This window comes from Panicum virgatum, chromosome 5N (genome assembly GCF_016808335.1).
Source record: "Panicum virgatum strain AP13 chromosome 5N, P.virgatum_v5, whole genome shotgun sequence".
Classification (NCBI taxonomy): Eukaryota; Viridiplantae; Streptophyta; class Magnoliopsida; order Poales; family Poaceae; genus Panicum; species Panicum virgatum.
Window position 1 is genome coordinate 8,632,327 of NC_053149.1, and position 62,674 is coordinate 8,695,000.

A 62,674-nucleotide genomic window follows, 5' to 3' on the forward strand; every position below is an offset into this window, starting at 1 on the left:
TCTTCTGTTTCATCAGAGAGATTCTCAACTTCTCTTGTACTATGTGTAGGACGGGGTGTCACATCCCTACCCCCTTACAGAAACCGACGTCCTCGTCGGTGGAGCTCTGGATATCACCTCCTCTTCACACTACACTTCTTTCTCAACAAGCAAGACAGGAGCCCAAGGCAGGATAAGGCAGAGGGGATAGAGTGGATGGTTTTACCCCCAACGGTCTAACTCGTTTTATTATTTAATTATCTTTACTTAATACTGATTTTCATTAAACAAATTTAACTACTAAACTATGCAATCAGTCAAAATTCCAAATCAAACATGTAGCATAATAACAAGCAGACAATTTTCACGACTTAGCCGAGTTTAGCAATAGACTCGACTAACACAACGCGTCGCAGAACGTGCTATCGTATTATTATAAAAAAGGTCACCTAGCTATGCTCATGGTGGTCAGATGACTGATTCAGGCCAAATCTACGAAAACTATTCTTCAGAGAGAAAAATCAAGGCAGAAGGGTAAAAGGTCATAGAAGTCAAGGGGTATAATAGTAAAATAGTCTCAGCAGGCAAGGATTGGTGAGAAGAAGTCCTAAAACTCGACCAGTTCTATCTAGGCTTCGTCCTACAGTCGATACGGCTCTGATACCACTCTGTAACACCCGGTTTATAAAAGAACATAAACCGAGCAATCATATACGTGCCAGGATCAAGTCACACGTATATACAACAGAATGAACAGTATATCATAGCACATATCACGTAAAAAGATATAATAAAGCGAATACGAATGTTATTTATTACAATAATGACAAAAATGTCTGATACAGCGGAAGCGAAGTACAAAATACGATAAAGCTCTCCGAAGCTGAAGCAGGGCGCCACAGGGACGTCGACTGGGAGACGAACACCTAGAAGTCCTCGTAGTCCTGGTAGCGCTGGACGAACTCCCTCGTGTCGGCAGGAACTGAGCAGCAGTAGCGTAACCAAGAGGAAAAAGTAGAGAAGAGGCAAGAGTGAGTACACAACTTGTACTCAACAAGTATAACACAAACTATGAGGCTCTAGGCTGGCTGACTCAACTGCATTAGCTTTTAAGTGTTGGCAAAATTTTATTAAAGCTATTTACTACGAATTGATGAATTACCATTAACCCAGTTACATAGTAATTAATCAGAATTAATTAAGAAACTACTGAGAACCAAACTGAAACCAAGCCACCAAGGTAAACCCCGAGAAGCACCTCCCTCGTCGGAAGGAGATAACTTCACTAATCAAAAGGAGGATCTGGGCCGCTCATAACCGTGAGCACGGCTAGTATACCAGTTTTACGCTCTGCAGAGGTTGCACATCTTTACCCACAAGTCGTGAGCTACGCCAGTTGTTCATCACACTTCCTTAGGTGAGATGGCCAGCGACTCACTACGAGGCCTTTAAAAAGAATCTCGTTGGTAAGGCGTAACCGCGAGAGTTAGGTCGGCGACGATGGGGCCCACCTCCAGGGGTACAAGCACGTAGCACAGACCAAGCCGGAGGAGCAGGGACCATTGAAGCTTACTACTCTTGCCCCGCAGGTAAGTTACTCCAAACCAAAAAGATCTAGTTATTACGCCAAGTCTATCCCATTCTAGCCTTGTGGTAGCGCTGTTGTCCCAGGTTGTCGCTCTATGAACCGGTCCTTATGGAGAGTGGCCAACCAGGCAGTAAGCACCGTGCTGGCCCCCTAAACCATGTTTCTAAAAAAACATCTTTTAACGAGAAGTGAGCCACTCAAGCCACACAGAGTGCCACTCTCAGAATTAAGTTCAAGTAAAACATTAATCAATTTAATTAAAAAGGACCAGAGTGTGTTATAGCGCAGCAACCTAGCACAACTAACCAAAATGCAACCCAAAGGTATAAATAAAGGATATAAAGTGGCTAGGAATGTCCTTATAGGCATACAGTATTAAAATGCAGTATGACATTGTATTTAAAGGTGATAGGTTGTTCATGTTATACTTGCCTTCCTCGTACTGCTCCTGCTGCTGCTCAAAGTGCTCCGAAGACGGCTGCTCCGGGTACTGGTACTGGGGCTCCTCAGATGGATCAACGTCTACTCACGAACACATGGCCAAAACAATGCACAAAATAAGTATACAGGCAAACACTAACAAAAAGCTAAGAAACAGTACATCAATACATAAAAACAGCACATTAAACTAGTCTAAAACTATTCTACGCGTTACAACGATCGCGTGGATATAAAGAACGCTAAAAACGGAGCTAAAACGCATAAACTAGGCCTAAAACAAGGTTCAGGGGCTTATTTGCAAGAAAAACTAAGTTCCAGGGGGTTTTCTGCAAAAACCGAGGGCTAAAACGTAATTAAACTAAAGCTTCAGGGTCTAACTCACAAAAGAACCAGGGCTGGACGGCGGGTACTAATTTAAAGGAACTCAGGGTGCTATGTGTTAAAAACAGGCCTAAGCTGTAATTAATTTTGAAAAGGGCTGGATCGCGGGTTGATTGTCAGAAAGCTGGGGGGCTCTTATGCAAAACTTGCAGGCGAACCGGTATCTACGCTTACGGGCCGTTAGATCGGGATCTCATGGCTCTGGTTCGATGGGATTTGGATCTAATCTTGAGCGTCCATTCTTGATCGGACGGCTCAGGGCTGGGTGGTGACGGAGCGGCGGCGCAAGTCGCCGGCGAAGCTTCTCGCGGTGGCGCTCCTCGTTTTCTCGCCGGACTTCATCGAACTCGACGCTCCGATGGTCAAAATGGCTGGTATTTGGGCTAGGGAGGATCTACGCGGAGCGCGTGATCCACCTGTGCACTCAAAATGGGGAACCGGAGTTCGGGATGGCGTGCGCAGCAAAGGGGGCGGGGCTGTGCGGCGGCGCCCGCCGGCGTGCGAGGTTCTAAAGGTCCCAGGGTGCTACGGCCCGTCCAATCCAGTGCAACAGCGACAGGAAGGGTGAGCGATGCTTACCAAGGGCTCAGGCTAGCCGGGGTTGCTGCGGAGGGACGTCGGCGGCGAACTCAAGCGGCGGCGTGCGCGTCGGATGCGCGGGAACGGGTGCTGCAGCGGTCGGAGCAAAAGGGAAGCGGCTCGGGGAAGATCTGGGCGTCGAGGCGGAGCTGGCGCGCTGCTCGTCCGGGGCTCCGGCGTGGCGGTGTGGCGTGGCCGCGGCGGTGCGGGCTCTGCTCCGGGCGGAGCAATTCGTGGAGGCGGCGCGAGGGTTTGAGGGGGCGTAGCGCGGCGGCTTAGGGTTCAGGGGAGCCACGGCGGTAATTATAGGGCGGCTGCGGTCAACTTGGGTGAGCGTGCCAGGCGGATCGGGCCGCGAAGATCACGGCGGAGCCGTTCAGCGCGGGCGTCGCGGCGGGGAAGGCGGACCTGATTGGTGGGTCCAGGCTGTCAGCGGCAGAGGAAACGGTTCACAGGGGGGGGGGGAAACGGGTGACGCATGGGCCCGCCTGGTCAGGGAAAGAAAGAGCGCGCGCGGGGACTGAACGGCGCCGACACGTGGGCCGGGATGTCACTGGCGTGTGGGGCCGCTGGGTCGGTTGGAGGGCGCTGGCGCGAGCGCGTCCGCTCGGGCGTTGACGTGCTGGCAAGCGGGGCCCGGTGTCAGCGGGAGGGAAAGCGCGCGCGGGCGTGCACGGCGGGGAGCGAGCGCGCGCGGTCTGTGTGGGACGCTGGGCTGCAGTGGGAGCAGGCCCGTGCGGCTTGGGCCAGAGCGGGAGGGAGGGAAGTGGAGGCGGGCTGGGCTGAGGCGGGCTGGGCTGAGGGGGGAAACTGGGCCCGCGTGGGGTTTGGGTTGGGTTTCCAGGGCAGTTTGGGCTGAGCCTTGCTGGGTTGGGTTTGGGTTTCTCCTTTCTCTATTTCTTGTTTTCCCTCTTCTTTTTCAAACAAACTCAAACCACACTCAAACTATTTGAATTCAAACTTGAATTCGAATTCAACCCTAGCACTCAAACAAGTAAGACAATGCTCCAGCATGAATGCAACAACACAATTTAAACTTAGACAAATTTTAATTTCTTGAGGAACAAAAATTAGATTAAATGCAAGACTAAACAAATTAAATCCTTAGAAAATTAAATAAACCATTTAAATTTATTATTAAATACTGAAATTTAGATTAGGGTGTTACAAATCCTACCCCCTTACAGGAATCTCGTCCCGAGATTCTGGGCTGGCTAGCAAAGAGATCCGGGTATGCCTTCATCACTTTCTCTTCCTTCTTCTGACAAGTTTTCCGGAAAGACATCCGGGCATTCAGCTACGCGAATATCATCCGTGGGTCTAGCCTCCATCTGATGAAGAAAACCATAAGGCTCTGTAGCACTGACTGTCACCTCTTGGCCATCAGATGCTGACAAGTGAACTGTCCGCTGAGCACAATCAATACGGACTCCCCATCTGGTAAGGGTCTCCATGCCCAAAATCACATCTATCTCTGAGGAATCAATGACGATCAAACCAGTGCAGAATTCTGCCCTCCTTATAACAATTCTAACTCTAGAGCATATAGAGCATGTGTGTATCTGGCCCCCAGGTGAAGTAACTATCATAGCTGTCCTCATACAAGAAATTGGTATACGATGCTGCTCGGCAAATGACTTGGAAATGAAAGAATGGGTAGCACCGGTATCGAAAAGCACCATAGCTGGATAAGAGTTGACCATGAATGTACCAATAACCACATTAGGAGCCGCAGCAGCTGACTTGGCCGTCACATGGTTCACCTTCCCCTGTCGTGGTGCCCTGGGTTGGGCTGGGCGCCCCTGCTGTCCTGCCTGCCGTGGAGCCTGAGGTGCTGGACAACTTTTAGCATAATGACCTTTCTGCCCGCATTTGTAGCACATGCGGTGGCGGTGAATGGCGCTTCTTCGTCGACCTCCCTGTGAACTTATCTTCACATCTTGCATTATTTCTGCTGCTTGCTCTTTGGACTCCTTGCGACCGCGTGGCTGGATCACTTTCATAGTGATAGTCAACCCATCAACATAATCATGGAGAGCTTGATTCTTGACCTGTGTATCTCTAGAGCACTTAGGATCCTTTCTCTTTGGCATGATCTGTAGCTCTCCGACCGATGGACCGTCAAGGAAAAGGGAATCCTCTGTCAGCTGCTCTTGATGAGACCTCTTTCTCTTCGTACCGGAGAACAACCTCTGGTTCCTCCTAATTGTAGCTTCATCTTCAGTCGCACGAGCTTGACGACAAGGAACGCCATAGAATTGACAACACGGGCAAGCTTTCTCACCATCACCCATTGCACTGACTCCAAGGTCTTTTTGTTCTGCCGACATCTGAGCTGGGTAAAGAGGAAAACACAGATTTGTAAGGTCAAGGAAAAGAGAAAAACTCCACTATTTAAGGTTCTATCTCATTTAGACAACATTGCGCAGACATCACTGCGGCTAACTCCAGATAAATGTCACATAAATCCGAGAAAAAGGAACTAAAGCATAATTCTTCTGTTTCATCAGAGAGATTCTCAACTTCTCTTGTACTATGTGTAGGACGGGGTGTCACATCGAGGTTCTAAAGGTCCCAGGGTGCTACGGCCCGTCCAATCCAGTGCAACAGCGACAGGAAGGGTGAGCGATGCTTACCAAGGGCTCAGGCTAGCCGGGGTTGCTGCGGAGGGACGTCGGCGGCGAACTCAAGCGGCGGCGTGCGCGTCGGATGCGCGGGAACGGGTGCTGCAGCGGTCGGAGCAAAAGGGAAGCGGCTCGGGGAAGATCTGGGCATCGAGGCGGAGCTGGCGCGCTGCTCGTCCGGGGCTCCGGCGTGGCGGTGTGGCGTGGCCGCGGCGGTGCGGGCTCTGCTCCGGGCGGAGCAATTAGTGGAGGCGGCGCGAGGGTTTGAGGGGGCGTAGCGCGGCGGCTTAGGGTTCAGGGGAGCCACGGCGGTAATTATAGGGCGGCTGCGGTCAACTTGGGTGAGCGTGCCAGGCGGATCGGGCCGCGAAGATCACGGCGGAGCCGTTCAGCGCGGGCGTCGCGGCGGGGAAGACGGACCTGATTGGTGGGTCCAGGCTGTCAGCGGCAGAGGAAACGGTTCACGGGGGGGGGGGGGGGGAAACGGGTGACGCATGGGCCCGCCTGGTCAGGGAAAGAAAGAGCGCGCGCGGGGACTGAACGGCGCCGACACGTGGGCCGGGATGTCACTGGCGTGTGGGGCCGCTGGGTCGGTTGGAGGGCGCTGGCGCGAGCGCGTCCGCTCGGGCGTTGACGTGCTGGCAAGCGGGGCCCGGTGTCAGCGGGAGGGAAAGCGCGCGTGGGCGTGCACGGCGGGGAGCGAGCGCGCGCGGTCTGTGCGGGACGCTGGGCTGCAGTGGGAGCAGGCCCGTGCGGCTTGGGCCAGAGCGGGAGGGAGGGAAGTGGAGGCGGGCTGGGCTGAGGCGGGCTGGGCTGAGGGGGGAAACTGGGCCCGCGTGGGGTTTGGGTTGGGTTTCCAGGGCAGTTTGGGCTGAGCCTTGCTGGGTTGGGTTTGGGTTTCTCCTTTCTCTATTTCTTGTTTTCCCTCTTCTTTTTCAAACAAACTCAAACCACACTCAAACTATTTGAATTCAAACTTGAATTCGAATTCAACCCTAGCACTCAAACAAGTAAGACAATGCTCCAGCATGAATGCAACAACACAATTTAAACTTAGACAAATTTTAATTTCTTGAGGAACAAAAATTAGATTAAATGCAAGACTAAACAAATTAAATCCTTAGAAAATTAAATAAACCATTTAAATTTATTATTAAATACTGAAATTTAGATTAGGGTGTTACAGGGCAGCAACGGGCGGTGAAGACTTGACAGTTGCGATGGTGTTCCGGTGATGGCTGGTGGAGCTTCCCGTCGCTCTCTGCCCTCCCTATCGATCGGTCTAGGGTTTGAGGTGGGAAACCGTGGCTACAGCAGTGAACCTCGTGTCCATAGCTACCAGTCCCCACCTTTTCTTTATAGGGCTGCGTGACGGGGGCCCACCAGCCTCATCTTGGGCTGGGCCCCCAATCAGGGCACTTGGTCAAGGGATTAATTGGCCGTTGGGCCAACTGGTGGAGATCAATTCTAATATTCTCCCCCTTGATCTCACCTTATACTTTTAGCTTTATACCTTTTACTTCTTTTCATATTTCATCACAGATTAATGCATAGAACAGTTTCATCGTCACGGTCAGTCGCCGATAGATTCAACAACTACAATACATGTCTCTGCTTTGAAATAGATTATTTAGCCTTGGGCCCTTTATTGTCCGGAAAACATAGACTATACCATAAACCCATGTCGACTGTGTGTTCTCTGTACACACTGGACGGTAAGCCTTTAATGAGCGGATCCGCAAACACTTGGCTGTCATTTAATCTCACAATGCATTTCAATCATGATTCCGGACTTTCTCCTTTACAACGTATAACTTTGTGTCAACGTATTTGGCACCACAGTTGACTCGTTGTTATAGGAGGAAACTACTTTAATGGTTATCGCTACTGTCAACCATTATCAACTCCGGGTACAGGTTCCCTTAACCATTTTGCCTGTTCCTCGGCCTCGTATCATGCTATACTATATTTTTGCATCACATTTATCATAATTGCTTTGTTTTGGAGCTTTTCCACACAAAACCTCCAAATGTGAAAGTTAGCGACAATTGTGGATTTCGCTACACATGTCACAAGTTCGACTTTTGTACTCACAATCCTTTGAGAGTACTTGTTCTTTCCAACTTAGCATGAGGCCAAAATCTCTATTTTTGGATTGTACTTTTGCCAAAATAATCCGGATACACAAAATATGTCAGGGTAAGCTCTTTTCTTGCGCGCTTATAATGCTTTCAGCAGCTGAAGCATTTAGAACTATTTCCATTTCACATTGGTTCCTGGAATACTAAGGTTCCCAAAACTATTACCCTTGACGATAGGAACAGGCATAGGTTTATTCATATGCATACTTCATTTCTTTATAATCTTTTCCAAGTATGCCTTTGTTGTAACCAAAATACCCCTTCCTTTTATCTTGATGAGTTTCAATTCGTAGAATGAAAACCCATCACTGAGATCCAAATTTGAGGACAATAGTTCTTTATCTATAACAATATATTAACACCACCACTAGAAAGTAGGATGTTATCTTTATTTGAGATGTGGAAATCAGATTCCCCCCATTCTTTAACTTTTCTTAAAAGCTATTGTCCTCCTCAATCTCTTGGAAACCTAAAATTTCATACTGTTTCATTTAAACTTTAGATACCACCGTCTCATGGCTTTCTTCAATCCATAAATGAAATTACTATTGTGGTATCCCGTATGTTCTTTGTTCTCTTTGACTAAAACTTTTGTCACAAATATTACTTTATATCTTTCAACATTCCTTCTGGAGTCACATTGCATTTTGTAGGTCCATTATAACCTATTGTGATGGCTCTTTCAGGAATCACATCTTTTTCCATGGACTTAACCCATGGTATTCTCGTGACTTCTTCAAATGGTTGGAATCAACATCCATTTGATTATCTTTACTTTGTATAGGGCTGTTGTTGCTCCCTTTTGCCAAATGGCAATGGACTAACAAGATCCAGACTAACAAGATCCTTCTTTACTTTATTCATTTTCTTTGAGAGCTAACATGTGTTATACAACATCAGCACGTATGAGAAACTTTTGGTTCTTGAGTCATTGAAGTGGACACGTATTCCCACTTCTCTTCAAGTCTTAGGTCTCTACATACCATGCTCCCCCAGATTTTGCCATCTTTTGTAAATATGGCATAAATCTCTTTATTTGGGTTCTATCTGTTAAAAAAACTTTATATGTGCTCTGTAAGCACCATCTTACAATCTTTGAGGGTCATCCAGCATGAATACTGGAATTTAGCTATTTCTTTACATAGGGGTATCTGTATATTGACCGTTGTACTTCCCCTGATGGTCACATTCATTCTTTAATAGATCATCTCTTGCTTTTAATGCACATTACAGGGGAGTATCTTTCTTAACTGTCTCATATTTCTCCCCCTCGAAATGTGGCTTGAACTTTTCTGCCACAATTTCGAAACTATTCTCAACTTTTGTGAATGAGGAAACTTTTATTACTTCATCCACATGATTACTTCATGCATAACAAAGTAATTTCTTAATTTATATGGGAGTACCTTTTACTCATTTCACTTTAAGAACTCAACATAGTCATTTATCTCATATGACAGTTCTTTTTCCTCGTTTCACTTTAAGACCTTTTGCAAGTCACGCTCGCATATCACTCTTATCTTGAGGTTCGTATGTAACTTTTCATTCTTTTTAAACTCATTGAGTGCTTAATCACTGTGACACAATGCTAGTGCCCGATCAATTCTATAATAGCAAAGCTACTCCAAACCTTTCTCCCAGTGTGGGATAAACTAGCTCATGAGTCATCACAACTTTCTCCCGCCATGCAGGATTAGAACTATGCCAACTTTACCCCGTCATGCGGGTGTTTCATACTTTTTCCAGACAAAAAATGTCAGGATTGGTTCATATTCAGTCCTCAAATTCAGAATTAATCCGAATATTCTATGATACACATGCTTAATCCGATGTTGGTCAAATTAGCCATGCATGACATATCACAACTTTGATTGAACTCAAAATGAATTCTTTTTGATAGAGAGTGCATAAGAGACATTTCTCAAAACAATCTCTTATTGATCTAAATTCTTTTCTTTGGATCAATATCCATAAGTACTTTTCTTTTCAAGACATTCTTTAAAGAGAATACACTTTCTCCTGCGATGGCCTTCTTTCTTTATGAGTCACAAGTACTCAGATCATTTTCTTTTGTCCCTTCAAGAAGGACTACGTGCAAAACTTTGTTGGAAAGGACAACAATTAATACTTTAAGTTCTATTCTATATCACCGTTGGGCAGAAATAGAATATCTTTTACATTAATTTCATATCACCGTTGGGCAGAAACGAAACTAACGTATGGAAATCTCAATAAACTTTAAAACCATATATTTGCTCCTCAGAAATAAATTCTCCCGTTGGTTCGAATTTAATTAGAGGATAAACAACTTTATTGCAGCCCAAACTATGAAAATACATTTTCCTAGTTAGAGAGCAATTCTTTATCTATTCTCTGAAAGTGGTCACTCTGATGCAACATTTACAAGAGACTTTAAACTTTAAGCTATAACTCATATAAAAATAATTATAATATTATTATCATTAACATTGGTCAGAAAATAACAATATCATAATTAACTTTAAATTTCTCTCCCTTGAGAAATATCTTTACGATTCCTGTGATGCTCAACTTTGAGACTTCAAATGGCACAATAATGCCAAAAGTCAACTTTAGCTTTAAACAGCAGAAGCTTTTCTATCTTTTAAACTTTAAATGTGTCTTTACCCACCGAAAAAAAACTTATTTAAGACTTTTAGGCTATTCTTCCAATTAAATCTTCTCGTTGGTTCCGACTTAATTGAAAGATTAACCTTTTTCTTTATAGCAGAAAACTTTTCTTTCTTTAAACTAGTGGAAAACTTTTTCTTTCTTTACAGAAAGAGTGCTTTGTACTCATTTTCTCTATAAACAATTTATCTCATTGGTCCAAAATTGAATAGAAATAAAACCATACAAACTTACTCAAAGTAAGTTATTTAATCATGCTTTTAAAATTAATTCTACCATTGGTTTCAATTTAAATCAAGATCATCAACTTTAAAACTATGCAGCTGACACATATAAAATTCTATATTCAGAAGCATTCTTTTAACTTTACTTTTCTCTGATCAATTTTCCGTTGGTTCAAATTGATTAAAGGGTGAAACTATTGAAAATTTCATCAAAATCTGCCTCAGAAATTGAGAATTTTACCTTTTTCTTTTACCGTGCACGTGGCCCGGCTCGGGGATTCGGTCCGCTAGCTCGGCGCGGCCCAGCAGCGAGCAGCAGCCTCTCCCCCGGCCTCGGCTCGGCCTCATGCGCGGCCCTGTCGGCCCAGCAGCTAGAGCCAGCGGCTCGGCTCGCTGGCGGGTCAGCTCACTGGCGGCTCGGCCACTTCCTTTTGGGCCTGGAGCCCAACAGCCAACGGCCGGGCCGCCGAAACGGCCCGCCGCAGCGTCCCCTTATCGCCCACCTAGGCTGAAAGTCGGCCCATATGGCCGCCCGTTCGCCCTTGGCCGTCGGATCTTATCCGACGGCTGCCCGCGAGTTTCGCCAAGGCAAAACCGGCGACGGTGCTCCCCAAACCCTAGGACACTTTTCTTTCTCCTCCCATGTTTCTCGGTCGAGCGAGCGGCGCCGCCGCCGCCGGCCGCTCGTTGCAACGTCACGGCAAGCCAGCCGCCACGCCGCGCGCAAGACCGGACTTCTCTTTCTTCTTTCTTCTACCCTATCTCCCCCTTTCTCTCGCGCTCGAATGGAGCGGCGGCGGCCTTGGGTAGCCGAAGGAGGTGTCGGCGGCGCTGCAGCGGCTCCCTCGCCGACGCGTCGGAGCTCCGGTTGCCGGAGCAAGGACCAGCGACCCTCAAGTCTCTTTCTTTTCTTTTCTGGCGCTCTCCTCCCTTTTCTATCTCCACTCAAATTGAGGCGGCAGCCTCGACGGCTCGCCTGAGGAGATGGCCGGCACCGGAATATGGGCTCGCCGCCGTCGAGGGGCTCCTCGTCGGTGCTGTGCCGCGTGCGGGCGCAAACCCGCGGCGGTGCTTTCCTGCGCGAGCTGTGGCTCGGCCGGATCTCTTCGCTGCGGCGGAGCGGAGTCTCCTCGCTCGCCACGGTTGATGACGGCGGTGGGGAGAAGTGAGGTATGCCCTTCCCCGATCCATCCTTTCTTTTGACTGTTCTAGGGTTAGGGTTTGCATTTCTTTGTTCGATTCGAGATCAAATTTCCTCCTTTCTTGTGTGTCTGTCTCTTTCGATTCATGACCGAATCCAACCCATCTCAATCTACACACTAGAACCTGGCTCTTGATGCCATTGTTAGAATAATCGGATCGACTAGGTGTAGATCGGGAGGTTACTTTCTTTCTCCGGGGCCACCGCGGGTTCGTCGGTGAAGATCTGCGCTAGGGCAGCGACGGGCGGTGAAGACTTGACAGTTGCGATGGCGTTCCGGCGATGGCTGGTGGAGCTTCCCGTCGCTCTCAGCCCTCCCTATCGATCAGTCTAGAGTTTGAGGTGGGAAACCGTGGCTACAGCAGTGAACCTCGTGTCCATAGCTACCAGTCCCCACCTCCTCTTTATAGAGCTGCGCAACAGGGGCTCACCAGCCTCATCTTGGGCTGGGTCCCCGATTAGGGCACTTGGTCAAGGGATTAGTTGGCCGTTGGGCCAACTGGTGGAGATCAATTCTAATAATAAGTATCCTTTATCATCTTCAGACACTCTTTCTGGCTGCAATAGACATAAAAAACTTCCCATGCAAATAAAGTATATGTCTGCCCTTCGCCACCTCTACACGGACGGGTGCTGGGAGTTGGACTGCATGCCTCCAGAGTTTGGACGGCTCACATCTCTCCAAACAATTCCATATTTTGTGTTATATTATGATCCAAATTTATTGTATAAAAAAATGCCAACTTCAGACAGAGCAGAGCGGAAGAAGAAGTGGCCCATCACATAAGCTCAAGCGAGGGACGCCCCCCCTCCCGTACGATACATATACCCTTGATTAGAGTTTGCTCCATAGTTTATTATTCCTCTTGTAAGCCGCCGTTAAGCGTTGTAAACACACACCCGATATAGTGAAGTTTTTACTGGCGGGTACCTGTGGTTTTTACCCTTCGCATTGGAGGGGTTTTTCTCGTTAAATCCTCGTGTCTTCTGCGGTTTGATCTCATTGTTCTTCGTCGTTTTCTCGCCGTCGCTTCTAACATACACCTGGTTGTAAATGTCAATACATGCAGCCCCGTCAAGCTTTTGTTGTTCTACTATTGCTGTTCGGCTTGAATAGTTGCCGCCTTCAAACTAGAAGGGGAAAAAGTTCTTGTTTATGCTGGAACTATGGAATAATTGCGCCTGCCCTGAATTCATGATGCTTGCGCCTTGCAGAAAGATTTGTGCCACTACTCCCTAGCATCCCGGTCATCCGGTGGGTGGCTACTACCTACAGGGTCGGCTCAGGTGGCTTGATTTGGATTTGTGCCGCCGCAGCTCAGGAACCTGCAGTAACCTGTGGCCGCCTATCCGCCACCATGCCCGCCATGTCCGTGGCTCCGTGCCACCTTGCGTTGCTTGTGTTCCGGTTCCGGCACCTCTAGCGGTCTGGGACTCTGGATGCTGCTGGCGTGGCGCCTGCCAGCAGTTTTTAATCCTGCCACCACCGACATGGCGACATGCAGGACAAGCTTTGGGGGGGCCCAACTGGCCGACAACTTTTAAGTGTGTGCGTGCCAGTATACCCGTGAGGTGATTTAGGCCGTGTTTAGTTTCTTGTGCCAAAAATTTTTGGAATAGAATCTCGCTAATTTGTTGTATTAAATGAAGTCTATCTATAAAACTTTTTGCATGGATGTGTTGTAAGTCACGAGACGAATCTAATGATGGTATTAATCCATAATTAATTCATAATTAGTGGATGGTTACTGTAGCATCACTATTGCAAATTATGGATTAAGTAGCATAATTAGATTCGTCTCGCGATTTACAATCATCCGTGCAAAAAATTTTGTAAATAGATTTTATTTAGTACTTCATGCATGTGTCCAAACATTCGATGTGACGTTTTTTAGGGGGGATTTTGGGATCTAAACAGACCCTTACTCGTCTCTTGATCATTGCGTCTGCCTTCAGTTTGTGTGTCTTCGTCTGATATTGCTCGCTAGATCTCTTCCGAATTCGTTGTGCAGTTGCGACGGGAAAACGTTTTCTCGGCCTGTAATTGTTCGTGTACGATATATAATCAATTGCTAAGGCTAAAAGTTCACTTCAGGTGGTGACTTCAAATATTTGAGAAGGTTTCACGGAAGGGAGCAACTGAACGGCTAGTGAATTTGCGCTGCAAACAAGTCAACTATCCGAGATTTTGACCACGCCATGGCAAACTTGAAGAGCCATGCACGAGTGTACGAGTGCTACCTGATCTCGTGTTCTGGATTACTAGAAGAGAAAAGACTATATTGCCCCTCTAAACTTGTCACCAAATTAAAAAAAATACCATTTAACTCCAAAATGGGACATTCTACACCATCGAACCCAAACCACCCTGGTTTTCACCACAGCCGAGCAGTTTTTTCTTTTTCTTTTCTCCCTCCAACTTTCATAGCAAGAAAAAAATAGTTAAATGGGTCTAAAAATTATGAATTTTTTACAGAGCTAGAGTAGGTGATAAGGAAACTATTTTTTAGTTGTAATGCAAAAATTTAAAATATAAGTATTTGAATATGGGTAAATTTAAATTTCATTGAATTTTTAGGGCATCAAAACGTGCTCTAATTTGAAACATAAAGTTCATTTCGAACCTTATGTTTTCAAATTTTATCAAAATAATCAAATTTGATGCAAATTTACCCTTTACGAATAAACTTAAAATATCGCTATAGAACATTAGTCAAATAATATTGACATCATAACTAAATTGAAAATAAACTTTTCAAATTTGGTAAATTTTGGAGCATGTTTTGATACCCTAAAAATTCAACTAAACTTAAACTTTACTCATATTCAAATATTTATATTTCAATTTGTATGCATTCCAACTAAAAAAGTAGTTAAAATAGTTTTCCTATCACCTACTTTACCTCTATAAAAATTTTCATAATTTTTTTGGCCCATTTAACTATTTTTGTCTTGCTATGAAAGTTGGAGGGAGAAAAGAAAAAAGAAAAAACCACTCCGCTGTGGTGAAAACCAGAGTGGTTTTGGTTCGAGGGGTTAAATCAAACAGTTTCAAGAGTTGGGGGTGTAGAATGTTCGGTTTTGAAGTTAAGGGAGGTTTTTTGAACTTGGGCAACTATTTCAGGGGTCAAACGGATGAGAATGACGTCACCTCGCCGGCTCGTCAACCGTCATCCCTGTCAGTTCCGGCCGGTGCATTGCACATAGACGCCAAGTCAAGCAAGAACAGATCCGGAGAAACCGCAACACTTCTCAAACATCACGGCAATAACATTATACTAGAATACTCGTAGTAATTAACCAATAAACACTTGCCTAGACACTCAAATTTTCACGCTAATAATAACATGAGGGCGTAAAACAAGCCCCCAGGTGCTGGCACGGACACGCTCGATCGAATGCTCGACGGAGTCTTCACTCGTGCAGGTGCAGCGCCTGCAGCTTCGCGTCGAGCACCTCGGAGCAGATCCTGCCCATGGTCTGGTAGAAGGAGGCGAGGTCCGAGAGCTGGCCCACCGTCATCTCCGCCATGAGCGCCCGCGCCGCCGCCTCCCGCCCGTCGTTCAGCTTCAGGCTGTTGAGGTACCCCGACGCGTTCCGCACCGTCGCGCCCATCTGCTTCAGCCGCTTCTCCTGCTGCACGCTCAGCGACGCCGTGTTCGACTGCACGCACACATTCACAGTTCACACACGCAAACAGGTTAGCTCCATCGGCGGCATGGGCGGCGAGCGCATTGCGAATGTGCTTGATGGCTTATTATTACCTCGAGGAACTCGGCGCCGGCGTCGAGGTCGCGCTGCTCCGCCGGCTTCGTCTCGGTGCGGCCGCCGGAGAGGTACATGTCCTTGGCGAGCGAGAAGCTCCGGAAGATGACCTTGCGCCGCCGCTCCATCTCCTTGTTCAGCTTTGGCGACGCGGGGAGGGCGCTCCGGGGCGACGCGGCGGCGGCCACCTGCTTCTCCTGGTACGCGACCACGGCGTGGACGAACTCCTGGTAGGCCCTGGCGCACCCGGGGTAGTCGAACTCGTCGGAGCCCGGCTTGCGCATGCGCTCCGGGTGGAACTGGAGGCCCATGATGAACTTGCCCTCGCCAGGGTTGTACGCGTCGGGGTCGTAGAACCCCTCGACCAGGCCGTCCGGCGCGAACGCCATCGGCACGAACCGCTGCGCCAGCCGCCGCACGCCCTGGTGGTGGTAGCTGTTCACCATCAGCTGCTGCGCCTGCGCGCCGCCGTCCTCGCCCCCGTCGGCGAGGTCGCCCGCGAACCACTCGTGCAGCGGCGTGCCGGGCAGGACGCGCACCGGGTGGCGGTGGCCGTCGTAGTCGTCGTAGTTGATGTGCCGGACGGCGGCGGCCGCGGGGCCGAGCTCGTGCTCGACGTCCTGGTAGAGCGAGCCGCCGCAGGCGACGTTGAGCACCTGCGAGCCGCGGCAGATGCCGAGGTACGGGATGTTGCGCTCGAGGCAGCGGCGCGCGAGGCGGAGCTCGATGGAGTCCTTCTCGTGGTCGACGGCGGCGTCGCTCGGGTGCAGGCGCCGCACGGCCTCGAGCTGCTCTGGCGAGAGCGCGCCGGCGTCGGCGTCGGCGGCCGACTCGTAGAGCGAGGGGTCGATGTCCTCGCCCTCGCAGAGGAGCACGCCGTGGATGGGCTCGAACGAGTCCAGCAGCGTGTGCACGCCGGCCACGCGCGGCACGATCACCGGCACCGCGCCGTAGCCCACGATGAGGTCCAGGTGGTACTCTCCTAAGGAAGCACAAGGCAAACACAGCACGCGAGCGCCATGCATGGGTCAGCCACTACCGTCCAAATTAAGCAAAGCCACCATGGGCTGGACAAACGAATCGACCAGAGAAGGTTGTTAGAAACTCACCGACGAAGTCGACGAACTTGTTCTTGCGGACGGTGCGGCGGGAGACGATGAGCACGCGGGGGAGCACGCGGGAGAGGTCGGGGGAGGACGACATGGCTAGCTACCCTAGCGCGATTAGGCTGCTACTTCTCGTTCCCTTTGTGGAGGGAGAGGGAGCTCTTCGGTCTCCTTGGATTCGATGGGACGGGGAGGAAGAAGGGCGGGTGTATTTATAGCCGGCGATCGAGAGTGTTTAGCTGGCCGAGATCGATCTTATCACGAAACCGATTCTGAGCCGAACGTTTCTTAATCCATGGCGACTTGCGCAATCCGACTCCGTCTGGGCGCCGCGTTACAGGCGGGGGTCAGCTTAGCTCTGTCCAAGGTCAAAGGGGGCGAGTGCAATATTGCTAGCTACACCAAAAATAAGTCCCCGCTTGCATGGTGTCCGAATCATAGTTGGATTGGATGCTAATCCAGCAGAGGCGTACTGTAGATGGTAATGGATATATAGTCATATATATCGGCCTTATCTATATGTACATATATATAGTACTATTCAATTACTACTACCTTCACAACCTTTTGTCTAACCAGGAAAGTTAAGGATGTACTTTAATCATTTCATGCCATTCTGTTCATCGCCAAGAATCGCCGTTCATTGGGAATGTTACTAATTGACGTAATAGATGGTAAACCTTGATATGGTAGCAAATTAATAAGAAGTTGCAAATCTTAAACTTTTTATACTGTTGCGACTCGCCCCTAACTTCATCAATTATATACCAAAGAAACTTCCGGTATAGGTTCGCGGAGAATAGAAACTTGTGGAGATGTAAGATTTGTACGTACCACTAGCAAACATGCATAGGTTTAGGGCACCATGGTTGTACTAGTAGTACTTTGGTAGCACATGAAACAGATAAAATACGGTTCTATTTAGTTTCTAAAAAAGTTTGTACAGTACTCGTCACATCGAATCTTCAGACAGATGCATGAAGCATTAAATGCTGTTGAAAAATAACTAATTACACAGTCTAACTAATTAGCACGAGATTAATCTTTTAAACCTAATTAGTTTATGATTGGACATTAGTTGTCAAGTAACAACGAAATGGGCTACAGTGCCAAAACCCAAACTATTTCACCAACTAAACACACCCGTAAGAAAAGGATCGGATACGATTGCTAATGCAACTCGTGAATGCAAAAACATAGGGAAACCGGCCGTGAGACTCAGTAGGAAGAGGCTGATTGATTTACACATGTTTCAAAAGGAAAATTCCGACAAGCTCTCTTTTTCTGCCTTTTCTCGAAACAACACAAATGGTCGATGCATCAAAACATTATATATATATATATGGAGGCAACCAACACCCACTTTGTTAGATGAAATAAACACATTAGCATAGCAGTGCTAGGTAGCGTGTGGATGGGGCTGCTCTATCAGCTGCACACACTAGTCCAGTTCACAAATCTTATCGGCAAAATATTTCAATACCATGGCGCTGACGATTGTGTTTTGTTTTAAATTCCTGTGTGTAGCCATACCGAGCAAGATAATGGAGGGTCAAAGGACAAGAAGCATATGCTAGGAAAGAAGCATGTGCTAACTTGCTTCCACTTGATTTGACCTATTATCCTTGTTGTTTAAGTTTTTTTTGCATTGACAAACTTGTGGGCACTTAATAAGATCTGTAAACTCATCAGCACACCGGTATATAATGTGAAGATGCAAAGCAAAATATATAAGCTCGTGGCAGAGAAGAAGCATGGGCGAGCTTGCTTCCACTTGATCAATTGTGACATTTTTTTGTTTTTTAAGTGTAATTTGACAAACCTGTGGGTAGTACTTAAGATCTTTAAGATGGGAATTGAACTCACTATAGCCTACTACCTAGTCAATGGAAATGCGAAGGGTACATTTACCAAACGCTAAGTGAGAACGTTTAAAAAAACGCTAAGTGAGAAGCATGTGCTTTGCATTGTACTCGCATTTAATTTGGTAAATTGTCCTTTTCGTTTAAGTAAATTTTGACAAACTTCACTAGAGACCTTGAAAGGGACCGGACTCACCTCCAGCACGCACACTAGTCAGTGGAGGACCAAATAAAGGACAATGATTAAGCATGCTTATAGCAAGAAGCATGTGTTGCTTGCTCTTAACAGTGAAATGTTAATTAGCCTCTTTGTGAATTTTGACGGAGGTAGCTGGGAGTGGTTGGGGAGCTCTAGCTTGCAGATGGGGACTAGAGGATATGCGGTTGGCGCCTACGTGTGCGCTGGATGGGTGGTTATCCAGGGGAGGCTCGATGCGGCCAGTGACTTGCTGCTGATGTGTCCAGGCGCGGGTGCGTCAACGCCATGCACTTAATCGCTTTGCTAATTACCAACGTCAGCATCTTGCTCGAGCTCAACGATGTAAACGGATTGGATACACATGAAAATGAATTCAGATATTTCGGATATCCGTCTTTCTGTTTCAATTTAGTTTCCATCCCCTAGGATAGAAACGGATCCTGTATATATGTATATGCATGGAAACGGATTTAAATATCTCGGGTATATATTTTTCTATTTTCTTACTCCATCCCTTCAACACCCATGCTCGGGGGTATTGATAGTTTACGGTCAACCGTACGGGAGGCTCCCGTACGGTCGATTTTTCGACCGTTGCTTTTTTCCATTTATAGAAATTTTTTTGTCGTTTTTTGATTTAAAAAATTTAAAAAAAATACAAGAAAAATTTTGGAGACCAAAAAACATTTCAAGCAAAATATGAGAGCAGAAAAAAATTTCAAGAAAAAAAAATTTGGAGAGCACAAAAATTTCAAGAATTTTTTTTTGCATCATTAAAAAAAATATTCATCCGAAAAAAACAAAAAGGAATTCAAAAAAAATTGTTGAAAAATTTTTGCAAAAAAAAAACTGGAGGCGCGAGGCGGCGGCGGATCCGCGCTGCCCCGTCGTCCTCCCCGCCGACGGGGGAGCGCGCGGCCCAGGGAGGCTTGAGGCCGCCGCACCCCGGGGGAGGCGGATTCGGCGGCGGCGACGTCGGTGGAGCGCGCGGCGGCGGCGCACTGCTAGTCTTCCCACCACATCTGCCCGTCTTCTCACCGGCACCGCACCACCCCGCCGGCGTCGCGCAGCGACCCAGGGAGCCGGATCTGGTGGCGCGCGGCGGCGGGGGAGCCCGCGGCGGCCCAGGGAGGCGGTCCATCGACGGCGCGCGGGGGAGGCGCGGCGGATTCAGGGAGGGGGAGGAGCCGGCTCAGCGAGGGGAGGGAAGCGCGGCTTGAGGGAGGAAGGGGAGGCGGCGGCCGCCATGGATCTGGTCTAGCGGAAGGAAGGGGAAGGGAAGGGGCGGGGGAAGGAGAAGGGAAGGGGGCGGGGGAAGGAGAAGGGGATGGGAGAGGCGCGGTCGCCATGGGGAGCGGAGCTTCAACGGCCGGAGCCGAGATCCAGGAGAAAATGGTGAGGGAGAATGGGGAAGGGGGAAGGAGGCGGAAGGCTGCGGGAGAAGGGGAGGGATTGGATCGGGAGGGGAGGGGAGGGGAGGGGAGGGGGAAAGGTGAAGGGGAAATGAGCAGGTGGGAGTGCGGGAGGGAGAGGGTGCGGGAGGATCTAGGTGGGAGTGGGTGGAGAGATTGACCGTGAATTTAGAAACTCACGGTTGACTGTAGATTCAGCATTCCGTGCTCGGGGCCGGCCTTGACCGACCTTGCATTGAGATCGAGCCGCATGTGTTCCCATGCCGAGCTCGCTCTGGCCGGGTCTGGGAGGAGCCAAGCCAGAGTGCCAGGTCCAGGTGCCTGCGATCCGCGTGCATGGACGGAGAGGAGCTGGGGGATTGGAGCCACGCGCGCCGGCCTGTGCCTGGCTAGCTGTTGACTTGGTGCCGCGTGCGCGCGGAGCGCGAGAGACCGGCCAGGGCCGGTGCGGTGTTTGGTGACGGTTCCGACAGGGTTCACAGGTCGATCCAGTAATCAACTCCAAGAAAGGGGTGGACGCACTCGGCTACTCGGCTAGTGCTGCACTCTTCACGTAGCGCTCGCTAGATTGTCGGGGAGGAGGTGGTATCTGGCCTGCATCTGCACCGGAGGTTCTGTATGTGCAGCATCGGACGGTTGCCAATTTGCCATCTAGGGGAGGTCCTCCTGCTTCAGACGGGGATCCCAAAAACGTCTTCTTCTAGTCAGCTCCTAGCAGAATTGCAGAAACGCATGAGGATCTATGTGCTGTTCCAGGGGCGGCTGTCTGCATTGTGCAGCCGCTAGTCCGGCTGCCCGAGAGGCCGAAAGGCCATTTGCAGCGGCAGGGGGCGGGGGCGCGGCGCGTCGTCGGTCGTCACCGGTGACGCCATGGCTCAGCAAACGGAGAGCCTGCACCTACTCATTCATTCACTCGTGAGTCGCGACACAGCCTGCTAGCAGCCTGTAACTGTCATGCAACTACGCACGCTCACGGGCACGGGCCGCACGTGCGCGCACGAGACGGTTCGACCTCGACGCCCCGCCGCGCCTACCCGTCACTCTGCTGCACTCAGTGCTCACCTCAGCACCAGTAGCACACAAGTCGGAGTCGCTATTTGCCTACGTTTCCTCGCTTTCTCTGAACAAGGACTAGTCACGTTTCTCATGTAGTTAACCAGTAAACACTGTGCCAACTGATGGTGTTTCTCATTTTCTCTACACCTAACATTTTTCTGATACACTTTCACCTGAAAGTTTCACGGATACAAAAAGCACTGAAACAACAAAGACTGGATGAGCACTTTGTGATCCCGGTCTGTCTCGCTGAACCTAACTACCTTCAGACTTGAGAACAAAAATCAAAACAAGCACATACATGTTCTTGGTTTCATTGTACAAACAAACTGTCCATCAGTCCATGATGTGACTGAACAGTTAGTTGGTCGATCTCCAGCTCCCCACCGAGCCAATCAATCACCATCTCCTGCTCGGCGCGCGCCGGGCGGCGAAGAACCGGTGGTCCGGGTGGTCCGCGCGCAGGAGCCTGGTCCAGGCGTCGGCGGCCTGCGCGAGGGACGCCGCCAGCTGCCGGTCGCGCCACCCTGGCGTCCACGCCGCGCCCTTCAGCTTGTACGACGCCATCGCGAACGTCGGGAGCCACATCGCCGTCACGGGCGCCGCGCACGCGGTGGCCGGGGCCGTCGGTTTGGGGCCCTGCTGCTGGCCGGCGCCTGAAAGCGACAGACAAAGCAAGGGCAAACCAGATGATTCCTGATCCATCGATCGATCGTGCTCAGAGGGCAGACCGGTGGTGCCATTTCTGCAGTGCTGAAACTGAAAGGATCGCGCACCTGCGAACTGCGTGGAAAGGGAGTGGTAGGTGAGGAAGCAGGCGTCCAGGTCGCGCTGTGTTGGTCCCGCCGGGATCCCGTAGATCGGGTACCTGAAAATCATGTCCACAGACCACAGGTCGCCGTCAGCAAATCGGTTTCTGAGCAACCATGCATCTCAGGATGTAGAGTGTGCCACCATACCATGCAACGGAGATCCAGCTGGCTGGCGAGAGATCGCAGCTCCTGAGGGTCTGCAGCTCTGGAAACCGCTTCGCGAGGCTGCAGATCTGCACCCAGCATTCAAGAAGTGTGCTTCGTCAGACATTCGGACAAGCGAGTCTGAACCTGATGTGTGATTAAGACTGATGAGTCTCATGCCTTGTCAGCCAGCGGCTCGCGCTGGTAGGGAGGCTCGGACTCGAGGAACTCGAAGAGGAGCTGCTCGTGGCAGCTTCCGGGCTCGCATTCGTCGCTGGAAGCTTCGCTGCCGCTCGAGCTCTCGCTGGTTTCCTGCACCGAGGACGCGTTCGCGCTGGAGCTTGTCTCATGCTCCAGGTCGCTGTCGCTCTCCTCTGCACCCGTCCTGCGATCGACATCAGTTTCAGCAACAATCAATCAGTGGGGTTAGTTGGCTTAACATGACTCCGTGACCACAAAAAGGACAACGTTCTTGTTTCCTGGCTGTTCTTTGCATACGGCTGTACCTACGTATCATGATGTAGTAGTACTATAGTCCATAGGTGTCGTATGTTTTGCTACCGAAGAGCATCGATATATGCCAAGAAGTTTCCTGAGTGTGCTGACACATTCAGAATATGGAACCTCTACGTTTGAGCAGCACAATTGATTCTGAAGATAGCTCTGCTTTACTACTAAAATGAGGATTCACGACAAAGTTATGGTAAATTAGCCAACACGTACTCTTTGCTCACAATATCTAGGTTAATGTTCAGAAATCACTATTTTACTCGGTAGATGAGCCTTAAAGACTGGCTTGTCTTTTTGTTCCCTTTTCTTGAAACATTGGTCACTTAAGCAGATAAACTACCGCACGACTGCATGTTCTTGCTCCATTTTTGAAGGAACAGCATGTTCTCTGAAGCTGCGTGCTGCCAAATGTACTTATACAGCACTTGTCGCGTTGGTCATAAGCGAGTTTTCAGTATCACTAATCTATATTCGCTGAACATAATGTAAGAATAATGCTACCAATTGCTTCAACTTGCAGCTAATAACAAGTGTTCTGAAGAAGCAATTGGTAGCACTGCCCTTCAGAACACTTGTAATATGAAACAGGTAATGCGATGTTCATCACGTAGGTAGAATCATGGTGACTTCACAAGGATAATCGTGCATTACCTGGAAGGACCGACGTGCCTCCTTAATCCTCCGTAAAGCTGGATCGCAGATAAGTAAGGGACGTAGTACTGAACAACATCATCGCGGCAACCATTCAGAACAAGAGGTACAGCGGTGCCGTATGCGCTGCACTCCCTGAATGTGTCCCAGAGGTCTCCCAAAGTGAAGAACGGCAATGAATCATCTGCATCCGATTGACTCCAGCCCTTGATGCCCTCCTATAAAACAAACCAGACTTCAGTTCTGCGCTACAGAACAGTCCGAATGTAATGCAGAGAAGCAGGTGAAGAACATCTGAAATGCTACAATAGGGACTGAAACTGAACCTCATCTTCTCTGTATCTGAAATGCTACAATAGGTGAAAAACATTTGCAACCCAACTCTGAACTTGTAAAGCAGTTTTGTTCAGTCTTTGTTCTTCAGATTTCAGAAATTGAATGGAACATATGAACACAACCACAGCTAGAACAATAATCCTAACATAAAAAGCTTCTGTACAACTGAAAGTTGAGCTAAAATTCCCTATTTACAATACTGTAAGACAACTAATCGCAAATGTTCCTTTTGTGGTTCTAGCAGTGCATCGTCGAATCAAGAACAGCCAAACTACAAAAACGAAGAGGTGTATCTGCCATTACCTTGGAGGAGCAGCTGGGCGTGACCACAGGCGTGGTGGCCTCGAGGAATCTCTCCAGGTTACACCGCCTCGCCGGCGCATCGCCGCCGGCGAACCTTCGGCGACCTCTCGCAGCCATCTCCGATCTCCTCTGCTGGCTTGTGCGAGGAAGTGGATTCTTCTCCTCCTGGCGACGGTGGGAGGGAGTTACGAGGGTGGTTTCAGATCAGTTCGATCACGAGCTGCAACAGCTAATCCTGGCTATTAATAAGGTCAGTGGCTCCCAAAAGTGGCGCGCATGCGCTGGAGCCGGAGCGGGAAAAAAAAATAACACGCCGAGGTCGCGAGATGGCGACGCGTGTCGAGTCGGCGCGGATGGGGTTGGCAGCGCGGGCGGGAGGGATTGGACCGGCCTGAATCTGGGCGGTGGAGCAGGCCAGGGGCGGCGTGCTCCATGAGTCCGTGGGCTTTTTAAATTCACGCGGGAAACCTGATGCCGGGCCCACGGGCCAGCGCTCAGCAGTTTTGTTTTGTCACCACCCTCTCGCGTCCTCGATTTCTGATCACACAATGCACTGGGCGGCTGCCCTTGAGCTTGAATATGACTCCGCTACTCACTCGATAGATTAGTTTTTTGTAGTAAAATGAAAAGGCACATGGGTGGCTTTCATGTGGCACAAGAACTTAATTCATGTGGCATTGCCAATATGGTAGTGCATGATTAGACATTGGATAGTTTATCGTTGTACGAATGATTCGACGGACTCTTTTTGAGAATTTTTGGAACCTCTCTAATTGAAAAGTATGAGATTTTTTGTAGAAAAAAAATCATTGTACTTGGGCTCTTGTAACTTGTATCGGGCCTTATTCGGGCGGGTAAGTCAGTTTGCAGGTTTTGGGCTCTTTGGGCCGAATGATTTTTGAATTGGAAAGCCTTCAGCTCCATCTTAGTTGGGCCTGTGTCCTCCTGAACCAATCATCACTTCCATCGCTTGCATTAACGGACCTACTGATATTCATTATACTAAGAGTATCTAGCCTAACTACAGTCATTGAACTGCACATTGCATTGCTGTTACATCACTGTCCATCCTCGTATTTGTCCCTAACTGTGCGAAACAATGTGTTGCCAACCTATCTTTGCTTCTTGTTCTGTATTGTATTCAATTCTCCTACTCCAATCCTTTTGTTACGCTGTGCTCTCCGGCGTACGCACTCTTGAGCTACTGAAAAAGAAAATCAGTATAATCCCCGTCAGCAAAGCAAGCAATCGGCATTGGACAAATTAAAGTAGAGTCTGCGGCAAACAAACGCACCGTAGGGTGAAATCCGAGGTAGAAGACGGGTAGCTCGACGGGTGCGACGGCGACGGGGAAACGTGGTACGGCCGCGGCGGCATCGCCAGCTCGTGGATGCTCCTCTCCAGCATCTCCAGCACCCTGCTCATCGACGGCCTGCTCGCCGGCACGGTCTGGATGCACCAGAGCCCGATGAGCGCCATCTTCCTCATCGCGACCTCCTCACCAGCGGCTCCCGCGCCGCGGTCCTGCTGGAGCACGCCGCCGTCCTGGAGCAGGTGGTCGTAGACCCAGAGCGGGAAGAAGAGGTCGCCGCCCGACTTCGTCTCGGCGTAGGCCTTGACGTTGCTCCTCCCGGCGACCATCTCCAGCAGCAGCATCCCGTAGCTGTACACGTCGGACTTGGTGGAGATGACCCCGAACCCCCGGGAGAAGACCTCCGGCGCGATGAACCCGATGGTGCCCCGCGCGTCCGCCATCGACAGGATGCTCTCCTGCGGGCTGCACAGCTTCGCCATCCCGAAGTCGGCGATCTTGGGGCGGAGGTCCGCGTCCAGGAGCACGTTCTGGGGCTTGATGTCGAAGTGGATGATCCGCGTGTTGCAGCCCTCGTGCAGGTACTCGAGCCCGCGCGCGATGCCGGCGGCGACCTCGTGCAGCGTCTCCCACCCCAGCGCCGCCGCCGCGCCGGGGTCGCCGGAGTAGATGTACCTGTCCAGCGAGCCGTTGGGCATGTACTCGTAGACCAGCGCGCGCCTGGAGCCCTCGAGGCAGAACCCGAGGAGCGTGACGATGTTGACGTGCGACGTCCGGCCGATGCTGACCACCTCGTTCAGGAACTCCTCGCCGTTGGGCCGGGAGTGGTGGAGGACCTTGACGGCGACCTCGCGCGCGCGGCTGTTGCCGCCGGAGGCGTTCAGGACGCCGCGGAACACGGCGCCGTACCCGCCCTCGCCGAGCTTGTGCTTGAAGGATTCGGTTATCTTCTTGAGCTCCGAGTACCGGTACCTCTTTGGAGCGAGATCGCCGTACTTTTGCAGGAGTTTCTCGACGTTTGCAGTGTCGCTACTGCTGCGTCGTCTGTCCATGATGCTGGGTAAACTGAAGCTGCGGATTCGTCGACGGAACTTGAGGATGACGATGAGGAATGCCAACAGCAGGCCGAATGTGATCGACAAGGATACTGAAAATTGAACACGAGATGCATGGTAAGTATCATCATCAGCGATTAGAATCGCGCGCAGTTTGTTCAATACGGTTACATTTTTCTTGAACTGATCGTAATTCGTGACGTGTATCTGAAAGACTGAAACATGCTTGCAAAACATATGCATTATGCACTTTGACATGCATACCTATCAGAATGACCTTCTTGCCGGACTTGTTTGCATCTGCAAGGACAAAAGTCATTTGATTTTAGTTTCAGTCAATGAACATTATCATCAATATGTTTCTCTGACCGAAGCATGCATTTCTCTGACTAATTACTGAAGAAGCCAAGCACTACCTGACAACAAATAAAGACTAGTTACACACAATGGTGATACAGTTGGTGTACGCCGCATGCAATGCAAACTGATCGAAGCATTTCTTTGACTAATTACTGAAGAATTCTAGCGCTACCTGACAGAGACTAGTTATACTTATACACGACTGTGATAATGCAATTGGAGTACACCAAATGCAACTGGATTTGCGTCATTGATTTTGTTTCGCAACTACTACTGCACAGTTGGTGCGACTAGTATGCTTCTGGACTCCTAATCTTCAACCATACAACCAACACACTGCAAAGTAGGAACACACTGTTGATGGGTTTTTTTAGAGAAAAAAGGCGACGCGTAGATGATGAGGAAGAAATTATTAGTTCAGAGGCCACGACTGCCGCCGCGTGTGCCCCTCGTTCAATCCACACGATGAACGCATGCTCAAAACGGCCACCAAATCAAACGAGAAAAAAGCCGTCTCCGGGGACACGTAGTTAGTTGGATCTTTGCTCTCACCCTTGCTTTGTGCTTTGGAAAAAGTCAAGGATAAGACGGTAGATCCACGTTTCGCCGCCAGTTCTTTGCTTGCGGCTTTAATTCGCCGCTGCACCGTCGACATCGGCGACGGCGAGAGGAGGACCACGGCCGATGCTTCCGGCGGCTGGCTCTGATTAGATTTTCGCGAGTCGAATGAACCTCTTCGGAATCCATTCTGAATCGGGATAGAAGTAGCACTAGTCGACGCGATGAGATCACACGTGAGAATGGTCAATGCTAGCTATTGGTTCTCGTTTTAGAGGAGAACTAGTCATCTGAATTACCTTGTCCTAAAAGCTATGGCAAAAGTAAAGACGTAGACACCGAAAGTGACTGAGGCCTGTTTAGATGTTTTGCAAAAAAATTTTGCGATGGAATCTTTCTAATTTGAAGTACTAAATGAAGTCTATTTACAAAAATTTTTGCACAGATGAGTTGTAAATCGCGAGACGAATCTAATGATGCTAATTAATCCATGATTAATTAATAATTATTGGATGGTTACTGTAGCATTACTGTTGCAAATCATGGATTAAGTAGCCTCATTAGATTCGTCTCGCGATTTACAGCCCATCTATGCAAAAAGTTTTATAAATAGACTTCATTTAGTACTCCATGCATGTGTCGAAATATTCGATGTGATATTTTTTTACGTTTACGGAGTTTATGGGGTGGAAACTAAACAGGGCCTGAACATATATTATTTCTTTCCAGCGGTAAAGTCGCAATCTAAAGTTAACGCCAGTTTGTTAGCATGAAAGCAAATACAAAAAATTCAGAATGTATTCACAAGCTAAAGTTTGAGATCGCGCTAGCGTTAATCTGAAGAAGCATAAAGTTAAGTTCAGGAACACAGGAATCTACATACCGCATCTTGCCGGGCGTGACGACCCGTCGGAGCAAAGGCAGGCGAACGCGTCGGCCTCGGCGTCGAACCCGCACCGCCCGCCGCTGGCGTTGCACGCCGCGCAGTCCCCGGCCGACGCCCGCCACTCCAGCTGGTACCCGCCCCTCAGCAGCTCGGGGTAGTCGCCCGCGCTCGCGCCGGGGGAACCCAGCACCGGCACGACCGAGTACTCGCAGTCCCCGGCGACCGCCCTCGCCGCGGAGGTGTTGTACCTCGGGTCGAGCCGCACCAGGGCCCGCGTACCCGGGCACGTCACGTTCACGAACCCCGGCGGCGGCGCGCCGCCGTTGGCGCCGGCGCCGGCGGTGCAGTTGGAGTTGAAGAGGAAGACGAGCTGGGCGTTGGCGCTGCTGGCCGTGAACGGCGCGAGGCTGAGGCTGGCGGAGACGTCGATGCGCGGCACGGGGCAGCCGCTGGCGTTGGTCTGGACGTTATCGTTGGCGACCACGAGGGTGCGGTTGCCGTAGGAGACGCGGAGGATCTTGTAGGCGCCGCGGAAGGAGTTCGCCAGCGAGGCCTGCCCGCCGCGGCAGTCGACCTGGAACGCCGCCGGGCCGCAGGGCGCCGAGGAGGAGGAAGCCTGGCCCGGGAGCCAGAACGGGTAGGCGATGGTCAGGTTGCCACACGCCCTCGGCGCGCAGCTTGTCGCGGCCGCCGCCGCGTGCAGTAGTGCTGCTAGGAGTAATGTTAGGGCGGAGAGGAGCAGCGTCGGCCGGGCGTGCGCGGCCATGGCGGCGATCTGGGAGTAGCTCTGACGGTTGGTGGCCGTGGCGATCGACGAGGAGGAAGGGTGCGTGTGCTTTGTACAACAACAGATGCTGCCGGGCGGTTTGACCTGTTTGAGGTTTGGGGTTGAAAATAATCTCCGTATTAGCTTGCACGGTCGTCTGATGATCGTCTCTGCCCTGGACCTTTTCCGTTGAACGTGTGAACTTGATTTGGCTTTCCCGTTGGCTTATTGGCAAGGTGCCTAGATGCTGCCGCTGCGCATGCTGCGAGTGCGACTGGTGCAGAAAGCGCACGCCGACGTCATGCTTGCGTCAGGCATCAGCAGTTCGGTGGGTGAGCGCGCACTAAACAAGCTTAGCTTGACTGCCAAAATTGGCAGCAACCGGTCTCACAGACAGTCTGACCGATCTGAGATAGTGGATCGTCTGCGACCTATGAGCGGACCGTCTGCAAGTTCCGACATCCGAACGTTCTGCCTTGGTCACGAGGGAGTTCGTGTTCAGACGCCCGGAGACGCGGACCGTTCGACACTTATTGGCAGACCGTCGGACATTTATTGGCGGACCGTCTGCCATACAGGTGTTTGGACATCCGAACATTTTGATCTAGTTCCGGTGAAGGCGTAGACAGTTAGGATGTTCGGACGTCTGAACAAGCGGACAGTCCGCGGTCTGTAGGCGGACAGTCCGCGGTCTGTAGGCGGACAGTCCGCGTGATGCCAACCGGTCTCATCAGTGGGCCTGACTGGTCTAACCAGTCCATGCAGTCCGAGCACAATTAAGGATTGTCATATATTTAGATCTGTAAAGGAATTTCTTGCGGGGCAATGCGGGGCAAGTCCTCCACATCCTATAAATATAAAGGGCCATGACCGATTGAGGGTATCCAATCGATCAAAAATAAATGCATATACTATTTTTTATTATCTTTTGCCTTTTCCAAACTCCAGCTCTTTCAACCTTATATCTGTTGTTATTCTTTCGTCTCGACGATGTTTGAGAATGTTCTAGGTGGCATGTCGACCCTAGAACAACCCTACGCGCACTTGCCCTGATTGGGTCCCTCCCGGGTGAGCGTTCGTCGATTCACTGCTGGTCTACTCGGTGACCGGTCTGATCGGTTCTCTGAACTTCTGTGTAGAAGGTGCTGCAGGGAGCCCCTACTTGTGCAGTCGCGCCGCACGTGCTAGTGTGTGATTGTATTTTAACCCGGGAAAGGCGCCAACACCTTCTTCGTGGCTCCACAAGTTTATTTTAAAGGAAAAAGACTGTTTTACCTCCTCCAACTATCACGAAAGTTTGGTTTTCCTCCCGCAACTGCGAAACCGGGTACTTCACCTCCCTCAACTTTTCAAACCGTGCATTGTACCTCCCTCGAGTGGTTTGAAGACTGTTTCACTACAGTAACCGCGGTTTGCTACAATAACCGTTGTTTTGTCTTTTTCTTTTTTGTTAAAAATTTTAGTTGAATTTTTGAAAATCATAAAATGAAAATTTCAATTTTGTTGGACTCCACATGAGAAGATCTACACATTGAATATATAATATGATATGCTTTAGTATAAAGTTTTTTCTACGAAGGTTTTGTCTTTGTCTTTTTTATTTATTTGACTGAATCTATGAAAAATCATTGTAAATCATAGAAAAATCATAAAATAGAAAATCTAATTTTGTTAGACTCCACATGGAATCTAATTTTGTAAATCATTGTAAATTCAATTTAATGTGGAGTCTAACAAAATTAGATTTTCTATTTTATGATTTTTCTATAAACTTTATACTAAAACATATCATATTATATGTTCAATGTGTAGATCTTCTCATGTGGAGTCTAACAAAATTGAATTTATCATTTTATGATTTTTCTATGATTTACAATGATTTTTCAAAGATTCAATTGGTTTTTTAAAAAGAAAAAACTAAACTACAGTTACTGTAGCAACCGCGATTACTGTAGCGAACGGTCTTCAAACCCCTTGAGGGAGGTAAATTGCACGGTTTGAGAAGTTGAGAGAGATGAAGTACCCGGTTTCGTAGATGCGGGAGGAAAACTAAATTTTCGTGATAGTTGAAGGAAGTAAAACAGACTTTTTCCTATTTTAAATGAATAGAGAAAATTCAACGCCAGTTACGATTGGGCCGTCGAGAACAGAGCGAAGTATCTTAATGGGCTGCTCGCACGCTATTTCGTGGTAGGTGGGTTCATGGGCCTCCGACCCGTTATTTCGTAACGAGGATTTGGGCCACTTGGCGGCACTTTCTGCTTGTTACGATGAAGGGCCGGCCCACTATTCCCACACATATTTGGGGGCTCAATATGGACGGCCTTGAAAGCCCGTAAGTGGTGAGTTCGGGTTCTGCCCTGACGACGGCGGCAGAACGGCGTCTAGCCGTCTTCCATTGCGTCTGCTGCCGCAGTTTCCGATCTCGCCGCCGCCAGCTGCGGCACGCCGGCGCTGCGGCAGGAAGTGTCACCACGAGATTTTGGCTAGTTTGCCATCCGGAAATCGTTGATCAGCCGCAAATCCGGTTCCTTCCCCGCTCCACCGGCGACTTGAAGCCGATGGTTAGGGATGCAGAGGGGATGGATCATGGATGGGGCAGCACAACTCTTGGCGGCTTGGCGCCCAGCCGCGGCCCGCCTGTCATCGATGGAGGCACGTGCGGAGTGGTTGCTGCTTTCTTCGTAGCTGGTTCATCAGCGGGGAGCCGGAGACCGCCAAGGAACCAAGTAGGTACCGTGCTCTTTGATTGTACCGTAGATTTACCCAGTGTCGTGGTTTTGCTAGTTGTCACACTATTTGGATGGTGTGCTGCCTCTGCGCGGATAGTGGTGCGTGAGTGATGGAAAATAGAAAAGCTGTCAATCAGACAAGAATGTATGCTAGCATCATGTGAAAACTAGGATTAGAACCACACACTAAGTGTGCCTTTCTGTATGTGTGTATTCATCTATTGAAAGAACATAGCCATAATTCAAAGGTGCTACAAGACCACATTTTCATGCTTTTGACTGACATGATGAACCATAAAGATGACTTTTTTTTTTGGAAAGATTTGCGGGAGCACCGCTATGTCATTTAAGATAGAAGAAGCAAGTGAGTTCTTACAGTTTTGATATTACATAAAAAACAACAACTTAAACTCAGAATGAAAGGGCTTAAACATTAGAACTAAATAACTCGGGCTTCCCACAGGCTGCCCTTCTGCAGGCTACTTCTAGTTTGATCTCCTGGAAAGTCTCTGATGGTGTTGTGACTCTCTGCTCAAAGACGCAACGGTTTCTCGCCTTCCATATGTTCCATGCTCCATAGATCATCATTGCTGCCTTCAATCGTCTAGTTTTCTTTGACAACTGCTCAAAGACGAGGGTTCCCAATAGGAAATATCTTGGTTAAGATGAGAAATGTGATTGCGGTGAGGGGCAGGAAAGGAATGGCTTGGGTGGAATTTCCAATTCGTCGATGTTCTTCTCCAGCATTTCTGTGACTGTACTCATGGAAGGACGATTTATTGGGGCCATTTGTATGCACCATAAGCCAACTACAGCCATCTTCTTTGCAGTCTCTTCCAGGTCGCATGTGACTTCGTGGCTTTGCAAATCTTTCACTAAGCAGTCATAAATCCAGTTGGTAAAATATGCTTCACTAGAATTGTCAGTATTTTCTTTAGCATTTGTTCTTCCTCTCACCATCTGTAGTATCATCATCCCATAGCTGTAAACGTCTGACTTGGTTGACACAACTCCAAACCCTCTATAAAACACTTCAGGAGCAATGAAACCAATGGTGCCTCTTGCATCAGCCATCGAGAGAGCACTATCCTTGAGGTTACACAGTTTTGCCAATCCAAAATCAGCTATTTTGGGACAGAAGTCTTCATCAAGAAGGATGTTGTGGGGCTTAATATCAAAATGGATGATGCGGGTGCTACAGCCCTGGTGCAAATACTCCAGACCTCGTGCAATGCCAATAGCTATTTTCCTTAATTGTTCCCATCCAAGTGCTGACTTTAAACTCTCTGAATAAATGTACTTCTCTAAAGAGCCATTGGCCATGTACTCATAAACAAGGGCCCTCTTAGATCCCTGTAAACAAAAACCAAGTAAACTGGCAATATTAACATGGGAAGTCCTACCAATACTAGTGACTTCATTTAGAAATTCCTCTCCATTGCCTTTGGATCCTTTTAAGAGTTTCACAGCAACCATACGTCCGTCTGGTAGAGTACCCTTGAATACTTTACCATAGCCACCCTCTCCTAATTTTTCCTTGAAACATCTTGTTGCTTTCTTCAGATCTGAGTAACTGTACCTCTTCGGGGTTAGTGATTGATATCTCCTTAGTATCTCTTCCGTGTTTGATTTACTCTGAGCATGCTTTTGGAGAATGAACAGGTTGAGCTTTTGTTTCCGACGGTATATGATCCAAACAAGACATGTGAAAAACACACCAGCCGCAGCTGACAGGGAACCTATAATTTCAAAACAAAGAGTAAAAACCTTCAATGCAAGATTGCAAGTACACTTGTGGCAAGTTGATCCTATTCTGTTATCCATAAGAGCTGCCAGCTGCCACTTTGGATAGTACATGCATGCATAGCTCAACAGGCAAAACATACCTATTAAAATTAGTTTGATGTTGTGCCTTCCATCTGCAAGAAATACTGATTTTTTAAACAAAATCTCAAACACAATGGTAAAAAAAAAAATCCAAGAATGACAATCATAGGGTTATTGGAGGAATGTAGAAAACAGGCGCGATGTGACCAGAGATGGTGGATTTAGACTGACCTACTGTGCTTCTCTGCGACATCATGGTATCATCTAATTTTCTCAATATTTTCATTTTTTGATGGACTAGATTTACTTTCTAAAATTGATTCCATTTTTTCTCTAAATTTATATTCAAGTTTTCTTTACAAATAATGCAGTGTGTTACCTGTTGCAAGATCTTCCATGTACATTAATTACAATAATGCCACTACCAAACCTGCTATTGAGGTGTTTTTATCAATACCGCCTGCTTGTAATTTTTTAAGAATATTCAGTGGTTAGTTAAAAACACTCTGAAGTACTTTCTGCTCTGTTTTCTACTAGACTGAGTGTGATACCAAACTGTGCTGATTATAAGGCCTTGATCCTTTAGTTGGCATGTGAACTCTCATTCTTGCTAATTCAGGAAATTCCATTGTCATTGATTTTTTTAATTACGTCTTTTATCTGACGTGTTTTAATATAAGTGAGCTAACGTAAGATGATAGAATATAGAAGTATATTTCTACTCTTTTGTAAATTCCTTAACATTAATAAGTAGGCAGGCATGGCTTAGTATGTCATAATAAGGCATGGAAGCAGTTTTTCTATATTTCAAATGCAGTAGAAGAATCTGAACTTTTGTATATCAGAGATTCTGCTTCTTTCCCCATTAATTGAATTGATTTTAATAATTTCAGAAATGAACTTACCAGACGGCAGCTGCCACGTCAAGAGGAAGCCATTGCTGATGAGTTGCTCATAGTCGCTTGCGCTCACCTTGCCGAATGTCCCCAGCACTGGCACAAGAGTAGTGCTACAACCCTCAACTGAGTACTGCGTGTAGTTGCTCGAGTCATTGTAATGCCCTCCAACTGCAACGCGAACTAACAAGTTGCTGCTGCATTTCGTCCCCACAAGCCCCCTATCCGCCTCTGGTGTCTTGGTGCAGTTGTAGAAGATAAGGTTCAGATTGACAGGGCTGATCGAGAATGGAAGGCTGACTTTGGAGGAGGTGTTAGCAGTCAGAACATGGCAGCCCTTTGAGTCGGATGTGCTGAAATCTGCAACCTTGTGGATATCGGCGACAAGCAAGGAGCTGTTGTCATAGAAGATGTCGAGAATCCGGAACCGGTACTTACGCCGGTAGTACCCGAGGTATGGGACGCTGTTGTTGCAATGGACCTGGAAGCCCAGTCGGCCGCATTTTGTATCAGTTGCCTGCTCCGGGACGAATCCGAATGGGTCCGCGATAGTCAGGTTGCCGCATGTCTTGGGCGAGCAGTTAGCCCCTTGATCAACTGGTTCAATGGCTGCTGCTATCTGTGAAAGAGTCATGCACAGCAAGAGCAAGCTGATGGAGGACATTGGAGCAGAGGTGATAAAAGCGTGGAGATAAGAGTTCGGAGATGCACACAAGGAGGTAGGAATGGGGGTGGATATGAAGTACTTGTTGGCTGGCCGATCATTGAGCAGTGGAGTGCCCGAAGGGCAAGTCTTGACCATGAAGTTTTTTTTTGAAATGTTGACCATGGAGTTGATACGACTGAAGTCTGAACCACAACCACCACACAGTGACTGATCGAGTATGCTTTTGATCACAACGCCATGGTCGTATTGGCTAGCTTAATCCAGTCACCGTCATGAGCTTCTAGTCCTTTGTTCCATCTACGTAAGTTAAGTTTTGTTCGCTGCACCTGGTTGCGGCGACTCCGGGACTGTACAGCCGAAACCAATTCTAGGATGAGGATGCTGACGGCCGATCAGTGCATTACTTACGTATAAGCTATAAGCTAATCCGAGTGTTAGCAATTCCATGACCATTGAAGGATGCAACAAGAGCTGGGTACACGCCTTGGACGGGGTTGCTTCTTGGCTGTCTATATGTTGACGATTTGGTACGCGTTCGCTTCTCTGAAAAAAGCGACACCGGGGCTCATGTTTGGGCTCATTCTGACCATCCCGAGGCCTTTTCTCGGCCTCCTTCCGCCTGGCGCAGACACCGGGGCTGCTGCAGTTGCTGTCTCGGCGTGTCGCTGTCGTGAGGCGCTGCGGCGGCGGACACTGGACACATGCGCGAACCACCAACCCCTACCGCGCAACCGGAGCTGCTACCCCACACACCTGGGGACTGTGGTCAGAGCAGCAGGCGGGCTGACGCAATCTCGCCTCGCGCCGTCGATGGCGCAAAGACGCAAAACCTTCATCGAAGAACCGAACAAGCGGTGTGACCCCAAGGAACCAAGCAGGTAACATGCTCGCCATTATGCTGTTGATTTACTAATTTCTATGATTTGGCGAGTTCCAGTTGTCAAACTCGTCGGCCAATTCTGATTAGATGCTTAGCTTTATGAAAAACATGTTCTGATTTTTGATGGGTCGTTACCAGTGCACCAGTATATTTGAAGGGGGAAAAAGGTTTACTATTGACCAAACTAGGGGTTTGGATTTGTGGACTTTATTGAGATTCAAGGATCTTTGGAACCGTTTGTGGGTGGTGGTGGTGGGGGGGGGGGGGGGGGGGGAGGTTGACCAGACTTCAGATATGATACACTGCATCCTGAAATTTCCAAAACGGTCTCTCCTGAGACTGAGAGTAATTGGACTAGTTCTGTTTGTCCATATGTCGCTTAGGAAGAGAAGTGTTGGCCCACTTCCGAGTGATGGAACTCAAATATAATCCTTTCCAAGCCCATTCTACATGGATCGCCATGATCAGCTTCATCTTCATATGATACACTGCATCCTGAAATTTCCAAAACGGTCTCTCCTCAGACTGAGAGTAATTGGACTAGTTCTGTTTGTCCATATGTCGCTTAGGAAGAGAAGTGTTGGTTCACTTCCCAGTGATGGAACTCAAATATAATCCTTTCCAAGCCCATTCTACATGGATCGCCATGATCAGCTTCATCTTCATATGCTGATGAGCCTGTGCCTCCAGTATCTTACATGATGCTGCTTGCCCACTCTAAGATGCATCTTTCCATAACTCAAATATGGACAATATGTCTACCTGAGCTATAAAAATAAATTTGTGTGCCTAATTTGATACTGATACAAATGTCACATTTGTATTTGGTAATTTTTGGATATTACGCAACAATATATGGATAGTGCTGCATGAGTAAAGGAAAAGCAACAAACCGGCAATCAACGATGATATTAATGTGTTAATATTTTGTCTAAAGAAACTCCCCTTCGTCGTACTATGTCTGACATCCTATGCAAGATAGAAAAGTACTGTTGTAGGATAGTAGCATTTTACCTTTTTCTTAAAAAAATCATAGTAATTTAAGCTTTGAACCTCCTCACTTATACACAGCAGGTGGATGTACAGCTTATTACAGGGATATGTTATGAGCTAAAGTAGCATGCCTTGCACTTGCTCTGAAGTGTTCATTTTACATCTGTCATAGAATTTTCTCATTCCCAAGGTTTATCTCCTCAAAAGAACCTTGTGGTTTGATAGAACTGCTGTGACTCCTTTCTGTATCCAAACTATAAACTGAATCTTCGCTGGAGAGAAAAAAGTAAAGAACAAATTAGTTGTATATACCCACCTATTAAAAATTACAGTTGCAGAAATATCTAGAGAGAATATCTTACAGTATTTGGCTAAAGTTTTGTTTTGGGGGTATGTCCAAACTGTCTAATCCTCTTTCAAACATTTCTAAAACATTGGTTATTGTAGGGCGATGTGTAGGTAATACTTGTATGCACCAAAAACCAATCAAAGTCATCTTTTTGGCAATTTCATCAACCTCACTTGTGACCTCGCAAGCTTGTAATCCATCATCTTTGGTAAAGTGGTCATAAATCCAGTGTGGAAAATACTTTTCACTTGACTTTTGAGCCATCGATTTAACGTTTTTTCTGCCTCCAACCATCTCTAGCAACATCATTCCATAACTATAAACATCTGATTTTGTTGAAACAACTCCAAAGGTTCGAGAATGAACTTCAGGAGCAATGAATCCAATTGTTCCTCTAGCGCCAGTCATTGAAAGCTTACTTTCCTTGGTATGACACAATTTAGCTAAACCAAAATCAGCAATCTTTGGGCAAAAGTCTTGATCTAGAAGGATGTTTTGAGGCTTGATATCAAAGTGGACAATCCGTGTATTGCAACTATGGTGCAAGTATTCTAGGCCACGAGCAATCCCAATTGCTATTGTATAGAGCTTTTGCCACCCTAAGGTTTCTTTGGGGTTCTCAGAATAAATATACTGATCCAAAGAACCATTAGGCATGTACTCATATATAAGAGCTCTTTTTGTGCGCTCCAAACAAAACCCAAATAGGCTGACAATATTAACATGAGATGTCCTTCCGATGCTCATAACCTCGTTCACGAATTCATCACCATTTCCTTTGCACTCATGCAAGAATTTCACAGCAACCAGACGACCGTCATATAGCCTTCCTTTGAAAACTGTTCCATAACCACCTTCTCCAAGCTTATTGTTGAGAGAAGAAGTTATATTCGCTATCTCTGTGTACTTGTATCTTTTTGGAGCTAGGGATCCATATGATACTATTAGAGCCTCGGTGTTCCTTTCACTGGTGTACATAGTCTTTGTGCCAAGGAGAAACCATAGTTGTTCCACCTTCCTCTTCCATATCAGCACACAAATACATAGAACGGGTAAGCTTGCAGCTGCTGCTGTTGAACCTGAGATTAAAGTATATGTTATTTACTTTGAAAAAAAATCAAAATGCATATATTATTGTTATTCTATCAGCGCTTTCTGCAATCTAATTTTGGTGGTGCTCTACAAGACCAGTTAGAATGCATGCCCCTGCTATCTGAACCGTACCACCACAGACCACTTTGGCCACATTAGCTAGCCTATCTGATATTCCCATTGATTGAACACTTTATAGTTTTCTTCCGGAAGTGAAATATTTAGTAGGAAGAATGACAGGAAAATCACCAAATGTCCTAGTTAGACTTAGAGTACACCCAGTTCCTTCATGGTAGATTGGTGGCCATGTAGTAATATAATATGAGATCTAACAGAAGATCCAATAATGTGTTATGTATTTACCTATTATTGTTATCTTCCTGTGAGCCCTCTCGGTTGTTCCTGCAGTAGCCATAAGTTTAATTGACATTAGAATTTGAGATTTACACATGTGACTATTGTTTAGGTTAAAACAATCGTTTGGAGTTTTAATATTTTGGAGAACGCATGTATCTACTTGCTATTGAAAACCAGGAAAACGTATTTTCTCAGCTCTTTTGATTGAAGAAAGAGGGTAATTGATTGAAGAAGTGAATCTTTACCTATTTTTAAATCATGCAACGTTTCCACCAGAAATTTTGGTTTAGTCCAACAATATCACCAATGGGTGGACACATAGCGTATATAATAAAGATTCGAACAATTAATACTGTATTATAACATAAGTTAGGCTGATGGCGAGTGTAAGCGTGCTCTGCTTCTTCTTTTTTTTTAAAAAAGCATGGGTAAATTGTGCTGTCTATTTTTGCCCTGCAAATTTCCTCAAGATTAGTATTGTAGTAGCAAAACCAAAGAGTGCTTGGGCTATATATGTTGGTGTTGATGCTTAATCAAATGAATTACTATTCAGCAACGAGAAGAGGAGCGTTTGATTTCCCTAAAAAAGAAAGCCTATATGGCATTGAACTCACCGCAGGGGACGCCGTAGATGCAGCGGCAATCCTAGCGCTCGCAGCTCCCCGTCAAGTACTCAAGCATAAACCCTCCCTCCATGAGCCGCTGATAGTCCGCCCCCGTCGCTCCCTCGTATAGTCGTATGCCATCACCGGCACCATCGACACGTTGCAGTTCCCCGGCAGTGTCATCGAGTCGTCGTCGGGCCTGTACTGCCCAGAAAGCCAGGCGAAGAAGGAGCCATTCGCGCCGCAGCTCACGGGCGCCCAAGAAGGAGGCAGCTGCTGTGCTCGCAGATTGCAGCCGTGGAGGAAGAACAACTCCTGGTTCATTTGGGAGCTAACGTAGAACGGCTTGAGGACGGAGGAGGCGTTGGCCAGCTTGTCGACGTTGCAAGCGCCATCCAGCAGGTCGGCGTTGGTGACTCTTATTTGCTTCATTTCGTAGAAGATGGCCTGGATTCGGTAGGTCCAGAGCGAGTTCTTGAAGTAGCCGGTGGCGTTGTCGCATGTTACCTGGAAGGCTTGGTGGCCGCCGCACTCCGGCGGATGAGTGCCGGCGAGCCAGAACGGGTAGGAGATGCTCAGGTCCCCGAACCACGCGCGCGCGTAGGGCGCCGTCGTGTTCGGAGCGCCTGTCGTGGTGGATCTGGTTTGGGGAATGAGCAGTAGCAGGGCCAAGCACAGCGAGGTAGCAGGAGATAGGTGCATCATCTTGGCAACGCAATGGGAAAGGAGAGTCTTTCAGGCTTGCAGCTGTGTGCGATTGCTGGTTCAGTTGGAGTAGGCGACAACATGCTAGTCAGAAGTGAGATTGTGGGCAATTGAATGATGTTGCAACGAATTCAACTATGGCGGGCGTACATTTCCTTTCGATATTTTGTAATGTATTGTTTTCCTTCTGCCTTTTAAATTAAAGCAAGGTTTGACCCCTCATGATCTCCGATCCAACCCCACACTTTAAAGTTTAGCCATTAATATCTCAAATAATATATACTCCTATCCTCCACATCATTTTTTGAAAGGGGAACAAAATCTTTGTTGCAATATTATTGGGAAATGCCTATGTTGCTGGCCTACACATGCACACTGTACGTGACCAGATCAAACACATGTCTGACGTGACATAGGCACGACCCACCATGGTCCAATCTTAGGCTATCCGCACTCGTCGTACTCTAAATCTCTCCTCTAAATGAAATATTCTTGCTTGGTCATCGAGATTCTCTACTTTACATCTAGTTTTACTGTACTCGTTTATCCTTTATATCTCTACTCTATATCAACAACCAGGCCGTGGGACCCATGCGCCAGATTTTTTTTACCCGCCCTCTCTCCACTCCCTCTCCGTCCGCTCCCTCCCTCCGCCGCCCCTCTCTCTCCCCCTCGAACTCCTCCACTCTCCGGTGGGCGTGGGGGTCGGCCGACGCGGCAGCCAGGCAGGCAGAGAACCTCTGCGACGTGACGGGTGAGGCGCAGCGCTGGTGGCCGCCCCTCGCGTGCTCCGCCGTGGCGCTCGCCGTGGCGCTGGGCAGGGCCGAAGCTCGCCCGTGCGGCCTCGAGCTCGGGCTGGGGAGAGGGCAGGGCCGCACCCTACGCCCCACCTCCTCCCCACCTCACCCTGCACGGAGCGACGGCCGGTGTGCGGATCCGCATGCGCGGCCGGGCGGGCACGGCTCTGGCAACCGGGCGGGCCACGCGTTCCCTCCCCCTCGCGCGGCGGCCATGGCGCGGCGCCCCCTCCTCTCCGGCGGCCTGCGGCCACGAAGGCGTCCCCGACCGCGAGGACACCTCCTCCGCGCGGGACGGCGGCGGCAGAGCGGCGGCGCGGGGCTGGGCGGAGCGGTGGCAGATGAGGAGCGCGTGGTGGTTGGGAATGGCGCGCGTGACATCGTGCGAGGGCAAGGTGGGGTCGGCGCGGTGCGTAGCGGAGAAATGCCACCACGGTAGATTTGGAGAAAACGCTCCCCTTCCGCAAGCGTAGCGGACCTTTGCAGTACGCCGCTGCAGCAAAATTTTCGCTATCCGCGTCCTGCAGGACGCCGTGGCGTATGCCGCTGCGGATAGCCTTATCTCCTACTCTCCTACCATCGTATGTTTTCCACCTCTACAACAACACGAGAGTCCGTTTGCAAATACTCTCCCAAAATGACTTCAACAACCACAGACACTCAAACCCACAACTGCAAGGCACTAACGCCTAAACTAAACTAACTAGACCAATGCTACAATAAGGGCCTGTTTGGCAGGGCTCCAGCTACTTCAAAAACAGCTCCGGCTCCTGCTCATTTGGTGGAGCGGCTTCTCTGGTGGAGCTGGAGCCGTTTTAGAAAATGTTTGGCAAAATAGCTTCACCTGTTAGATTGATGTTGTAAAATATCTAAATTACCCTTCCCTATATTTTCTTTTTATCTTTTTTTTCTTCTTTTTACCTTCTCATTTTCTCCTCTCATTTTCTTTTTCTCACCCCCCTTTTCTTTCCCCCCCTCCTCTCCTCCTTATCCATCCACCTCCGCCTGGCGCCTTTCCTCCTCCCACGCCGACCTCCCTCCTCCCCGCGAGCTCCATCCTCCCCGCCGCCATCCCTCGTCCCCGCGAGCTCCCTCCTCCCCACGAGCCGTTCCTCCGGCGCCGCCGCTCTGCATCGCCGCCTCCACGTCGCAGGCCGTTCCCCAGCACGCGTCGCCGGCCGTGCCCCCGCCGGCCGCCTCGGCTCCGCCACCGTCGGAGCTCCCTCCGGTGCCGCGAGCTCCCTCACCCGGCGCCGCAAGCTCCCTCCTTCCCACGGGCCGTGCCTCCGGCGCCGCAGCTCTGCATCGCCGCTCTGCATTGCTCCCCAGCCAGCGCCGCCAGCCCGTGTCCCCGCCGGCCGCCTCGGGTCCGCCGCCGTCGCGAGCTCCCTCCGGTGGCCGCCGACCGCATGCCCACCCGGGGGCAGGGCAGGCAAAAGCCTGCTGGAGCCGCATGGAACCGGGCGGAGCCATGATTTTCTAGCTCCGCGAAGGCCAAAGTTCTCCAGTGACCGTGATTTGCGGGGCTCCGGAGCTGGAGCCGAGGGTGAAGCACCCGTTTGGCAGGGCTCCGGCCGGAGCTGGTGTTGGAGCCGCTCGTGGAGCCCTGCCAAACAGGGCCTAAGTCAATAACACAGAACATTGTTTGAGCTTACAAACTCCATACTGAAGCAAAAGGCTCGACTGACAGGGATTGGACTGAGTCAACGTTTCCCTGCATACGTAGTTTGACGGAGGCTGGTCAACCATCTGTCTTGACCTCTCTATTCGTGAGCTGTGTGCTCCCTAGCGCCGTGGCACAGGATGGCAGGGTAAAAACCCGTCGGGTAGTTCTATTCCATACCCGTACCCGTGAAAATTATTTGTACCCACGAAAATACCCATACCCGCTCACGGGTATGAAATTCTACCCATACCCGTACCCGCGCGGGTAAAAAAAACCCATCGGGTAACCCGCACCCGATATAACACTCTCTTTAAAGCACTAATTATTGAGTATATGACATAATAAAAACCACAAATTACCTCAAATATAATTAAGTAAAAGAAAGACAATAAAAATAATATACTAACAACAAATCTTAGTATTATTTTGTGTAAATATATATTTATATAGGTTTAATTGAATATGACCTAGTATAGATAATGCGGGTGCGATGCGGGTAAAAATTACCCACGGGTCTATGGGTATACCCGTACTCGTACCCGTCTACTCGTCGGGTATAAAATTTTACCCATTAACGTACCCACGGGTAGAGAAATCATCCCATACCCGCGATTGTATCGGGTAAAACCCGTCGGGTACTCGGGTATCGGGTACCCATTGCCATCTCTAGGCACAGTTGATATAGGGGCTGATTGGTTGCCTGCACTTCGGCCAACCAGGCCCGTCGGATGCAGTGAGGTATTGATTGGTTGCCTGGAGCAGGCATTTGTAACACCTGCCTCGCGGACGGTCCGCCCAGGCAACGCCCATATATTTATCTGGATGTACGTGAGACCCGCCTGTCATTCCTCCTCTTCCTCCTCACTTCGTCCAGAGCCGAGCGGAGCTCGAGCGCTCGCGCCGTCGTCGCCCCCTTCCGTCGATCTCCCTCATCTGGCCACCAAACCTCGATTCCTCACGCGAGAACCTTCCCTGGCACCTCCTCCACCTTCCCAAACCTCCAGTCCGGCTTCTCCCCGGCCGGAATCGCTCAACCACAACCGGTCACCATTGGAGGTGCTTGAAGCTTTGCTCCACCGTCGATCCGCCTCTCCGGTCGTCCTCCGCTCGAACCGACCACGGGAATGGATTCGTGGTGAGTTTCTTGTGCTACCCGATCTTTTTCCCCTTCCGCGTGTGTTGCCGGCACCGGTGAACGGCCGCCGCCGTCGCCGCCGCACTTGCTGCCGCCTGTGGCGCGGGTCAAAAGTTATGTATCGCAGACGGTCCGCCTGGGAGGTGCGGACAGTCCGCGGTCAGATAGATTTCATCCAGAGACGATGTTGTCTCTGGTGGTTAGCAGAACTGAACTGCGACGGTCCGTTATAGGAGAGCGGACGGTCCGCCATTGAAACTTGAAATTTGTGCAGAGACGATGTTGTCTCTGGTGGGGCTCGCAGGATTGAGTTGCGGACGGTCCGCTATTGGAGAGCGAACAGTCCTCCGTAGAGTCTAGGATTTTGTCCTGAGATGTTGCCGTCTCTGGTGGATTGGATAAGTGAACTGTGGACGGTCCGCCAAGGGGGGGGGGGCCGGACAGTCCACCGGTAGGATTAGAAATTGGTCCAGAGACGTTGATGTCTCTGATGGGTTGGCGTAGGTGTATTGCGGACAGTCTGCTAAGGGTGAGCGGACAGTCCGCCATATAGATTGAAGTTTGTCTAAAGAGGTACTTGGTTCTGGTGGGTCGGTAGAATGGTACGGCGGACGGTCCGCCACTTGGGCGCGAACAGTCCGTAGGGCGTTCCAGTTGAAGTAAAATAGTTACATCATTGAGCTGCACTCATTTATTTCATATGCATACGTGTAGCATTAGCAGCTGAGGGCGCTGTATTTGAGATGATTGCGGCATCGCAGGAGCAGCCGGCGCAAGCCCAGGAGGAGAGGTGTGAGAACCCAGCCCAAGGCCCGTCTAACTCTAGCTCTGAGTAGCAGACTGAAGGCAAGGCCCGGTGCATATCCTATTAATTTAAATTATGACACCTATATATGTATTCATTACTTATGCATTACGTTTAGGAGTTGTTTGACACCCTAGTTGCATGAACTCTAGGTGTCCTTGAGTTGTACTAGTATGTTTAGGACGATAGAAATGCTATGCTAGATAGGGTTCGGTAGAAGTCGAGTAATTCTTGGTTACTCGCGAGTTATAGGATAGCTTTATGTTTCCAGATATGAGATACTAATTATGGATGAAAGTCTTGGAATGAAAGAAAGAATAGAATCTGAGACCGGGCGGGAGAAGTGTAGTTCCGCCTGTGTCGGTTAAGGACCGAGCCGTTGTTGGCCCTGCTGATCATGTTTGAACTGTACTAACCGCATGCCGGGAGTAGGAGGTAGTCGAAACCGGTAAGCGTAGTACTGCCTCGCTTCGAAAGTACATAACTTCATCACCACCCCTTAGGGCGAGTCGAGTAGTCGCGGAGAAACGGGATGCATATGGTTACTTTTGGTGGTCTCTCATTGAGCTCGGCTGACTATATGAATGTGGGGCGGTTCTGTAGTTCGAGGCGGGGAGGGGAAGGGTTGGTGCGTGTGGTCCGACGGGGTATACGCGTGCCGTGTTGGTTAGGTCCACCTTGCAAGGTTAAATCGAATCGATTCGCCGTCAGTCGCTCTCGGATATGAGCATCTTGGTCACTGCGTCACAGCGTAGTGTGGTGATGGAATGATGGTTATACCTAGGTTGATGAACATATGAGTTATTATTTATTGCTCCACTATGTTTGCTCTAGATTTGGTTATGCAAATATTAGACTATGTTAATTTATATAGAACTTGGGCTAAAATAAGGAAAGTGAGGAATTACTTTAGTCGCTGTTTTCTGCAAAATTACCACCAGCCAAAAGCCTTGCATGTCTAGATATGTGGGCTAAGTTATACCCACTGGTCGGGTAAGCCTTGCTGAATATTAGTATACTCAGGGTTTGTTGCCACAATTATTTCAGGACACGCAGATGTAGACTTCTGTCCCTGCTGCGTCAAGTTCATCCGTCGGGACGCAGAGGGATGGGAGGTGGTGGAGCCAGATGTTTAGTTAGGGACCTTCCGAGGTCACACTTTTGGTAGTCGTATGCTCTTTCCTCTATTCAAACTCTAATTTCGGTATTGTAAAGTTTATAAACTATGGATGTATTCAAATGGGGTTCGTAAAACTTATATTGGAATCGTATGTATATTTTGTTGTATTTTCAAATATGGATGTATTCAAATGCTTGTACCATCTGCGCCCACCTTCGCAGGGGACTATCGGTGATGTTTCGATCGGGACGTGGGTTGAGAAAGGATCGCCAAATTAAGCCGTTAAGCTAATGAGCCCGATGTGTTCAAATGACGGCCATTATGCTTAATTAGAGTTTTAATTTGGCGGTTTCATGACAGCTGGTATCAGAGCCGAAACACACCGAGGGTGGTACGGGCATGGCTAGTTTCAAAGTTTTTCAAAAGTATAATTTTTTTATTAAAAAGAACGTAGGGCAAGCATGCATCTCATTTTTATAGTGATTTTTAGATTTTTCCGTTGAAGTTGATGGGGGGGGTGGTGAGTTTAAGGTCTTAAGGACCATTGTAGGTGATGTTCGGGTCGTAAGGTTTTATAGGCACAGCGTGAATGGGATGTGAAAGCGTGTCGGTCGGACCGGAGAACATCGTCAGACAGTTCAAATGTGTTGCGCGGACAGTCTGGTCAGGGCAAGCGGACGGTCCGCCGGACATTAAGGAAGATTTCCCAAAACCATTTGAAACTGAGTTGGGTTGACATTATGTACAGCGGACGGTCCACAGAATCTCAGCGGACAGTCCGGTTAGCTAGATTTTTGGTAAAGCGGACGGTCCACCCATGTACTGCGGACGGTCCGCTATACAATTTTCGGCTGGACCAGGGCAGATCGGTCAGACCGACTGGTTGCGCCGATCGATCGCCCGGCCCCGCCTGCAAGCATCATTCAGAATTGTTTTGAAGCTCTACATTCTGCATTGGGCCATGAATAGAAAGGATTAGTTACTATCGGTATTGTTGTGATTTATCTGAATGATGGAACTAACCTTGTCATGGTTTAATGCAGAATGGCAGCACCCCCAAATCCTCCTGATTTGGCCCAGGCCATTGTGGCCATGCTCACCGGGCGCGACGAGCAGATCGCACTCCTCCGTGAGCTCGTGCAGCAGGGCAGAGCGCCGCGGCCTGAGCCTCACCACCAGCCACCTGTTCCTGGATACCAGGAGTTCCTGGGGACCCAGCCGCCACTGTTTCATAAGGCCGACGAGATGTTGGAGGCCGACAGCTGGCTTAAGACCATAGAGTCCAAGTTCATGCTTTACCCCTACAATGACAACGACAAGGCGTCATTTGCAGCACAGCAGCTCAGGGATCCTGCACGTACGTGGTGGGACAATCACGTGGCTATGTTTTCTTGGAATGAGTTCAAAGAAGCTTTTAGAGCACACCATATTCCTGCAGGGGTCATTCGCAGGAAGCTCACCGAGTTCCTGGCCCTAAAGCAGGGTACCAACAATGTGATTCAATATGCCCAGAATTTCAACACGCTCTCACAGTACGCCAGTTATCACGTGGATAATGATGAAAAGAAGCAGGCGTGTTTCAGGCAGGGGCTCAGCAGCATGCTCCAGGATCGCCTGGCGATGTTCAAGTTCAACACTTTTAGTGAGCTAGTCAATGGGGCTATCGTTCAGGAGGATGCCCATTTAGCTCATAAAGCAGAAAAGAAGAGAAAGTCACCGGCTGTGGGGTCTTCTAGTAGTGCTCCTCAGAGGTTCCGCCTAGTGCAGTCGGGCCCACAACGTGCCCCCTTTCAGCACTAGCCACCGCAGCAGTGGGGGTACAAGCCCCCTCAGTACACTCAGCCACAGGGGACAGTCATGCCTCCTGCCCCTCAGCAGAATGAGCAGAAGGTCTGGGTGCAGCAGCCGGGGGTGCGCCCCAATTTGTTCCCTTGTTACAACTGTGGGCAATCGGGACACTTCACCCGTAACTGCCCAATGCCACCTAAGCAAGGCCAGCAGTCGAGCCAGCAGAACCAGAAGCAGCAAGTGGCTCACTTCAAGCTGGGGCAGGTGCACTACACCACCCTTGAGGTTATTCCTGAGGGAGCTCCAGTGATGACGGGTATGTTCTCCATAAACGATCAACCCGTTACCGTGTTGTTTGACTCGGGTGCATCTCACACCTTTATTAGTAAAGAGTGTGCTACTAGACTTGGGCTGGGTATAGAAACCATGTCGAAGCCGTATCATATTCAATCACCCGGGGGTCAATTGATAACCAATCAGACTACCAAGTAAGTGCCTCTACGACTTCAAGGTAAAATTTTTACGACCCATCTAATCATGTTGCCAACCCAGAAAGTGAATATAATCCTCGGTATGAATTGGATGAGATTTCAAGGGATTATTCTCGACACCTCCTCACGTGTGGTGCACATAAATTCTCCTATTCATGGTCCTATGACCCTGTGTCTTATGAGTCCTGCGCCGTTGACTCATACGGTGAATCAGGTCGAGGACAAGATGGTAGAGGATATACCAGTGGTATGTGAATACCCGGATGTTTTTCCAGATGATTTGCCGGGCATGCCACCTGACCGTGTTGTGGAGTTTGCTATTGAACTGCAACCGGGCACGGCGCCAATCTCCAGGAGGCCATATCGGATGCCACCTAATGAATTAACAGAGTTAAAGAAACAATTACAAGAACTGCTTGATAAAGGTTATATCCGTCCTAGCACGTCACCTTGGGGTTGTCCTACACTCTTTGTGAAAAAGAAAGACGAAAGCCTTAGGTTGTGCGTGGATTATAGACTTTTGAATGCCGTCACGATCAAGAATAAGTATCCACTTCCTCGGATTGATATCCTGTTTGATCAGCTATTCGGGGCCCGGGTATTTTCAAAAATTGATCTCTGCTCGGGTTATTATCAGATAAAGATTAGAGCTGAAGATATTCCCAAGACGGTCTTCTCCACCAGATACGGGCTTTATGAATATATGGTCATGTCTTTCGGGCTAACCAATGCCCCTGCTCATTTCATGTATCTCATGAACTCGGTGTTCATGCCTGAGCTAGATAAACTCATCGTAATTTTCATTGACGACATTCTGATATTTTCCAAGAATGAAGAAGAGCATGCAGAACATCTCCGCATTGTGCTTCAGCGCCTGCGGGAACACAAGCTGTATGCCAAATTCAGTAAATGTGATTTCTGGCTCAAGGAAGTTCAGTTCTTGGGCCACATCATCTCAGACAAGGGGATTTCTGTTGATCCTAGCAATATTCAGGATGTCCTAAATTGGAAGACTCCAGAGTCTGTTTCAGAGATCCGGAGTTTCCTTGGGCTAGCAGGCTATTTTCGCTGGTTTGTACCGGAGTTCTCAAAAATTGCTAGGCCCATGACTGAGTTACTCAAGAAAGGGGTGAGATTTAGTTGGGATGACAAATGTGAGCAGGTCTTTCAGATTTTGAGAAGGCTTCTGACGTCTGCCCCTGTCCTCGCTCAGCCAGATATCACCCGGCCTTTTGATGTGTATTGTGATGCATCAGGTACGGGTCTCGGCTGCGTTCTCATCCCTGTTTGTCTTCGCCGGATATTATTTGGCCATTAACATTTGTTGTGATGCATCAGATACGGGCCTAGGCTGCGTCCTTATGCAGGATCAGCGAGTGATTGTCTATGCCTCCAGAGCCCTCAGACGGCATGAATAGAATTATGCTACTCATGATCTGGAATTAGCAGCAGTGGTGCATGCATTAAAGATCTAGCGCCATTACCTTCTGGGCAATCCAGTGCACGTATACTCAGACCACAAGAGTCTCAAGTATATTTTTACCCAGAGCGAGCTAAATTTGCGCCAGAGACGGTGGTTAGAATTGATCAAAGACTATGAGTTGGAGATTCATTATCACCCGGGCAAGGCTAACGTTGTAGCCGATGCCTTAAGTTGCAAGGCAAGTTGTAGCTGTGTGTTCGCTACAGTTTTGCATGAAACCTTGTGCCAAGAGATGGAGAAGATGAACTTGGCTATTGTGTCTGAGGGCACACTTGCTAATATTACCCTCACACCTACGCTTCGAGATCAGATTATTGCTGCACAGAAGAATAATGTGGGCATTGATAAGATCAGGCAATGGCTCAGTGAGGATGATCCTCAGGTGCAATGCTTCCATCGAGATAGTGAGGGGGTTCTTTGGTTTAAAGATCGGTTAGTGGTGCCTAAGAACTTTGAGCTCCGGAAACAAATTCTTGATGAGGCTCACCTTTCTAGGTATTCCATTCACCCGGGCAGTAACAAAATGTATCAAGATCTCAGGCAGCAGTTCTGGTGGACCAAGATGAAACGTGAGGTCGCCAAATACGTGTCTGAGTGCGATATCTGTCGAAGAGTCAAAGCAAGTCATCTCAAACCTACTGGTATGCTACAGCCTTTGGATATTCCTTCGTGGAAGTGAGAGGATATTAGTATGGACTTCATTGTTGGTTTGCCTCCCACGTCAAAGGGATATGATTCTATTTGGGTTATCGTTGACTGCCTCACTAACTCCGCTCATTTCCTTCCAGTCAAGACACGTTATTCATCTCATCAATATGCTGAGATATATATGGCTCGGATTGTGTCTTCATGGTGTACCCAAGACAATTATTTCCGACAGAGCCTCACAGTTTGTTGCCCGTTTCTGGGAACAGTTGCATGCATCTCTGGGTACTCAGCTTATTCGCAGCTCAGCCTATCATCCTCAGACCGATGGTCAAACTGAGCGAATCAATCAAATTCTGGAGGGTATGCTTAGAGCCTGTGTGCTCTCTTATAGCAAGAAATGGGATGAATGCCTACCTCTAGCAGAATTCTCTTATAACAATAGTTATCAGGAAAGCATCAAAATGACTCCTTTTGAGACATTGTATGGGCGGAGGTGTAGAACTCCAGTGAATTGGTCAGAAGCCGGAGAAAGAAGTGTGTTCGGCCCTGAGATGGTCAGTGAGGCAGAAGAACAAGTCCGATTCATACAGGAGAATTTGAAATAGCTCAGTCTCGACAGAAAAGTTATGCGGACAAGAAACGCCAATCCGTCACATTCCAAGTGGGAGACCATGTCTATTTGCGGGTATCTCCAATAAAAGGAGTCCAGCGATTCGGAGTGAAGGGAAAGCTCGCCCCTCGCTATGTTGGGCCTTTTCCTATCATTGAGCGGTGTGGGCCGGTGGCATATCGCCTGGAACTTCCTGCCCAAATATCCGCGGTTCATAATATTTTCTATGTCTCTCAGCTCCGGAAATGCCTCCGTGTTCCAGAAAAGGTGATTGATATAGAAAAATTGCAACTGGAGCCCGATCTTGTCTATCCAGAGTATCCAATCAAAATTGTTGATCACAAGACCAGGGTCACTCGGAATCAAACCAGTGACTTCTATAAGGTGCAATGGAGTAATCACTCCGAGCGGGAAGCTACTTGGGAGACGGAGGAATTTGTTCGGGCTAAATATCTGGAATTGCTACAAGCCTATCAAGGTACACACCAATTTCTAACTCTCCCTTTTAGCCATTCATTAAATCTCGGGGCGAGATTTCTTTTAGGGGGTAGGATTGTAACACCTGCCTCGCAGACGGTCCGCTCGGGGTCGGCGGACGGTCCGCCCAGGCAACGCCCAGATATTTATCTGGATGAACGTGGGACCCGCCAGTCATTCCTCCTCTTCCTCCTCACTTCGTCCAGAGCCGAGCGGAGCTCGAGCGCTCGCGCCGTCGTCGCCCCCTTACGTCAATCTCCCTCCTCCGGCCACCAAACCTCGATTCCTCACACGAGAACCTTCCCCGGCACCTCCTCCACCTTCCCAAACCTCCAGTCCGGCTTCTCCCCGGCCAGAATCGCTCAACCACCGCCGGTCACCATTGGAGGTGCTTGAAGCTTTGCTCCACCATCGATCCGCCTCTCCGGTCGTTCTCCGCTCGAACAGACCGCGAGAATGGATTCGTGGTGATTTCCTTGTGCTACCCGGTCTTTTTCCCCTTCCGCAGTGTGTCGCCGGCGCCGGTGAACGGCCGTCGCCGTCGCCGCCGCACTTGCTGCCGCCTGTGGCACGGGTCAAAAGTTATGTATCGCGGATGGTCCGCCTGAGAGGTGCGGACAGTCCACCGGTCAGATATATTTCGTTCAGAGACGATGTTGTCTCTAGTGGTTAGCAGAACTGAACTGCGAACGGTCCGCTATAGGAGAGCGGACGGTCCGCCGTTGAAACTTGAAATTTGTCTAGAGACGATGTTGTCTCTGGTGGGGTTCGCAGGATTGAGCTGCGGACGGTCCGCTATTGGAGAGCGAACAGTCCGCCGTAGAGTCTAGAATTTTGTCCAGAGACGTTGTCGTCTCTAGTGGATTGGATAAGTGAACTGCGGACGGTCCGCCAAGGGGGGGCGGACAGTCCGCCGGTAGGATTAGAAATTGGTCCAGAGACGTTGATGTCTCTGGTGGGTTGGCGTAGGTGTATTGCAGACAGTCCGCTAAGGGTGAGCGGACAGTCCGCCGTATAGATTGAAGTTTGTCTAGAGAGGCACTTGGTTCTGGTGGGTCGGTAGAATGGTACGGCGGACGGTCCGCCACTTGGGCGCGGACAGTACGCAGGGCATTCCAGTTGAAGTAAAATGTTACACCATTGAGCTGCACTCATTTATTTCATATGCATACGTGTAGCATCCGCAGCTGAGGGCACCGTATTTGAGGTGATTCCGGCACCGCAGGAGCAGCCGGCGCAAGCCCAGGAGGAGAGGTGTGAGAACCCGGCCCAAGGCCCGTCTAACTCTAGTTCTGAGCAGCAGACTGAAGGCAAGCCCCGGTCCATATCCTATTAATTTAAATTATGACACCTATATATGTATTCATTACTTATGCATTACGTTTAGGAGTTGTTTGAAACCTTAGTTGCATGAACCCTAGGTATCCTTGAGTTGTACTAGTATGTTTAGGACGATAGAAATGCTATGCTAGATAGAGTTCGGTAGAAGTCGAGTAATTCTTGGTTACTCGCGAGTTATAGGATAGCTTTATGTTTCCAGATATGAGATACTAATTATGGATGAAAGTCTTGGAATGAAAGAAATAATAGAATCTGAGACCGGGCGGGAGAAGTGTAGTTCCGCCTGTGTCGGTTAAGAACCGAGCCGTTGTTGGCCCTACTGATCATGTTTGAACTGTACTAACCGCATGCCGGGAGTAGGAGGCAGTCGAAACCGGTAAGCCTAGTACTGTCTCGCTTCGAAACTACAGAACTTCATCACCACCCCTTAGGGCGAGTCGAGTAGTCGCGGAGAAACGGGATACATATGTGTACTTTTGGTGGTCTCTCGTTGAGCTCGGCTGTAAGGATCACCGGGGTGTCCGACCCTAGAGGGGGAGGGGGTGAATAGGGTCGCTAATCGATTTCTATCCTAGGGCTCAATCTATTTGCATGAGATAAACCTAACATGTCCTACACATGCTAGTTTTGACTAAGGTTTATCTATGCTACTCTCTACTTACCCCTAAAAGACTTGCAACCTATAGCCAATCATAATCAAACTAATTAGGAAAGTAAAGGTACGCAAGGTAGAGTAAATGCGGAAACATAATACGGTAAGTAAAGAGGTAAGGGAGAGAATATGCAAACTCCCGTGAAGACACCAAGACACACGATTTAACGTGGTTCGGTTAGGACACAAGTCCCTCCCTACGTCCACGACCACTTGTCCAACACAAACAAGTGTGATGCCAAGTCTCTTTCCTTGATCACCGTCTTGCGTTCGCCACCAAGGCTTCCGGCAAGCAAAGGCTAAGTGGCGCCAAGTCACCAAGACACGGCCACCGCCACCGTCTCTCTCAAAGCGTCACCAACAGCACCGTCTTCACTATTGGAGCTTCTCACCAAGAGGGGTCTCCTTCCCCGCACAAAGTGTCGTTGCCTCTCCACACCAAGTCGGAGGGTCACACGACGAGTACACAAGATGCTTGCCGCAGCAAGGCTTTCACTCAAGCTTTACTCTCTCAAGAGCTAAGCCTAACCAAGCACTAAGCACTCTCACAAGTGTGCTTAAGCCTATATGATGTACAATGAAGCTCTATGGTGGTTAGAGTTGTTCTTCAAGTGTAGTAAACTTCAGCAACTCTAGCACACACCAAATGAGGCGTGGGGTGGCATATATATAGCCCAACCCCCCAAACTAGCCGTTGGAGAAAATCTGCCAGAAAAATACTTAACGCCGGTTAATCCGACGCACCTCCAATAGCCATCGTCGGTTCAACCGGTGATACTAAACTGTCCGCCTCAAGAACTAGCCGTTACGTGTACGGGCAATCAACTGATGTTGCGTCGGTTTAACCGGTGAGTGTAGTTGTCCTGTGAACTCTGAAAAACCAACTCTCTGGACAACTGCACCGACGTTCACCAAGAGCCAATCGTCGGTTCATCCGGTGTATAGACCTTACCTCAGCTTCTGGATCCATTGCACCGACGTATTCAACTTCCCTAACGTCGGTTCAATCGGTGAAACCAAAATTCTTGGTGTGCTCTAAGTCAATGCACCGACGTATGTGATTTTCTCAGCGTCAGTTCAACCGGTGATACTAAAGTATCTCTGTCTTGATTTCTTTGACTTGGTTTTCTTTACGGTCTCTTCGATTCTTTGTCCTTTGGACCGAAGAGGTTTCAGGGCGCTGCCCTGAGACCCGCGAGGGGCGGCTCCCCCTCGACCCCCGTCCGCTAATTGGTAGGTGCGGCTCTTCGGGCCTAGTTTACGCCTATCTTCTCTTTGTCATCACTTGAACCTAAAAGACTGAGAATGGTCATCTTAACAATCATATTAGTCCAAGTGTTGTATTGTCTATATCAATCACCAAAATATTATATTGAAATATGGCATGAGAGGTCATTTTCGCTACATCGGCTGACTATATGAAGGTGGGGGCGGTTCTGTAGTTCGAGGCGGGGAGGGGAAGGGTTGGTGCGTGTGGTCCGACGGGGCATACACGTGCCGTGTTGGTTAGGTTCACCTTGCAAGGTTAAATCGAATCGATTCGCCATCAGTCGCTCTCGGATATGAGCACATTGGTCACTGTGTCGCAGCGTAGTGTGGTGATGGAATGATGGTTATACCTAGGTTGATGAACATATGAGTTATTATTTATTGCTCCACTATGTTTGCTCTAGATTTGATTATGTAAATATTAGATTATGTTAATTTATATAGAACTTGGGCTAAAATAAGGAAAGTGAGGAATTACTTTAGTCGCTGTTTTCTGCAAAATTACCACCAGCCAAAAGCCTTGCATGTCTAGATATGTGGGCTAAGTTATACCCACTGGTCGGGTAAGCCTTGCTGAATATTAGTATACTCAGGGTTTGTTGCCACAATTATTTCAGGACACGCAGATGTAGACTTCTGTCCCTGCTGCGTCAAGTTCATCCGTCGGGACGCAGAGGGATGGGAGATGGTGGAGCCAGATATTTAGTTAGGGACCTTCCGAGGTTACACTTTTGGTAGTCGTATGCCCTTTCCTCTATTCGAACTCTAATTTCGGTATTGTAAAGTTTATAAACTATGGATGTATTCAAATGGGGTTCGTAAAACTTAAGTTGGAATCGTATGTATATTTTGTTGTATTTTCAAATATGGATGTATTCAAATGCGTGTACCATCTGCGCCCACCTTCGCAGGGGACTATCGGTGATGTTTCGATCGGGACGTGGGTTGAGAAAGAATCGTCAAATTAAGCCGTTAAACTAATGAGCCCGATGTTTTCAAATAATGATTATTATACTTAATTAGAGTTTTAATTTGGCGGTTCCGTGACAACGTTGAGCCTAGCTCGGCAGGTGAAAAAATCTCCCACCAACCTGGCTTCCGGGATACGGAAAATTTGCTGTTTCCCCGGAGCCAGGCTCGTGCGGTGCGTGGGTGAGGGCACTCGTGAACGCGCACAGGTGAAAAAAGTGCTAGATGCTTGTCGGGCTAGGCAACCAATCACCATCTCTAACCGGCCTGGTTCCTTGGAAACGGCAACCAAACTAACCAACGCTGCATCCGAGCAGCCTGGCCAGTCGGGGCTTGGATGACTGCTAGGAGCCTGGCTACGGAGGGTGGTGAACCAATCAGGCCCGTAGTCAACACGGATGATCATGTCAATGTTTGAAACGATTTTTTTTATTAATTTAGAAGGAGTACAACATATAAAAAAACGGATGGAGTAGTAAAAGATTTTTTTTATTTTGCTTCTTTAAGCTATCTCATCAACATTTCTCCTCAAAACTCAAACTGAAACAAGTCCACAGGTTCGTGGGCTTTAGGCCCACACGAGTGACGGGCCGATAATCTGGACTGCTATAAACTGTAGACACGAGGCAGGCCGGTTGATGGGCCGGGCCCGTCCGCTGCAGCTGCCATCTCGCCATCTCGGCGACTCGCCGGCGCGAGGAGGCGCGGCGGTGAACGCCAGGTCGCAAGCACGAGCCATCGCTGCGGCCTGCGGGCCACCATCCCCTACCGCGCGGTCGCATCTAGCGGGAATCGCCGAGCAACCTCTGCCCCGGCCGCCCCCGCTGCCCTAGCCTCGCAGATTTGGTTGGATAATTGAATGACATCCAAGGAACAAGTAAGTAGATTGCTCCCCGATTCTGCCGCAGATCTACTGATTATTGCTGAACTGCTGTGATTTTGCGAGTTTCAGTTGACACAGACGTAGACCAATTTAATTAGGTGCTTTGGTTCATAGAAAACGCGTTCTGATTTTCGATTGGGTAGTTACCAATGCGCCCGCTATACTTCGTAGGGGAAAACGTTTACGATTCACGAACATAAGGGAGCTTGGATTAAGTGGATTTTTTTTTTGAATTTTACAGTATATTGATATTACAGGGATGTGTTATAAGCTCAGACGAAGCTTGTTAATATGTCTGATCTCCAATGCAAGATAATACAGTAGGCTAGTGACCTTATGATAACAATAAGTCAATAACCATCCAGTACCTTCAGATTTGAACCCCGTCACTATAAACAATAAGCTATTCACAATGATACTGTCAGAACAGGTTTCCACTTTCAATGAAATGCCTAAAGATGTTATTACTTCTAGAATAGGTGGCCGTCTCATAGAGTGGGTGACAACCATTGTCGGATTTCTGAAATCACAAGGCTTATCTCCTTGATCTTTAGTATGTCAGTTCAGTTGTCACTATAAGCTTGTGTTTCCGTAGGACAGCTGGAACTTGCACTTTCTACCTCCAAATTATAAGCTGGACCTTCGCTGCAAAAAAAAAAAAAAGAGGAAAAGTAGCTGTGTGTATCAACTTCACAAAAATAGTATCGGACAAGTACAGAAATGAGTGTAGAAAAATATCTTACAATACTTGACTGAAGTTTTGCTTTGATGGCATCTCCAATTCGTCTAAGCCTCTTTCAAACATTTCTAAAACTTTGGTTATTGTAGGGCGATGCATAGGTAGTATCTGTATGCACCACAAGCCAATCAAACTCATCTTTTTTGCAATTTCCTCTACTTCCTGTGTAACTCCACAAGCTTGTAATCCGTCCTCTTGACCAAATTGATCATAAATCCAATCTGGAAAATAATTTTGACTTGACTTTTCTACAGCTGTTTTCACATTTTTCCTGCCTCCAACCATCTCTAGCAATAACATCCCATAGCTATAAACATCAGATTTTGTCGAAACCACTCCAAATGTTCGTGTGTGCACTTCAGGAGCTATGAATCTGATTGTTCCTCTAGCACCAGTCACTGAAAGCTTGCTCTCCTTGGTACAGCATAATTTAGCTAGACCAAAATCAGCAATCTTGGGGCAAAAATTGTGATCAAGAAGGATGTTTTGAGGTTTGATGTCAAAATGGACAATGCGTGTATTACAACTGTGGTGCAAATATTCTAATCCGCGGGCAATTCCAACTGCTATTGCATAGAGCCTTTCCCATCCTAAAATCTCTTTGGGATTCTTTGAGTAAATGTACTTATCTAAAGAACCATTGGACATGTACTCGTATATAAGAGCTCGTTTTGACCCCTCCAAACAAAACCCATATAGGCTAACAATATTAACATGCGAGGTCCTGCCAATGCTCATAACCTCGTTGACAAACTCCTCCCCTTTTGCTTTGGAGTCATGCAAGAATTTCACAGCGACTTGACGGCCATCATGTAGCCTTCCTTTGAAAACCGCACCATAACCACCTTCTCCAAGCTTATTATTCACCGAAGATGTTATCTTCATTGCTTCTGAGTACTTGTACCTTTTTGGAGCTAGTGATCCATGCGATGATATTAGTGCTTCAATGGTCCTTTCATTTTTTCTGTTACTCTTTTTGGAAAAAAGCAAACATAGTTTTTGCCTCTTTATATACCATATCAGCACACAGATACATGGAAGGAGCAAGCTTGTACCTACTGCCATCAACACTGAGATTAAAAGACGTGTCACTTTTGTCTTAAAAAAGGGAAGTTATATTGTGGACGTGAGAACTCTGTAAACATTGATAATTAGATATGAAGATATGGTTAAAAATAATTAATTACCTATCGGTATTGCCTTTCTGCCAGTCCTCTTGCTGCTACCTGGAAAAAGCCCGTAATATTAATTATGAAAAGGCAATATTTGTACTACTATATTGATGCTTCCAAAAGGAGGGGAATGTGTATAATATTTGAAGCTCCCATATTTTGCAGATGAACTATGCAAGAGGGGGAAGGGAGATACATCGCTGATGGTGAAGGACTGAAGGGGAGGTGAGTCTTTCTACTTTCCTTATGTGGAGGCATGTTTCTTGAATTCAATCTTTTTTTTTTACAATCATAGTCACTGAAACCATGAGTTCAGTATGACAGCTAACAAGTACTATGATAATGGTTAATTTTTATAACACTGATTATCATGAAAAGTGGTGTTGACAATATGCTGTGAATGATGATTACTTAAAAGGGAACATATCTGGTGGAAACTGCAACCTTCGTGAAAACTCGTGCAAACCACGACAAGAAAGTCATCTAAATTCACAAAAAAATCACACATGTAGATGATATGATGATACGTAACCTTGTAAAATATCTTGTCCAAACTCGACTTCGTTTGTGAGATATAAAAATAACATTTCAATTATTTTTATATCTCACAAACGAAGTCGAGTTTGGACAAGATATTTTACAAGGTTGTGTATCATCATATCATCCACATGTGTGATTTTTTTTGATGAATTTAGACGACTTTTTTGCCATGGTTTGCACGAGTTTTCACGAAAGTTGCGATTTCCACCAGATATGTTCCATCTGACCATGGAGTGTAAAGCAGGTCCAAATCCAAACTAACATGTACTCACCGCAGGTCATGGGGTAGTGGATGCCGTCGGGGCAGTTGCAGGAGAAACCCAGGCCGTTGTCAGGGTACATGCACTCCCCGCCGCTCGCAATGCATTTGGAGCAATCCCCCGAGACCACCGTCCACTCCAGGAGAAATCCACTCCTCATGCTCGCGATGTAGTCGTGCCCGTGCCCATCTGGAGGCGCCGGAGCCGGAAGAGCGGGCACGACGGAGACGAGGCAGTCCTGTGGTATCGCCCGGTGAAATCTGCTGCTGCTCCACCGCCCTCCGAACCCGACGAACGACTCGTTGTCGCAAGGCAGGCGCCGGAACCCGGGCAGAGCCTCCGGCACGGGCTCGCTGCATCGGGAGAGGAACCGGAGCTCGCTGTTGGCCTCGCTGATGGCGAACACCCCCATCCCCACCATGGCGAGCGAGATGTTGAAGCACGGCGCCGGGCAGCCGGCGGCGAGGGGCAGGTTCTCGTCGACGACGTCGACGGAGCTGTTCCGGGCGAAGATGGCAACCACCCGGTACGCCTGGAACATGGAGTGGCTGAGGAAGGCGCCGCTGGCGTTGCACTTGAGCTGGAAGGGCGGCGACCCGCACGGCGGCCGGCCGGGCTCCACCCAGAACGGGTAGGAGACGTTCAGCCCCCCGCACGCCTTGGGCGAGGGCGAGCAGCCTGCTGGTTGCTCGGGCGGTTCTGGTGCGCGGGACGTCGCACTAGCAGTTGAGAGCCGTAGCAAGAAGGCCAGAGCGTGGAGAAGACGAAGTGACTGCAGGAGCGCAGTCATGTCTTTCGTGTTGCCGGATGCTGGGAGAAGAGTTGAGATCATGGAGTGCGGTCACGGGCTGTGTCATGGAGGCCTGGAGCACCGATGTTTTCAAGTGTTGCTGATTGCCCGTGCACGATAAGTCCGCGGATGTGACCAAGTCTCAGCTCAGTCGTCGTCTCCACTATCCACCACTGGTCAGTACTCAGTAGCAGGGTTCACCGTTTCGGTCGGAAAGACCGAAATTTCGGTACTTTTTCCCGTTTTCGTTACTCACCGGGAAGCGAATTTCGGTCCGGAAAGTGGGTGATTTCGGTTTCAAATTTAAAAATATGAAAGTCAAAGTTTGGTCAAAAAACAAAATTTGGAACAGTAAAAACGAAATGGTGAACCTTGCTCAGTAGTGGTCGGTCCAATTCGATCCTTTTCAGGCGTGAATCAATTCACTACAGTGACTTGCCCTTCAGAAACAAAAGGGAGAAAATTTCTGGCTACTGGAGCTAGCCGCGCGTGCGCTCGACAGTCTTGCTTGCACGGTACCCATCGATTGGGAAGGACAAAAAGTTCTTGCAACTGAACCCGTGCTCTGATATTGTGTCCATCCGCGTTCACACAAGCTGACTCGTCAGCACGACTCGCCGGCGTACGTGGTCTCGGCGGGCGCACCACAATCTGTCTCAAGTCGTCGGTGTCACCACCAATTGGGCATCACTACAAGGAATTTTTTTTTATTTTTAACCTATTTTTAAGTTTTATTTTAAAAATAACTCACCCAAAAAAATATTTGCAGATCTAACCCATTTGGTCGCGCCAATCCGCGTGGCGTGATAAAAACATGCTGTCGCGCCACATGCATTGGCGTGACAAGGTGTGCCACGTTGGCACGCTCTGGAGCGCTCGGAAGGGGTCTGCCAGCGCATATTCTACGTGTCAAGCTTGTCACGCAACTCCCACCGGCGTGACAGTATAGTCTTGTCACGCCACCCCCGCCGGCGCGACAAGGTCTGACCTTAAAAAAATCATATATTTTTCATACGAACTCGGATGAAGATAATTTTTATATGAAAATTGTAGCTCTCAACGAGATCTACAACTTTGTAGTTTTGAGTTTTTTCATTTGAAGTCATTAAGATGCTTAAATAATTTATTTAAGCTTTTAACAGCATATTAAGCACTTGTACCTCTATCGGATCGTCTCCAACTTGGCGTGGTTATCATGATTCCACCAATTAAGTTCTATATAACATTTAATATATGAAATAGTATGAATTAAATTATAATAATTTAATAAGAAATCAAACTATATAATTGTTGAATATAGAATATAATGTAACACTTTAGATATTAATGGTAGCTATAAGTTAGATCAAGTAACTTGTTGAAAGATTAAGACCTTAAAATATCTATCTATTAAATTGATAGACATGAATTCACTCTTCCATAGTGATATGTTTTAATACTGTGATTTCAAATTACTAAGACTATCATATGATGTAATCAGGAGATCAAGTAGCTAAATTGATATTGCATAAACATAGATTGTTGAGCAAAGTTATATTGACTCTTTATGACTAGAGAGAAAATAGATTGGGCGGGACCTTAGTAATTGTTTAGTTTGTCTTTTGTGATATATGAGCATTCCAACGCTTAGGTTATTCCAACGCTTAGGTTATGAGTATTTCAGATTCATCTCGGAATTGACAATCTTATCATATGTTTTATCTATTTGGTACCAACAACTCAAATACTTCAAACTTTTATTAAAACTTTCTTCCACGTTGTAGCACAAAATTCATATTACAACATTTATATTTGCTACAACTTCACTGTTCAACTACATTTTAAATTGGAAACTATATAAACTGACTAATAAGTCACATTGTTCTTCTTCAAATACTTGTTCAAATTCAAATATCTTTTGAATGATATTTAAACTTATTTTATTCATTTGGTCTAGTCTTAATCTTGTCTACCTATTTATACTATTTTTTCTACCATCTCATATTTTAAATACTCAACTTCCTCAGTTTGGCCAAATTCCTTAGATTTTGTCCTTATTATCACATGCCACTCTTTTCTCTAATACAACTTAGTCCATTTAAATAATCATTTAGAGCTTAATCCTTTCTTCAAATCTTGACGAGTGTCCATTAATCTTCTTTTACTTCACCTTTTAAAGGTTTTTAATTGAGCCCCTCAATGTAGCTACTTATTAACATACTTATTGTTTAGAAAATTGAGCTTACTATGATTATATATTTTGATTATTTTAATCTAGTTGTCAATCTTGGATTAATTCCATCATAAATTCGTGTGGATGTGACACTTAGGTCAATCAACCCAAAAAGTTCATAAACTTTTTTAGTTGTTCACCTTATGTCCATACCTATCCATATATGCACATAATGCCGATATGGCTTTCTAACTGTACATTCCCCTTCTCTTTAACTGTCAACTTAGTTTATAATGAAAGTTATGTACCTTTACTTATTCTGAAAACTGATAGCCAGGAGTTTGTGAAGCTTTGGAAGGAGGAAGCCAATTAGCGCTCAAGAATTGCATCCATCATCAGAGAAACACGGGAACTTAGCTCTAGTCTTGTTGATTTTTTTGTAACTTTCACAAGTCGTGCTTGTAACCGAGTAGCTCATGTTCTAGCTAAGCAAGTTTCAGGTGATGATAGGCTGGGTGAATAGTAGTTAGCCCCAACCTGTGTAGTTCACATGTTAGCTTCAGATTGTAATCCCGATTGATCAATGAATGAAATCGCCAAGTCACAAAAAAAAACATCTCCATCCTCTGGTGAGCGGGACGCTCGTCGATCACACCACTTGCTTGTCTAGCCAAGACCATCGCTTTAGGTGCCTCCCATCTATCCCCCCACTCTAGATATTAGCTATCATTAATATATAGAGTGTTACATTATATTCTATATTCAACAATTATATAGCTTGATTTCTCATTGTATTTATTATTAAATTATTATAATTTAATTCATACTATTTCATATATTAAATGTTATATAGAATTTAATTGGTGGAATCATGATAACCACGC

At 48.0% G+C, this 62,674-nt stretch overlaps 5 protein-coding genes, 2 long non-coding RNA genes and 1 pseudogene across 9 annotated transcripts; 2 read left to right on the forward strand and 6 right to left on the reverse strand.

Moving 5' to 3' along the window:
• Positions 1 to 15,037: 15,037 nt before the first annotated feature.
• LOC120676987 (putative glutamine amidotransferase GAT1_2.1) lies at positions 15,038 to 16,869 on the reverse strand. Its single transcript, XM_039958330.1, has 3 exons — positions 16,682 to 16,869; positions 15,572 to 16,554; positions 15,038 to 15,470 (listed from the first exon to the last, which is right to left on the reverse strand). The coding sequence occupies exons 1-3, from the start codon at positions 16,773 to 16,775 to the stop codon at positions 15,222 to 15,224; spliced, it is 1,326 nt and encodes a 441-aa protein (XP_039814264.1). The 5' UTR covers positions 16,776 to 16,869; the 3' UTR covers positions 15,038 to 15,221.
• Positions 16,870 to 21,328: 4,459 nt separating this feature from the next.
• On the reverse strand, positions 21,329 to 24,158 carry LOC120675829. Its single transcript, XM_039957039.1, has 6 exons — positions 23,964 to 24,158; positions 23,325 to 23,542; positions 22,344 to 22,548; positions 22,167 to 22,252; positions 21,984 to 22,075; positions 21,329 to 21,863 (listed from the first exon to the last, which is right to left on the reverse strand). The coding sequence occupies exons 1-6, from the start codon at positions 24,078 to 24,080 to the stop codon at positions 21,607 to 21,609; spliced, it is 975 nt and encodes a 324-aa protein (XP_039812973.1). The 5' UTR covers positions 24,081 to 24,158; the 3' UTR covers positions 21,329 to 21,606.
• An 827-nt stretch (positions 24,159 to 24,985) lies between these two features.
• Positions 24,986 to 29,065, reverse strand: LOC120676269 (LEAF RUST 10 DISEASE-RESISTANCE LOCUS RECEPTOR-LIKE PROTEIN KINASE-like 2.7). Its single transcript, XM_039957502.1, has 4 exons — positions 28,132 to 29,065; positions 26,595 to 26,630; positions 25,258 to 26,422; positions 24,986 to 25,167 (listed from the first exon to the last, which is right to left on the reverse strand). The coding sequence occupies exons 1-4, from the start codon at positions 28,898 to 28,900 to the stop codon at positions 25,131 to 25,133; spliced, it is 2,007 nt and encodes a 668-aa protein (XP_039813436.1). The 5' UTR covers positions 28,901 to 29,065; the 3' UTR covers positions 24,986 to 25,130.
• Positions 29,066 to 31,248: 2,183 nt separating this feature from the next.
• Positions 31,249 to 35,293, forward strand: LOC120676271. The gene is made up of 2 exons (XR_005675748.1): positions 31,249 to 31,629; positions 34,353 to 35,293. It is a non-coding gene; the product is annotated as an uncharacterized LOC120676271 (long non-coding RNA).
• On the reverse strand, positions 32,064 to 33,469 carry LOC120676270 (LEAF RUST 10 DISEASE-RESISTANCE LOCUS RECEPTOR-LIKE PROTEIN KINASE-like 2.5). Its single transcript, XM_039957503.1, has one exon. It carries the CDS (start codon positions 33,454 to 33,456, stop codon positions 32,293 to 32,295), a length of 1,164 nt encoding a protein of 387 aa, XP_039813437.1. The 5' UTR covers positions 33,457 to 33,469; the 3' UTR covers positions 32,064 to 32,292.
• Positions 35,294 to 38,664: 3,371 nt separating the features above from the next.
• Positions 38,665 to 40,156, reverse strand: LOC120672291 (annotated as a pseudogene).
• Positions 40,157 to 55,894: 15,738 nt separating this feature from the next.
• On the forward strand, positions 55,895 to 59,968 carry LOC120676907. The gene is made up of 3 exons (XR_005676032.1): positions 55,895 to 56,131; positions 58,214 to 58,273; positions 58,866 to 59,968. It is a non-coding gene; the product is annotated as an uncharacterized LOC120676907 (long non-coding RNA).
• On the reverse strand, positions 56,400 to 60,067 carry LOC120676905 (LEAF RUST 10 DISEASE-RESISTANCE LOCUS RECEPTOR-LIKE PROTEIN KINASE-like 2.1). Of its 3 annotated transcripts, none has more exons than XM_039958241.1 (4): positions 58,861 to 60,067; positions 58,064 to 58,102; positions 56,881 to 57,946; positions 56,400 to 56,782 (listed from the first exon to the last, which is right to left on the reverse strand). In XM_039958241.1, the coding sequence occupies exons 1-4, from the start codon at positions 59,678 to 59,680 to the stop codon at positions 56,701 to 56,703; spliced, it is 2,007 nt and encodes a 668-aa protein (XP_039814175.1). In that variant the 5' UTR covers positions 59,681 to 60,067; the 3' UTR covers positions 56,400 to 56,700. The 3 variants fall into 3 exon arrangements, with proteins under 3 accessions (XP_039814175.1, XP_039814174.1, XP_039814173.1); XM_039958240.1 differs by having other exon boundaries at positions 56,881 to 57,931; positions 58,861 to 59,716; XM_039958239.1 differs by having other exon boundaries at positions 56,881 to 57,934; positions 58,861 to 59,716.
• Between the last annotated feature and the right edge of the window lie 2,607 nt (positions 60,068 to 62,674).

Coding starts and splice junctions, on each gene's coding strand:
- LOC120676987 (XM_039958330.1), bottom strand. CDS start 16,775: ATGTCGTCCTCCCCCGACCTCTCCCGCGTGCTCCCCCGCGTGCTCATC. Junction 16,555..16,681: donor CAAGTTCGTCGACTTCGTCG/GTGAGTTTCTAA, acceptor GTGCTTCCTTAG/GAGAGTACCACCTGGACCTC. Junction 15,471..15,571: donor CCGGCGCCGAGTTCCTCGAG/GTAATAATAAGC, acceptor GTGTGCGTGCAG/TCGAACACGGCGTCGCTGAG.
- LOC120675829 (XM_039957039.1), bottom strand. CDS start 24,080: ATGGCTGCGAGAGGTCGCCGAAGGTTCGCCGGCGGCGATGCGCCGGCG. Junction 23,543..23,963: donor CGCCCAGCTGCTCCTCCAAG/GTAATGGCAGAT, acceptor TTTGTTTTATAG/GAGGGCATCAAGGGCTGGAG. Junction 22,549..23,324: donor AGGCACGTCGGTCCTTCCAG/GTAATGCACGAT, acceptor TGTCGATCGCAG/GACGGGTGCAGAGGAGAGCG.
- LOC120676269 (XM_039957502.1), bottom strand. CDS start 28,900: ATGGCCGCGCACGCCCGGCCGACGCTGCTCCTCTCCGCCCTAACATTA. Junction 26,631..28,131: donor GTCACGCCCGGCAAGATGCG/GTATGTAGATTC, acceptor TTGTCCTTGCAG/ATGCAAACAAGTCCGGCAAG. Junction 26,423..26,594: donor CAAGAAGGTCATTCTGATAG/GTATGCATGTCA, acceptor TTCAATTTTCAG/TATCCTTGTCGATCACATTC.
- LOC120676270 (XM_039957503.1), bottom strand. CDS start 33,456: ATGGATAACAGAATAGGATCAACTTGCCACAAGTGTACTTGCAATCTT.
- LOC120676905 (XM_039958241.1), bottom strand. CDS start 59,680: ATGATCTCAACTCTTCTCCCAGCATCCGGCAACACGAAAGACATGACT. Junction 58,103..58,860: donor CCACTACCCCATGACCTGCG/GTGAGTACATGT, acceptor GGCTTTTTCCAG/GTAGCAGCAAGAGGACTGGC. Junction 56,783..56,880: donor CAAAACTTCAGTCAAGTATT/GTAAGATATTTT, acceptor TTTTTTTTGCAG/CGAAGGTCCAGCTTATAATT.